We start from the raw sequence: 72,089 nt of genomic DNA, 5'->3' as shown, positions 1-72,089 counted from the left end.
CTAACCATGTTCAGGCAATACCTTATTCTCTTCTGAGGGCATGCTTCCAATCATCCTAAAGATTTTCTCAGTGCCTCTACTCCTAAATATCCTGCAGACCAATAGTCTTATTAATTTAGTAAGAATTAGGTAAGACTTAGGTTAGTTCTTATTAGTTCTTATTAGGTGAGTTCTATAACCTAGATTTGTGGTTTTGTTTACAAGAAACCTTTTAAAACTGAAATTGTTTTTATTGATTAATAATAAACTTATGCGATTCTATTGTATATTGTATATTTGTGTTTACTTATGTATGTTTTTAAACATTATTTTATTGTTGTTGTAGAGGTGATATACAGAAGGGTTATGGTTACATGAGTGAAGTAATAAGTACAATTCTTTTTGAACCATGTCTCCCCATCCCCTGCTCTTTCCCAGTTTTTCCCTCCCATCTCCACTCATAAGATGTACAGCTCATTTTCCATATAATGTCTAATGAGTACCACTGTTGTATTTGTTCACTCTTTGTTCCATTGTTTCTGTGCCCCTCTCATCCATCCAAAGACATACACACTACCAAACAAGAAAAAAAAAAAAAGAAAAGGAAACAGCAATAACAGCAACTAAATCACAGCAACAGTATAATATTGAGTATAGTAGAAATGTTCTAAGATGCTCTTATTGCCTTCTTAAAAGAGCACCACCAGTAGTGATTTCATCTTCTCTTCATTATCATTTATAATCATATTTTAATTTTTTCTTAGTAATTTTATTTCAGGCCTAGCATTTTTATTAGTTATTTCAAAAGGTGAGCTTTGCAATGACCAATTTTTATGTTTAATAATTTCATGCAACTAGTTTATTTTCTTACATAGACTAGTTTTTTCTCATTTGATTTAGGATTGGAATTGTATTATTCTGACATTCTTCACCTAGAAATTCTGCTCATTGATTTGTTTTCAGTGTTGTAATTGTTTTGCAAGTATATGATGTTATAAATACTACTTTTGTGGTTCCCACAAGCTTTGATATTTTCAAAGTTCATTATAATTTACTGGGAAATATATTGTATATCAAATATTTTACTTTAATTACTCAGAACTCTCTTACTTTATATCTATAGAGTTTGGTGTTTTTTTGCTTATATACATTTTTGTTATAATAATTTAAATCATTGATTAATGACTACCATACTATTATCTCATCTTTTTCTTTTTAGTAACATCTGTTGTTGTAAGTCATGCCTAAATTCTGACTCTGGCATTTTTCTGAATTGGTAAATACTTCTGAGATAAGCTGCAGATCCTCAGGTTACCTCTGAAAGCTTCTTTACCTCTTTTATATCTTCTGAAACTCCGATGCCTTGAGATGCATGATTTTATAGCTGACCCATAATTTCCTTGCTCATTTGAGGGAGCGAATTTAATCTGCATAGCCTGGCCCCTTGTACCCATCTTCTGAAGCTCAATTACTGCTTCTCTGCTACTCATGCTAATTTAGAAGTAAGGTATTCCTTCTCATTTTATAGGATAAGACATACTGCAATTACAATCGTTTATCTTTTTTAAGAGGCATGTTTGACTCATCTAACCATATTTATCCCATCCATGATAATAGGTTAAATGCATCTAGGGGTAAATAGTTTACAATAAGCATAGTAAACTGCATTTGTAGAGCATGTTTACTTCTTTTTCTAGCAAACTTTCAGTAGTTGCAGAATATCTCTAAAATAAAGCAATTTAAAGCACATTATCTTACTTCTTCATAGGTGTGAACTATTGATTGCAGGCTTTATCTACTTTTTACTTGTTACAGTATATTGCTGATTAAGGCATACACATCACTGGTCACACCACTTCTTAAAGGATTTTGCATTAGCCAAAGAAAACAGCATGCCCTGAGCCATTATGAGAAGGATTTTATCTATCTTTCAATATATAGATTTGGAAACTTTATAGTTACACATACAGTTTAACAGTCAAACCATGTAGCTACCTAACTAATCATGCCTTAACTTTAAGAACTCCCTCCTTGACACAGGCTGACCTTTTCTTCTTTTTGTTAGAAAGAGTTTTCACTAGGTCTGATGGATCACCCTCATCTTTACAGCACTTAAGATTCCAAGGCAGGAAGACCCGAAGGCTAGCCTGGGTTACACATCAAGACCCTGACTCAAAAACCGAACAAAGGTGAACAAAATGAAAACTCACTACCTACGGTTTTGCAAATGAACCATGTAACTTGTGGGTGGGGATAGGAGAGAAAAACTGGGAGAGAGCAAGGAAGGGTTTGACCTTGTCTACAAAGCAATGTACTCGTTACCTGAGATACGTAACTGTAACCACTCCGTACATCACCTTTATCATAATGATAACAAATTACAAAGACTAAACAAACAAATGAGAAGCACATTTCAAAGTACCTCTTTTGCACAACTGAATGTTTCTAGGTTGTGCTGTGTGCTTTCCTGAAATCCCTTTTGTAAATGGTTTTACACCTCAAAGATATTCTCACTTCAATTTGGGGGGAAGAGGTACTTATTTTAAACAATGCCATAGTTTTTTTTATTAATTTCTCGATTTTTATTATTAATTTCTGGATCACAGACAACGATGTTGCTGTTTATACAAAGCTCAGCAGTTAAGTCATAGACAATATGCTACTCTGCTTCTCTATTCCCCAGATGTAACTAAGGTGCACTTAAACACAGGTTACACAGTTCTAGGAAGGAAGAATGTCTTACTTGTGTAGTGCTTTTATTTGCAACCTAATGCTTCTGGTTTGCTTGGTGAGGACACATTGGAATGGTCCAGATTAAAAGAACTTGTATCTTGTTTTGATGAAACACTGAGCAAAAATGTAAAGGGATGTTCAAGTGTTAATGCAGATGGTTCCACCTAATGGGTTCCTTCTAGTACTATATAGTGCACAAAGGACAGTAGAGACAAAGTGCTCCCTATGGAATAATTTACTTTTCTCCAAAACTTGGAAGAAGGGTAATTGGGTAAGGTACAACTTCATAATATGAAGGCCAATTAAGTAGCTTGCTTATGATTAGACAATTATAAAAGTAGTCAGGCAGTCACTAAACCCAATCATTTCTTGGCCTTTCTGCTCCACTCCATCAAAAAATAAATCTAAATGACAAAGTAAAATAAATTTAAGAAAAAAGAAGTCAGAGAGGCCACATTAAATCATTTCTTGTAGCTCTGATTTTTACTTCAATATTACTTCCATTTTCACATTTTCTTAAGTTTTTGACAACTTTTGACCTTAAGTTGCAACGACCAACAGGAAAAAAAATGTGTTATCATTCTAGGACATTTATTGCTATCTCAGTGTCACTAAGAATCAAATTACTACCCAATAGTAAGTATTGATGACCCGATCTTCTACAGCTGTGGGTTTGATGAATTATTTCTTCCAGGCTTTTAGGCAGGTACAATAACATTAGCATTAGCAAGCCCAGTATACTTATTTTATTGTGTTGAACAACTTGTAAACACAAAAAAACTATTTTACACAGACATTCTGCCTACTTATCATTGTTAAAACAACGTTCCTGGTATTTTTTTGTGATGGAAATTTTCTGAGAAATAACCAGTTATTCAGTTCAATTACCATCAATGTCAGCCCATACTTCCAAGCATTTTCTATATTCTTCAAACTTTCACAGTGTCATAGGTAAGAACAGAATCTTTGTACTTAAAGACTTATTACTCAATGTCTGTTGATACATATATTTAGAAAAATTTATCTGGCCATCAGCATATGTTTTACAGAGAAAATAATACACTCCTGTATCTGAGAAGCTTCCTTACATGGTGATTTCATTCACATGCTTTTACTGTCAAACCATTTCAACTTTGAGTTTATAGTTCCTGCTATTTACATTCCTCAAAGCTTCACTTTCTACGCTTCTGTGAAATTTGAAGTAAATCCACTGATTTCCTGGATTCAATGTGATTTGACAGTTGCCCTTTTCCAAGTCCTCTGTTCTTGTTTCTTTTCTTCACAATCTTATTGTGAAAGTTTCACGTTCCTTCTCTTAACAATCTTTGAGTGTTACAGATTAAAACTTTATTTCTCTTAAAATATAAATGTTGTAAAAATCAATGTAAAATGTTGAAACTAAATTCTAAAGTCTTTTTTGAAAACAAAATAGGTTTCATTGTATCTTAATTTTTTATATCATAATATATCATGATTGTACAAATGCTTACATCTTAACATGTCAGTTCATGAATTCAATGCGTCTTGATCTACTTCACCCCTTCTATTGTTTTCCTCCATCTTACCCAGCTGCACCCCTCTCCTCAAGTGGAGAGAGAGGAGTACAGTGTAGAGAATTATAAAGACAGTAATGTTCTCATTATTAAAAATTCAAATTTATCAATAATCATAAGCAGTAGTGATTAGGAGATACATCCTGGAGAGTAATGCAGGTACTGAGCATTCTTCAGTTATCTGTTTCTCTGAATTCAGGAGAATTGGGTCGACCAGATGTTGAATCTGTACTTCTAGAATCACTTTCAATGTAGCCACAGGGTACTTCTGTCCTGGAATCCTTATATATTAAAAACTTCAATGCGTGAGCTAAAAAATTCCCAGTGGGATTTGTTATACTCAAAATTTCTTAAGGAAATAAAATATTTAAAATATTAAAATAAATATATTTCAAAATACCTTTCTGTTACCTAGTTGACATGTTTGGCATTGCAATGGTGACACAATTAGGGCACATTTTAACCTGTTGTAAATCTATGGCTATGACTCTGATCCACTAGTGGACTGTTATTAAGATTGGAGTCTTGCCCATCAAATAGTTTCAATATTGCCCAAAATACTTATATATCTTCTATGTAAAGATGACCCTGTGACAGCATTTTTTCTTTCTTTTTTGACCTAAATTCAAATAACAATGTATAGAAAATGAATATTAACTTAAATGAATTTAGGGAACAGTATCAATGATAAAACAAACTCTACTAGTTACCAACTGATTGATATCTGAGTCTTGGAGAAGGCTTGAGCTGTGGCAAAGTATTTTAAAAATGAATAAAATGCAGCATCTTTAAAACTGCTTTAAAAAGAGGCTGGGAAGGTAGCTCAGTGAAGAGTGCTTGCCTTGCATGCATGAGGCCCTGGGTTTGATTCCTCAGCATCGCATAATCAGAAAAAGCTGGAAGTGACGCTCTGGTTCAAGTGGTAGAGCACTAGCCTTGAGCTGAAGAGCTGAGGGACAGTGCCCAGACCCACAGTTCAGGCCCAGTGACCGACAAAAAAAAGCTTTACACAGTTCAGCAAGCTGTTTATTAATTAAAACCATAAACCAAATGCCAAAATGCATAGTAGATAATTCTTCCAAAGAAAGAACTAAAGAAAGGTAGAACTTAAAGAAAAATAAATGGTGGCTCACACCTGTAATCCTAGGTACTCAGGAGGCTGGTATCTGAGGATCACAGTTCGAAGCTGGCCCAGGAAAAGTCCACATGAGACTGTTATCTTCAATTAACCGCTCAAAAACTGAAGTGGTTCTGTGGTTCTAGTGGTAGAGCGCTAGCCTTGAGCAGAAAGATGCTCAGGAACAACTCTGATACCATTAATTCAAGCTCCACAACCAACAAAATATAAAAATAAAAATAAATCTGTCACCCATCTTTTCTTAAAGATGAGCACTAAACAGTAGAACTAAAATAGTATGAAGTATAGCAATCATTATATCTCCACCCAGAAAGCAGAGTCTCCTGGGTCTTGTTAGAGAAATGAAAACTAATCTGAAGTCAATGTAAAGAAAAAAATTTGCTACTAGGGCAGAGGAGACAGAACCTGCCATTGGAAGCTTAGCTGAGTTCAAATTGCCTTCTATCATAACTTGTCCAATCCATAACACTCTTCTCCATTTGGCTGTTTTAGTTTGAATGTACAGCGTCACTATCATGATCATCATTATCAGCATCATCATCATCATCAGTTGTTGAGAAAAGCATTTCTTGTATTTCTCTACAGATGATACTTTGAGCCCATAAACACTTTCAGTTCTTTTTACTTTCACTTTCAGATGTAACTATGGTTTATATGGTTTATCTTCATATAAGATGTTTTGAGGGAAATAAATTGTGAACTTGTCCGGTTCTAAAAAGTGAAGTTTTCTAACTGTGTAGTGAAGAGGTCTCTGTATCTACAGAAGTTTGGACTATTTAAAAAATAAATGCAATAATCAGATAAAGTTTTGTAATCTTTTGTGGAGATGGAAATTGCATTTTATATAACGTAACAATTTCCAGGCTGGCACTCACTTGCCTTCGTTCTTTGGAAAATAGAGCTTTTATTTTATTGGGAGTGACACTATATCTAGATTTTTTTTCAATTCTATAGTCTCAGCTCACTTATAGAAAGGCATTTGACTGCATACAACTGATGATTGGTTGAAGCATCCACCAACACCTTAAAATTTTCTTGTATTCAGAAGGTCACCAGTTGAGCATTTTTCTTTCCTCAATATTCCTGTTGGAAAGAGATTGCGATGCATGAATCTTCAAGGGCCATTGAGGGACCATCAATCTAACTTGACTATGGGATCCATGTGAAAGGTGCTGAGGGGAGAAGGGGGCTCTATAAAGTAGCAAGAACTATCATGTCCAGTTAAGACTGCCTGCTTTCAAGCATCATAAAATACTTTACAGGAACATAGTCTCCATATCATATAACTTACCCGCTCCTTATACAAGGAGAGATGAATATATTTATGTAAGTTCACCAGATAAACTTTGTTAAATGTGTGCTGTCATGCAACTATCAATCACTCTGAAGGACTAGAGCACTTAGAATATCCTTTTTCCTATTGTATTTAACTCCTGATTATACTTAGGCTATGAAACACAGCCATCTCTGACTTCTGGCCACCTTTTAGTGAAATAAAATCCTGGTCACAGTGCTCCACACCCTGTGTTGTTCTTCCCTAGGGCAGTCAACCATTGACTGCAGCCTCTAAAGCCATGAGTCAAAATAAAACTTTCCTGCTTGTTTCTGTCATGGCTTTGATCATAGTAATGCACACAAAACTAACAAATTCACCCATGCAGATTGTTTTGGTATCTAAGAGTATAGATTGGAGTCCTAGCAGGACTTTCTATAAATGTGATCATAAACTATAGAATTTTGTGTCTAGCTTTTTCCAACTATTGCATTTTTTACATATAGGTTTATATAATTATATGCATCAATGGTTTATTTTGAGTTTTCATGATTGTAGCAGAATGTATAAATGTATCACAATATACTCAGATATTAGCCTCCTGATTCGCTTTACATTGCTTCTAGTATTTGATGGTTACGGCTAACGGAATAAAATTACTCAGAATAGTTGTTTATAAATCTTTTTATGGACATATAATTTTATCTTTCTTAGGTACATAAGGAGTAGGAAATTTAGAAAAATAGATTTTTTAGTTATATGTTTAACTTATAATTTTCAATATGAGAATCTATCAAAGATTTTTATGATATTTATAAAGGAGAATATGTGGCTTTGAATCAGAGCTGAGAAACAGGAGGAAGAAAGAAAGAGCCAGTGAAATCTAGCCACAATTATTCTTGATAACTCAAAAAGAAAATGGAAGTTCCTGCTACTCCCAAGAGTGTAGACACAACATAATAAAACCTATCATGGTAAAATCTAAACTAGGGCTTTGTATGAGAAATTGACACAGTTTGAATTTATATTACTATCTAGAGGGAAAAAGTCATAAACTAAAGAATTTAAATAAAACATAGAGCACTTCCTACATCAAGCCATACAAGTTCCCCAACTAATTACCCAAAACATATCCCTGAATAAGATTGCACAGCATCAAAGTACAAGTGAAAAAAGAAAACATGGGGAAAAGGGAAAAAAAATAAAGATACAATCATAGTATTGGGGCATCTTAAAATGGAAAGATCAAGAAGTAAATGTTTAATACAGAAAACTATCCATTAAACACTTTAAGTGATACACTGTGGTCCTTACTGAATTCTTCTTTCTGCTATGCATTTGCCACCTAGCAAGGACCAGTCACGTCAACTTTTGTGGAACTCAGGAACCTGATTCAAAATCCATTTCCACCAGAGGAATGCTGCATAGAAAGAAGGACGCCAAGTTTTATTTTTTATGTTTTATTGGCAAAAATGGATTATGCAAATGAATTACATTGTAATATATCCATACATGGATAAAATATACGTTGGCCAAATTTACTCCTCTATAGTGGACATACTTATCGGCCCTCCCTGAAGAAAAATAAATGGAATTGAAGATCATTGTTTTAAGAGAGATAAGTCTAGTTCAGAGAGAGAAATGTCACATGTTTTCAGTCATATGTAGAAGCTAGAATTAAAAATAGTGACAATATGCTGTAATTGTAAATTAGGAACTTTGTTAGAAGGTCAAAGCAGTGGATGAGAGCAGGAACAATTAGTAGGAGTTAGAGAAGGAAAAATAAGAAGGAGATGGGGCTATGTGAAAACAATGGAAGTAATTTATATATCATATATATGATAGATACTGTATATGATTATCATCTGCATATACACACATGCATACATGAAAATATCATGACAGTAGTCTTTGCTGAAAGTGTTGTGTCACTTTGACCTACTTGTGTGCCTACAATCACTCTGTCTCTAGGTCAATGTGAATGCTCATGGGAATGGCTTTCTTCATTTATAGCAAATTTTACTGGTGCCAGGACCTTGATAAGGAGCTTGCTCTTAAAATATTATGATTGTCCATTTTGGTCTGCCTGATGTTTCCCAGAGGTGCAGGTTTAGAGGCTGACCTTTGCTTTGTTGTTCATCCCTCTGTATTTCAGGCTAGCACAGCTTTCTGGGCAGTAGGAGTGTCTGTCAAAACATTTTAAGCCATATATTTTATTACTCACCTGGACCAAAGAAGGTCAGATGAAGCTCGTGGTACAGATGACACAGACCTGGGCATTAAGAAGCAAGGATGCTGACTTTTGTGGTATAAGGATTCTGAAAAACTAGAGTGCAGCCTATGCCCAGGATTGGGTACACATTCATAGTAGATATGAGAAATTCTAGACTGGAACCTCTGGTACATCGATGTGTTCCATGCATACAGGAAGTGAAGGCAAAGGGCACATGTAGGAAGGACGCTCTCTTTCAAGTTACTAGGTGATCACTGAGATTAGAGTGAATGGACTTGACAAAGGCTACAGTCTGCAAAAGGATGACTAGGAAATAACTTAAAATGGATGATAGTAGAAGTTGAGGGCCAAACAAGCATATATTGGAGAAGAAATAATCTGATTTCAACAGTTGTCACATTACAATAGTCAAGTTGATAGTTGATAATATCAACAACAAACAGCTGTGCAAATGGCTCATTGTCTCATTTAATGAAATAAATACAAACTGCCAGAAACTTCTGAAAATGACCAGGCATTGCATTTACTAAAAAAGAAACATATTTTTATAATAACTTTATAAGAGTACTCACAGAGATAAAGGGAACCATGCACCATGAATTGAAGAATCAGTAAGATAATGTCTGACTATTGTGAGAATAGCAAAAAGAGACTGAAGTGGTCAACATGAATCAAGTAGAAATTATGGAAGTTAAAAGCAAAATAACTAAATTGTGAGATTTCTCTGGAGGTGTTCCAGCTCTGAAAGAAATATCTAAGCAACTCTGAAAAGTCCAAATAGGATAAAGTCAAAGAGAGTCACATATAACCATGTTATAATTAAACTGTTTAAAGGCAGACAGAGCATCGCACAAAGAGCAAGAGAGAAATGAATTGTGCATAAGGGAATTTCCATAAAATTAACATGTTCTCATAAAAATGCCATGGATGTTAGAAGGTAGTGAAGTGTTATATTTAAAGAAAAATAGCTGTCAACCAAGAATTCTATAAGCATTCAAGTAACACTTTGAAAATGCAGGTTCAATTAAAACACCCCCAAACAAACAAAAACTCAAGCAATTTGTACTCAGTACAAGAAAGGCTTCAGGGTATCCTTCAGGTAGAAATGAAATAACACTACATAGTACAACAGAGTCATATAAAAAATAACACATGAAGACAGGTACTAGAGATGCACACTAGCTTCTCAGCCACAAAATACTGGGTCCCAGATCCTCATGATACTGAGATCCAGAGGATCACTAGTCATAGTCTGTGAGATTATCTTTAAGATAATCAGTAAAATTAGGTCTGGGAATTTATATTGAGTGTGCGAGTACCAGCCCAGCAAGCAAGTTCAGTGAGCATGAGGCTCTGATTCAAACTCCAGTACTGTAAACAAACAAGCCATCAGACAAACATATAAATAAAACAAGTGTTAAAAGTAATTGAGCAGGTAAATACAAGGAGACAGTACAGTTGGTGCTACATCTGTGAATTCAATCATAGGCAAATGTAGAATGCTAGTTTATTACTAATGTATACTATGTACAATTCTGTGTTCAGATTTCTTCTCATTCTCTAAACAATACAACAGCTGCTTCTATGACATTTGCATTATATTCAGTATTACAAATAACCTACAGATAATTTAAAGACTTCAGGGGAATATGGATAAGGCGTGTGCACCTGCCGCGTCATTACATAGAAGCAAGAGGATCATGGGGTCAAGGACATGCTGGTCTACATATGAAGACAAATGAACAAAAGAAGAAATGTAATTTTTAAAAAGTCTTGAATCGACAGCTCCTCAAAGAAGATAAACAAGTTTCCAACAGCACATAATAACATTATAGGAATGAAAATCCCTAATAATGGAGACCCACTTCACATTTACTGTGATGGATGTTAAGTCACATATTGGTCAAGGTATCTTTATAGAAACATAAAGTGTTTGAACAACTTGGGAAAACAGTATGTTTCTCTTAAAAAGCTAAACATTAGATTATCAATGATCTCCTAGGTTCAGTTTAACCTTCAAGGATCAAAAGTCAATACTCAAAAATGATGCATGAACATATAAAGGAATAGCTCAGGGTTGAAATACGGTATCCCAAGTGTTCAGTACTAGATGAATGGTGTATTAGCTTTAACATTGCTGTGATGAAATGCCTGATATAACCTAAAAGTAGGACAGGGTATTGAACTCCTGTGTCAATGGGTTCAGACCATCATACTGGAGAGTAGCTCACATTGTGGTCGACAGCAAACAGAAAAAAAACAAAGGGACCAGACACCAAGCTTGATCTTCAAAGTCTTTCCCAGTGTCCTATTTCCTCTAACTTGGCCTATCACCTAAGTTTCCATTGTATCCTGATGTAGCACTGCCAAGTTTGGACCGAGTACTCAACACGGGAGCCTACTGGGGTCAGCTCAATTCAAAATGATGTGCTAAATACATAAGATGAAATGGTTCTCAGGTTTGAAAGACCCAAGGAAATATAAATGTTGTAGCAGATTTGGTTGCCAAAGAATTAAAATGAAAAGTTAAAGAAGCCAGACACAAAACTCATGCTGTGTGTGATTCTATCTGTGTGAAATAGTCATCATGGATAAATCTATAGAGATGCAGCAATGATGGTTGTGGCCAGACTTTAGAGGAAGGGGAACAAGTCTTAACGGTATTACATGAAATTATGTGGAAATGACCAGATTCACTAGTGGTTGCTTGTATAAGCTGGAAAGGTACTAAATGCCATTTCGAATAAATTTGTCTCTTTTTGGAAAATTACTTCTCTCCTGATTTTTTTGTTTTGGCAGTACTAAGGACTGAACTCAGGATATTGCTCTCCTGATTGTCTTTTTGCCTATGACTGGTGTTCTACCACTTGAGCCACCTATATCTCTTTCAACACAGTTTTAAACTGTTCACTTTATGATTTTTAAATTTATTCTTAAACTAAAAACTTCAAAAAGTGGATAGAATTTTGAGGTATATGCACAAGTAATATAAATGACTTTAAAAAGTTCCAAAAGTTAAATAAAGGGAATTATTCCTCATCATTTATCAACACATGATTAAAAGCTAACATATTTAAGAGGTCTATGTATATTCAAAATGTGTATTATGAAATGAATTACTATGGAAAATTTCTAGTAAAATAAGGATGTATCACCAAGAGATTATAAGTAATGATAAGTCATTTTCAATATAAAATTAATATACTTATTAGTACTTATATTACACTATACAAAATATGATTTCCAGATAAAACATGAAGGACATATTGAAATATTTGTAAGGAGCAGAAATCACACTAAGCAGGGCTGGGAAGGTGGCTCAGTGGAAGAGTGCCTGCCTTGCATGCATGAGGCCATGGGTTCGATTCCTCAGCACCACATAAGCAGAAAAAAAGCCGGAAGTGGTGATGTGGCTCAAGTGGTAGGGTGCTAGCTTTGAGCTGAAGAGCTGAGGGACAATGCCCAGGCCCAGAGCTCAGGCCCCATGACCAACAAAAAAAAAAAAAAAAGAAAGAAAACACAGTAAGTTAGAGACCAGAATATAATAAGCAATCAAACAATAAAAGGTTTTCAAATGTGATGCCTTAAAATTTAAACCAATATATTACCAACACAGAGGTAAGCCAAAATGTAAATGAAGAAATGCAATAAAAAGCAATATGTTGCGGATAAAAAGAAAGAGATATGATAACTGGAATGCTTCATAGCATATAAAGGTGATGTAGAGAGGGGTTACAGTTACCTAAGTCAGATATTGAGTACATGTCCAGTTAAACAGCATCACCTCTACTCTCTTTATCTCCCAGTTTTTTCCCTCCCAGTTCCCCTCCCCCACAAGTTGAATTGTTCGTTTTCAACATAGTGTCTAGTAAGTACCACTGCTGAATTAGTTCACCCTTTGTCCCACCATTTTTGCGCATCCCCTTTACCTTTCCAAATCAGATAAATGTACATACAAAAACAAAAGGTTTGGAAACAAAAGTAATGTAAAAAGGAGAAATACATGAAAAAAAACCCACAAAAGGTAAAATGAAAAACCTCTTGTATCCACGTCTTGGAGATCTGTTCGATACGCATCATTTTATATGATCATATGCACATAGCTATTTAGCCCTTAGTATCTTCTCCTACAAACATCCCCCTTTAGTCTCACTGTGTGAATGTTTAGAGTCCTGTTTAATTTATCATGTCCAAGGGTAATTTTTTTTTTTTACTATCCATTGGGTTTACATGTAGATTTATAGGCGCATTCTAATGATTACTAATGAGGGAAACCGTGCAACCTGTGTTTCTTTGTTTCTGGCTTACTTTGCGTAATATAGTATTTCTAATTCCTTACAGGTACTTTTAAACTAGTTTTCCAAAAAGACACACTCTCTAGGGCCTAAAAACAAGATCAAAGCTTTGCAATTTCTCTTCAGGTATTTGTGCTTTTTGCTCGAAGCATTCTCCCCTATAGTCACCTTTCAGGTACCTTGTTATCCAGGAAGAACAGTAAGTCCCCTATGATAGGAGATGAAGCTATCCACCGGTAAACTACAATGACTTTCTCTATTTTTAAATTATTAATACCTTGAAGTACTTGTACAAAGGAGTTGCCATTTAACAAAAGTTTATGAATACAGTATGTCTTGATCAATGTCAGCCCTTTCAACATTCTCATCCACTCCTCCTCTACCCACTCCTTCCCTTCCTCTTCCTAATTTTGTAGGGCACACATTGGATTCTTGTTTGCATTGTCCTCCTCTTCATCATTCATCCACCTCTTTCCCTTTGACCCTGTCCCATCCCTTTCTCGTACCTGCTTCCTGGTGTTTTATTATCCTGAATTTTGATTTTGGCTTTGTAAGGAATTATACTATTTAACTGAAATAAGGTAGATTCCAGGGAAGTCTCCAATGGTGTAATTCCTTACAATGACTTTCTTACAGTAACAAGGTCCTGCCATAGTTTATGGATTTGCTTTGTTCTACTAACTCAAATCAATAGTGCAATGTTAAAGAAGCTGCCGAGGCCTTGAGAAATAAGGATTCTTCCGGGAATTTCCCTGCTGGGGCTAAACTTGGGCCACCCAGGATGCCTTGACATCAGAAGAAACAGTTTATCCAAGTGCACCTCTTGTCTCTTGCCTCCTCTATTCCACAAGTTAGGGCAGTGTTGTGAGCAAGAGAGACCTAGACTGAGGATTTCTCTTTCTCCAGTTTTTACCAAAGTGGTAAATACTTTGATTTTTCCATGTCTGCAATTTTCTCTTAATGTGGGAAAGCACTGAAACTCCGAGACTCTGACCTCATGAGTAGAGGATTCCAGGAAACAACTTGATTATGTGCCAGCAAAATGTCTGGTGGGTTTTGGATTGAGTGCTCCCACAATTTTAGCTTGTGGCTTTTTGTTTCTTGAAACTTCTTGTCTTTCCAATTTAGCCAGTGTCATCAGCTCATTGCTGCCTATACAAAAAGTAGTGTTTACTTCCTTGCTAAGTATTTGCTGGTAGTTCAGGCCAGGTAAGACTCTTCTTGATATCAAGCTTGTGGTTGTGGGTTTTCTTAGCCATTTTCTGCAAAATTTGAGGCTTCATCTAATCTTTTCTTTAAAAAGGAAATTTGGGATCTTTGTGCTTTTGGAACCTATTTGTGAAGACTTTAAGGAGATGTTTTTTAAAAATCCAGTGGTATTTGAAAATCTCCATTGTGATTTGAATGAAAATGAAAAGTTCTAACTTTTTGCAGTGTCCTAACATTATCTATGGACACATTTTGATATGTTTCCTTTTTTTATTGTGAAAATACTGTACAGAGGGATTACAATTACATGGGCAAGATAATGAGTACATTTCTTATCAAGCATTGTAGCCTCCTCCTTTGTTTCCCCTTCCCATCCCTTCCCATCCTCGCCCCCCCCCCCCACCCAATCCTCCCCGCTCCTCATTGCCCCTGCACCAAAGTTTTGCAACTTGTACATCTCATTGTTGCAATCGGTCCACCTGTATCCCTATTTAAACGATTTGTTTTTCCCCTTCCCCTCCACAAATTATACCAACATCAAATACAGTGAAAGCAGGGGTTATACTGCGGGGGAGGGACATACAAAGCAACAAAGAAATAATCTTACAAATGTGTTAGAAACAATAGCAAGAAAGAAAAAAAAACATTTGAGTACATATCTTAGGGTTCATTTCCCTAACATCACCTTACCTGACCTTTTCTGCTTGACTCAGACATATACTAGATATTGCAAATAAGGGAAACCATGAGACCTATGTTTCTTTGACAGTTTTAGAGGATTCATTCTGAGCACTTAATTTTTATGAATTTTTATTTATTGATTGATGGTTGATTTGACTGGGTTTTGCCTGTTCTCACTATCTGGTCTTTCCTTCAGCAATATTCAAAACTGCATGGAGGACTGACATTTAAATTCTGCTGGCTGGAAGGCAGACATCGAAAGCATTAACTCACACTGAAAAAAAAGTTAAAACTAATTACCTCCTGTAAGATTTGATTAAAGCCTTATTGTAAATCTTTAAGTTTACTTTAAGTTGTAAATCTTTAAGTTTACTAAGTGGCCTCAGTCTACTTCAACTGGTCATAAATATAAGTTGGCTTTTTCTGAGTGTTTATAGAACTGGTAAATTTATATTAGTACCGTCTATTGCTTTCCTTACTAATTCTAGTACAGCTGACATCTTAAAACCTACAACAAAATCATATATTTGAGTCTATTAAATGTTTCAGAGATCGGTAATGAGGGAAAAGTAGAAAGATTCTTAGGTAACAAGTGACAAAAGATAAAAAGTCTCCCATCACAGAGGCTGCAAAAGATTGTTTCTTCTTCCCAGCAAGCATAGATTTCCCTCTGATTTCAACCACCAGGTATAGATGGGTATATGACTCATTTGTAAATAAGGACCTTTTGAGCACATTAGTGGTTCAGAGACTGTTAGAAGATGAACAGTACAGAAATACTCCAAGGATACCCCTTTTGACAATTTGAATACAATTGGAACTACAAGGATGTACATTTTTAATTTAATTTTATTGTCAAGGTGATGTACACAGGGATTACAGCTACATACTTAAGGTAATGAGTACATTTTTGTGGAACATTGTTAACCCCTCCCTTGTTTTTCTCCCACTTTCCTTCTCCTCCAATCACACTCCCCTTAATTTGTAAAGTTTATTTCCAACATATTGTTTTGTGAGTATCACTGTTGCATTGGTTTGCCCTTTGTCCTTTTCCTCACTATTTTGTTGTTCCCCTACCCTTCCCCAAATCAGATAAACATATATACAACACAAGGTACCAAAATCAAATACAGTGACAACTGGGGATAAACCATAGGGGGAAAATAAAGAAAAAAGAAATAACTTCACACAGTACATTAAAAAGAACAACAACAAAGAAAAACCTCTTGTTTTCATATTTTGAAGTTCATTTCAATTAGCATCATTTTATATGGTGAAATGTGCATAGTTACTGAGATATTATGATCCTCTTTTAGGACTATCCTGTTATTATACTAATCATTACAAATGAGGGAAACCGTGGAGCCTATGTTTCTTTGGGGCTGGCTTACTTCACTTAATATAATTTTTTCCAAGTCTTTCCATTTCATTTATGAATGGGGGAATGTCATTGTTTTTGAGGGATGCATAGAATTCCATTGTGTATATATACCACATTTTCTTGATCCATTCATCTAATGAGGGCCTGGGTTTGTTCCATATCTTAGCTAAGGTAAATAAAGTTGCGATGAAAATGGTTGTCCTGCTAGCTTAATATGGCATTGCTAGGTCATAGGGGAGCCCTATGTGTAGTCGCTCAAGGAATCTCCATACTGCTTTCCAGAGTGGTTGAATAAGTTTACACTTCCACCCACAGCATTCCCTTTTGTACACATTCCTTCCAACTTCTGTTATTATTAGACTTACTGATAATAGCCATTCTAACTGGGGTGAGGTAGAATCTTAATGTTGTTTTGATTTGCATTTTTTTATGGTCAGAGATGTTGAGCATGTTTTCATGTGTCTATTGGCCATTTTTATTTCCTCTTCAGAGAAGTCTCTCTTTTGGTCTTCAGCCCAGTTGTTAATGGGGTGTTGATTTTTGAAGATTTCTTGTTGGGGGATTTAATTTTTTGAGCTCTGCATATATTTTTCATATGAGGCTCTTACCTGATGTGTGGCTAGTGAAGATCTTCTCCCGCTATGTGGACACTCTATTGATCTTTCCAGCTATGTCCTTTGCCACACAGAAGCTCCACAGTGTAATACAATCCCATTTATCCAAACTTTCTTTGATATATTGTGTTTCTGAGTCATTATTAAGAAAGTTTTGACCAATGCCAAGGAACCCTAATAATTCTCCTATTCCTTCCTGTAATGTTTTTAGGGTATCTGCTTTTATCTTGAGGTCTTTGATCCATTTGGAATTGATTTTGATGCAGGGTGATACATAAGGATCTAACTTATTTTTCCTACACATGTTTAGCCAATTCTGACAGCACCATGTATTAAGGAGGCTGGTTTTTTTTGGCTCTGTTATCGAAGATTATGTGGCGATAGGTTTGTGGGTTCATTTCTAGTTCTTCTGTTCCATTCCATGGGTCCTTAGGTCTGTTCTTGTGCCAGTACCAAATTCTTTTGATTACTATGGCTTTGTAGTAGAGTTTGAAGTTTGGTATTAATATTCCTTCAACAGTGTTGTTCCTACCAAGAATTGTTTTTGCTATTCAGGATCTTTTGCTATTCCATATGAATTTTTGGATTGCTTCTTTTCTTTCATTGAAGAATGAGGTTGGGGAGATTCAAGATGACGATGCTCTCACAGGTCATCCCACTACATGTCTCTGACCACACTAACATCTAGGGTCACAGCACACACTTGACCTCAAGCGACCCACTCCAATCAAACTCAAAATATCTAAAGACTTCCTACAACAAGAAGAATGCCACAACAGGACAAGGAAGGCAAAAAGTGAAACAGTGAGCTGGACCTCTGCTGAGTGGCAGCACCGGAAGGATCCTCGCTTCACTGAGATGTTCTGCAGATTTTAAGCAGAGAAACATCTCAAAATTGAAGAAAATTCTCAACACCAGACTCATGGAAAGGAAGGAGGGAAATCAGTGAAGACCTCGGAGTCAGAAAATGGAGCCCTGCTCCAACCCATCCCTGCCCGCTGGGTGACTCTGGAGGAGGAGCAGACTCAACAAACCCCATTATTGCTACTGCCAGAAATCAGCTCACGCCTTTAATCCTAGCTACTTAGGAGACTGAGATCTGAGGATCGTGGTTCAAAGCCAGTCCAAGCAGAAAAGTCTGTGAGACTCTTATCTCCAATAAACCACCAGAAAACCAGAAGTTACACTGAGGCTCAAGTAGTAGAGCATTAGCCTTGAGCTGAAGAGCTAAGGGATAGTGCTCAGGCCCAGAGTTCAAGCCCTAGAACTGACAATATATACAGATATATAGATATAGATAAACAGATATAATTTTTCTATTTTTTCTTCATTTTAGGAAAGTAAACATTTTGCTTCTTTCATATGAAGCCTAATCTTTATATAGGAATTTATTTTTGGTTAACAGGATCTCTCGTTATCTATCACGACTTTAAGATATGTGTAGAATACACGTGAATTAGTATATTTTAAGCTATATTGTTTATTCCTTGAAGTATTTTTCTAAAGAAATGTCCAAGTTGATTACCAGCATGTGTCATATAAAATGTTGCTAGTCAAAATGAACTCCAAGATATGGAAACAAGAGGATTTGTTGCTGTTGCTGTTGTTGTTGTTGTTGTTGACCTTGTTGTATCCAATGTACTCTATCAAATTCTTTCTTCTTTTAATTTTTTTCTTCTTATTCCCTTTGGTTTGTCCCTAGTAGTCACTGTTTTTTTGTACCCTGCATCTTGTATATACATATATCTGATTAGGAGAAGGGCAGGGGAATAACAAAATGATGAAGCAAGGACAAAGGTTCAATCAAATCAACAGTGATACTCACAGGACACGAGGTTGAAAATGAACTTTATAACTTCAGTGGGGAGGAGTGGGGGCAGGATGGGATAGTGGGAGAAAAACAAAGGTGTGAGTAACAATAATGGGCAAGAAATGTACTCATTACCTTACTTATGTAACTGTAACTCCTCTGTACATGACCTTCACAACAAAATAAAATTTAAAATTACAAAAAAAGGAAAAGAAATAAGCACCACCTTTAAGAGTCCCAAAGTCTAGGCTGGAGCCAACTTAAGGTCCCATTCAGGCAGTGCTGGCAGGATCCTCATAGACCCCCGCCACCTCCACACATGGCCCCCAGGACACCACAACCCCAGCTAACCTTTGCCCCACCATCCTACTGCCCAGTTAACTGGACACTCTGCCTTGACCTGCTCCCTCCCTGCCTCCACTGGGTGCCTACCCCAGGTTCCCACAGTCACCCTGGCATGAGCAACTGGCACCTGGCTTGAAACCAACAATTTAATGGCACCTGATGCTTCTTGAAAAAGAGCAACAACCTAAACCCCAATCCAGTAGGTGGAAACAAATAATTAAAATGAAATCAGAATTAAATGAATTAGAGTCCTAAAACACCATAGAAAGAATTAACAAAACAAAGAGTTTGTTCTCGGAAAAGCTCAAATCTTATCGGGGAAAAAAAAGAGAACATACCCAAATAAACAAACTCAGAGAATGGAAACATCACCACAGAAACAACCAAGATTCAGAACATGATAAGGGGATATTTCTCAAACCTTTATTCTAATAAGTTTGAGAATGTAGAAGAAATGGATGAATTTCTAGCAAATATTGACATGCACAAACTAAACCAAGATGATTTAAATCAACTTAACAGCCCCATATCAAGCATTGAAATAAAAGCAGCAATAAGAGACCTCCCATCCAAGAAAAGCTCAGGACTGGATGGATTTACTGAATTCTACCAGGCCTTCAATACAGAACTCCCATCAATACTCCTCCAACTCTTCAATGTAATTGAAGTGAAAGTTTTTGACCAATTTCTTTCTATGAAACCATCAAAACCCTCACCCCAAAACCAGGCAGGGACTCATCAAAGAAAGAGAACTATAGACCCATTTCTTTGATGAATTTCGATGCAAAACTTCTCAACAAAATTCTGGCCAATTGATGTCAACAATACATCAAAAACATCATACACTATGATCAAACAGGATTCATCTCAGGGATGCAAAGCTTTGTTCAATATACTCAAATCAATTAATATAATTCATCACATCAACAAGAGCAAGGATAAGAACCACATGATTATGTCAATAAATGCAGAAAAGGCATTTGACAAGATCCAACACCAATTTATGATAAAAGCTCTGGAAAAAAAAAAGGAAGGCCATGGAACATTCCTCAATATAATAAGGGCTGTGTAGGACAAACCTACAGCCAGCATTAAATGGCAAAAATCTAAAGCCATTTCCTCTAAGTTCAGGAATGAGACAAGATTGTCCACTCTCTCAACTTCTCTTCAATTTAGTATTAGAATGCTTAGCTAGAGCATTAAGACAAGATGCAAACATAAAGGGGATCCAAACTGGGAAAGATGAAGTAAAACTCTCCCTCTCTGCAGATGACATGATCTTGTATGTAAAGAACTCCATGGATTCCACCCCCAAGTTACTTGAGCTGATCCAAAATTTTGGCAAAGTAGCAGGGTATAAAATTAACACTCAAAAATCAATGGCTTTCCTGTATGCCAATAATGAGAAAAGTGCTGCTGAAATCAGGAAAGCAACTCTTTTAGCAATAGAGACCCAGGAACAACAAATCAAAGAAAGGTTGGGATTGCATGAAACTGGAGAGCTTCTGCATGGCAAAGGAAATAGCTATCAAGGTCAATAGAAAGCCCATGGATTGGTAGAAGATCTTCACTAGCCATATAACAGACAAGGGCCTTATATCTCTTCAATAAATGGTGCTGGAAAAATTGGTTAAACACCTGTAGAAAACTAGAGCTAGCTCCGTCTCTATCACCCTGCACCAGAATCAACTCCAAATGGATCAAAGACCTAGAAGTAAAAGCAGACATCTTGAAAACATTAAAGGAAGGAATAGGAGAAACTCTAGGGCTCCTTGGCACAGGCAGAAATTTTCTTTGTTTCTTTGTTTCTTTGTTTGTTTCTTTCTTTCTTTCTTTCTTTCTGTTTTTAATGTACTTATAATGTACTATGTGATTTCTTTTCTTTAGTATGTTCTTCTCCCATGTTATAACCCCTGTTTTCACTACATTTGATTCCAGTGCCTTACACATCTTATATATACATTTTTCTAATTTGTGGTGGGGAAGGGAAATAACTAAATGTTGAAATGAGGATATAGGCTGACCCATTGTAACAATGAGATGTACAAGACAATATGTTAAAAATGATCTTTACAACTTTGGGGGAGCTGGGAAGGGAAGACTTGGGGAGGTAGGAAGAGAAAGAGCTGGGAAGAGAGGTGGGCAGGGGAAAAACAAAGGTGAAGGTAACAATGCTCAAGAGGAAATGTACTCATTACCTTACTCATGTAGCCTGTAACCCCTCTGTACAGTATCTTTACAATAAAAATATAATAAAAAAAGAATGAGGTTGGATAGTGATGGGTATTGCATTGAACTTGTAGATAGCCTTTGGCAGCATTGCCATTTCCACAATGTTAATCCTCCCAATCCAGGAGCATTGGAGGTTTTTCCACTTCCTTAGATCTGCTTTAATTTCTATTATCAGGTTTTTAAATTAGCAAGGATGTAATGCAGATCTTGTCTTGGCTAGGAGGGGAGGTCAAAGAGAGAGGCAGAAGACTTCTGGCACAAGTTTATCAGGGTTGCTATTATTTTCAGTATAAGCTGACAATATGGAGACTTTGGTATGAATCTTTGCCCTATATCAGAGCTTATCAGTGATATTTTGTTATGGCTAATGCTTAAAAGTCATTATTTATAAATAAAGGAGCAAATTTCTAAAACTTTTAAAAACCATATTTGATTAATCCACTCTGATTACTCATGCTGCTTTTCACACTATTTTTAAGGTCTTTGTTATATATAGCTCAATATTAAATTTTAAGTGATAGCGGATCATTATACTATTATTGAAAAATTAACTCAAGCCTTCTAAGTTGATGAAAAAATTATCACATTTAAGAATTCAAAGATCAAAGTGTGATGTTTCCAAGAGTTGAGCATATATTATTTTCTGTTCAAATTTTACATTTCCAGAATCATTAAGAATTACACATTTCTTATGTCAATGCTAGAAACAGAGTGGAAAAATAGCCTAAAATGTTTCCTTTGTAGTCTCATTTCTATTTTAATACTTATTAATGCAAGAAAATATTGCTTAGGGTGTATACATTTGCTAACATTTCACATTGAGAGTCTTGTCATGAGTATGTTCTTCCCTGTTTTAGAGCTTGCAAAATGGTCACAGATTCTTACATCAAACAGAAAATTTTCTTTTTTCTAAAGGAAAGGTATTTTGTGGCAATGAAGAAAGTTCTTGTAATGGAGAAGGAAATTTCTCTTAGATTCAGTACTGAACCCTGAAGTATGTGAAATAAAATGATATAAAAAAACATTGAAAGAGGAAAAATAATTGTTTTTTTATCTTCAAAGTTCTTCTTATATATGTTTTTAATTGTAAAACATACTGTACAGAAGGGTTACAGTTACATGAGTAAGGTAATGAGTAAGATAATGAGTACATTTCCTATCAAGCATTGTTACCTCCTCCTTTGTTTTTCCCCTACCATCCCTTCCCTCCCCACCTCTTCAACTCCTCTCTCCCCCCTCCCGAAAGTTTAAAAGTTCATTTTAAACATAGTGCCTTACACATCTTGTTCCAATAGGTCAACCTGTATCTTTATTTCAGCATTTTGTTATTTCTTTCCCCTCCCCAAATTATAAAAAATGCATATACAAAATGCAGGGCACCAGAATCAAATATAGTGAAAACAGGGGTTATACCTAGGGGGAAGAACATACAAAAGAAACAAAAAGATCACAATAGTACATTATAAATATGTTAAGAACAATAGCAAGAAAGTAAAAACCACTTGTCTGCCTATCTTGGGGTTCATTTTGCTTAACATCATCTTATATGGTCATATGTACATAGCTTTTGAGCTTTTCTGCTTGTCCTAGAGATATACTAGTTATATATTTTTATACACATAAAAAACAAGGAAAGCTAGGCACCAGTGGCTCACACCTGTAATTCTAGCTGCTCAGGGGGCTGAGATCTGAAGAGCTTAGGAACAGAGTCCAGGCCCAGACTTCAAGACCTATGACTGACAGAAAAAAAAGGGAGGTTGGGGGAAGAAGGATGTCTTTCTCTAAGTGGTTAAAACTAGAAGCTTATTCACTTCAAATGCTTTTTGGGAAAGGGGGCAGGAAGAAGAACCATTTTGAAATATTAATAGTAGATTTAGTTTTGATTTTTTTCTGTTCCAAGTATCCTGCCCAAAAGTAGGTAACTTATAGCACCCTCTTTTTTCAAAAGTTGTTGTTTTGGATAAAATTAAGTAACCTATTAGAAAATATCTCTGTATTTGTTGAATCTCCAATCCATTCACCTTCATCATACCAAATTTGAAGTCCTAAAAGGGTCCCCAGCCTGTTTGACAAAGGTTATCATAGTATTTCAGAAAACAAAAACATTTAAACACATTAATGTAATGAAGGTTCAGTGACTGGCACGTTAAACTCTCTGCCCTTTTCTATCATCTTCAATATTATCCCTGTGGCTGGAATCTAAGGTTTATACTGTTTACCACTCTACTGAACACCCAGGAAGCTGTTTCTTTCAAGGCTGTCCCTGAAGTACGTAGAGAGTTTCCACATCCCCATCTTGGGAGGGAAGTCAGAAACTAAAGGCTTTCATGAAATACAAAGGTTTTATAGAAAGACAGTGGGTGAAAACTTCTTGAGAAGAATGTTGTCCTCTGCAGAACACCAGCACCTTCTTCTATTCTTGGAGAGTAGATCTGCACCTGAGACCTTGGCCTCCTGGAGTTAGTATCTGTATTCTTTTCATACCAGCACATTACTTAGTTGCAAGTCAATTCACAACAACCTGAGAGGAAGAGGCTTTAAGAGTGTTCACTGAACAGAGTTAGGCAATTCTTAGAAAAAACTAAGCATAGTGAAAAGCAATTGTCAGCAGTGAATGGTTCATAGAAGCTATCACTAAGCTTTCCTACTTAATTTATTCTAATTGGCATTTCTGAAAACTGCTACATTAAATATCCCCCAATTTATGTACCTGTGTTTTATGTAATTATTCTTACAAACTGCCAAATATAAGTGTTAATTGTGTTAATTCCTAACAGGTAAATATTAAATGATATTTCTGTAATCATTACCTAATTTCTCTATTTGTCAGATTTTTGGGGCACATGGAAAATCATACATTTAGTACAAAGTTGTCTTTAAATCAATATGGATTCAGTCTAGGGTTTTTTTGTGTGTGTGGGGGGGGGCTGGTCGCGGGGCCTGAACTCTGGGCCTGGGCACTATTCCTCAGCTCTTCAGCTCAAGGCTAGCACTCTCCACTTGAGCCACAGCGCCACTTCCGGCTTTTTTTTTTCCTGCTTATGTGGTGCTGAGGAATCAAACCCAGGGCCTCAAGCATGCAAGGTAAGCGCTCTACCACTGAGCCACTTTCCCAGCCTCCAGTCTGTTTTTTTTTAAAAAAAATTTTGGTCAGTCATGGGGCTTGAACTCTGGGCCTGAGTACTGTCCCTCAACAATTCAGCTCAAGGCTAGCGCTCTACCACTTGAGCCACAGCACCACTTCCAGCTTTTTTTTTCTGCTTATATGGTGCTGAGGAATCAAACTCAGGGCCTCATGCATGCAAGGCAAGCACTCTACCACTAAGCCACCTTCCCAGTCTGATTTTATTGAATTCTTGACTGCATTGTATCCCCCCATTCCACCTTTGTTCCTTTATCCCTTTCCTCTTGACCCACCCCCCACTTGGAGGTACTCATTCTTGGTGTTGATATTGCTTGGTTTTGACCTAGTCTTCCTAAAACATTATACTAATTGAATGTTCCATAGAGTCTATTATACTTCACTTAATTCATTTGTAACCACTTGTGTATGGTACATCACACCATGTATACTTACAGTTCTATCTACCACAAATGAAGAAAAACATGCAACTTTTATTATATTAAAGAATAGTCCATGTATTCCTAGCTTCTCCAGAACTTTTATCATAAAGGTGTATTGGATCTTGTCAAAAGCCTTGTCTGCATCTTTCACTTTTTTTTTAAATTGGGAAAATACCTTACAGAGTCTGCATCTTTTTGATGATCATGTAGTTTTTGTTCTTCTGTTGATGGGTTGTATTAGATTTATTGATTTATGTGTGTTGAACCAGCTTTGCATCTCTGGGATAAATCCCATTTGGTCATAGCATGTGATTTCCTTGATTAGTTATTGGATTTGTTTGGTACATATTTTGTTGAGAAGTTTTATTGGTGTTCATCAAGGAGATAAATACTGGCAAGGATTGTTGGGGAAAAGAACCTTCCTATACTGTTGTCACCAAAAGTAATCAGATTTTGAAATACAATTATCTTAAAGGTAGTTTAGTTGTCTGCTCCCTTTCAAATTCCTTTATGGAAATAATTTAATAATTCCCCAGGAAGGTAAATGTTATCTGAGAAGATTCCATGAAATATGGGGTAGATTAAAGAAAAAAGAAAACCCTCACAATGAAACTGTTAGTGAATCAAAGTTTACTCAGTAGTCTTGTTTCAAAATCAATGTGAAGATATTTCTCATCTGCCTCTGAGAGCATAGTTATTTGCTTTGTCCTTTTATCACTATGATTACCTGCACTCTTCCCTTTTTCATTCTTTAAAAATATACAATGCCATGAAAAGTGTGCATTAAAAATATTGCATAGCAAAGTTATCAGCATATTATATGTCAGCTTTCAAGTACAGCATACTCTCATCACCAAGGGCTACATGCAAATATACCACACAAAAGGCTCTGGTCAACCTCTATGTGGATTCTATCAGCTCCAGGCCATGGCCTCCAATGGCTCTTGTCCCTTCAGAAACTGTTAAGGACCTCAGTTCTGTCAAGAGATTGTTCTGTTTATTCCAGCCCAAATTTTATTTGAGTCGTATGGCTTCCACTTGTAAAGAGAAATTTTCCATGGAAAACTTTCACTTGTAAATCATTTTATTCTGTATTTTTATCATTCCAAATCTACCATAGACTTGGAAGACATTCCTTTGGAACCATCAACAAGAAGAGTTAGGACTCAGTCTGCCAGGTTCTAGGAGACCAGAGAAGGCCTCAGTTTGTTAAGTGCCAACCAAAAAATCCCAGCAACCTAATCTCACTTTCACACTCCTTTCTCTTCCTGTACGTTTTATTGACCACACTCTAACTCACTTTATTTTCAAAAATCCTCTAACGTTCATTTTGTCAGCATTGGTTTTGATTTATACTAAACATCTTCCTTCTATTTGCTTATATAGAATAACAGTCTACTTGTAGCAAATGTTCAACTTTGTTTCATATTTTTGTTTCAAATTTTCATATTTTTCAAAAAAAACAGTTCATACAAATTAAATGGTCTAAAATTGATTTTGGCAAGGAATGGTTCAGCATCAGATTTCACTCAAGATTAAAGAGTTACATGCAGCAGCATAACCAGTAGCATTCTAGACCAAACATATAAACAAGTAAAAGAAAGAAATAACCTAATTGCCAAGAGCCAGGCATTTGCCTTATTAAGGTATTATCCAATCAGTTGGCTGCCTTTGGTTGACTGAAGCTCTACTATTCGTACTTAGTGAAAATCTGAGTATTTCATGCAAAAATGCACTCCTAAGTTAGTTTATTGATCGTTATGTTGGAACTCTAAAACATCTCATGCTAAAGGCCTCTTCATTATCATTATTCATTTTCTACATTAAACAGGTGTAAAACAAAGTAGCATAGCCTGGATTACTTATAAACAGCATAAAATTTCTTTGGAGACACAATTAAAAGCTGAAAGATCTTATGTAAAGGGAGGGCCAGTTTCTCAAGAAACTTTTTACTGCTTCATCTATGGTAAATGGGAGAAGACAATTCTGTGGAGCCTTTTCCCTGAGGATATGAATACCTTAGGTAAATCATCATGACCTAATGACCTCCAAACACCATGAGGCTTTCAAACACATGAATTTGTCAGAAAAACATTGCAATCATAGCAAAGTATAGTTACATTTATTATAGTACATATTTTGTTGTAAAAATAATGATAATTTCTACTGAATAATGGTGTAGCCTACATAACTTTGGAAGTAGTGTTGGCAGATATTTTACTTACATTTGAATTTTCCATAAAACTTAAAATTGCTAGTGTAGAAAAAAAAGCAATGAGTAGAAAGATTGGGCCTGTAGAAAGATTACTAGATTTTCTCTTATTAATTTTTCAATTCGGTCTTCTGACTTTTAGGTTTCTTTGTTATTATTATTTACTCTGTTTTATATGAGTTAAACCTTGACTATAAACAATATACTTTTCAAAGAAATGTGTATTTCTTAATTACTTTTAAAACGAAAAACTGACTTAAGTCTGAGAAGGATTGATTGTGTCGATTATAATTTTACTTTGAATAGGAGTAATCATCGTGAAATCATTGAAGACACAGAAAGACTATAAAGACATACAATATAATCAGATGATTATATCTCTATATAACTATGCATATATGTTAGTTTAACTATATGTTTATATATATAGCTCTATTTTTATTCTCCTTAAGTAGCTGTCAACTTACCATTCAGCAAATCAGTCAATAAGTACAATGCATCCTTATCAGTGTCTCTCCTTTCATTATTCTCCCCATCTCTCCAAATCCAACCCTGCCCCTCAACTTTCTTGATTTCCTAGGCTATGCATTTAATATTACGTCTGCATTTATCCCTTCTCTACTTTCTTCATTTACCGATTCTCCTTCCTTCTTTTTACCTCTCCCAATCCTTTTCAAGTGCCAATTTCTCTCTATTCATTCATTAGATCATGAGTTATTTTTTTCTAATTACCTTTGAGTTCTTCCCTGCGTATACCATATGTCAGGTGATGCAGTTGTGTGCAGTGGCATACAACTCATCTATGTCTGCTTGTACATTTGTAGAATAGTTCTAGCTTCCATGTATGGGAAAGAAGCTATGTCCTTTTCCTCTTAGAGTCTGAGTTGCTTCACTTTATATAATTTTTGCCAGGCCCATCCATTTCCATGAAAATTATGTAATATTCTTTCTAGTGGATAAGTATATGTACTACATTTTCTTGATGTATAGCTCATTCATTAAAGGACACCTAAGCTGTTTGCATATGCTGGCTATGGTAAAAACTGCACCAATGAACAGGATTTTGTACAAGTGATTTTATTTTGGATCATAAGGTAGTTCTATATTTATTTTTTGAGGAGTCTCCAAACTGCTTTTCAAGTGGTTGAACAAGTTTACATTCCTACAAAAAGGGTACTAGGGTTTCATTTTGTCCACATCACTGACAGCAATTGATATTGTTTATATTCTTGATGATGGCCCTTCTAACTGGTATAAAATGGGATCTCAATGTTGTTTTGATTTGTATTTCCTTTATGGACAGAGCTGTTGAGCTTTCTTCTTGTGTCTCTGGCCATTTTTCCTTCTTCTAACAAGTCTCGATTTAGCTTGTTTGCCCATTTATTAGTTAGGTTGTCGATTCTTTGACAGTGTAATTTCTTGAACACTTTGTATATTCTGGATATTAGGCCCTTTCTTGAGGCTGTCATTGTAGCTTGGTTACTATGCACTTTGCTGTGCAGAAACTGCAGAAACTTATGTTTGATGCAATCCCATTTGTCAATTCTTTCTTTGACTTGATGAACCCCCAGAAAAATAAATATATTTTAAGTTCCATATGGACACATTCTTAAATTGGCTTATTACTTTTTATGTAAAAGCTCAAAAAACAGAAAAGAAACAGTCTCGGGAAAGTTAAGCAAACTTGTGAATGGTTATGAATGCAATAACTGATGTTGATAAATGTTACAAATTACCTTAGATTTTTGGAAATAGGAATTTGAAATCTGAATGTGGAATCCAGGAGGTCTCTGAGAAAGAAAAAAAATAGTGGCACAAAGAAAGCCTTGGAAACAAGGGATATGAAATTGCAACATAACAAAGTATCTTTCCTTGCAACCAGAAATTCTGACATTCTAGTGTGACTCTCTCCTTTTAGGGGGTTCAGTGAGCAAGTCTGACTGTGGCCCATTTTAAAATTAACAGTGTGAGTTGGGTTTTCTCTGTCTTTGACACGGACCAGAGTGCATAGTGTCCACCAGGTTTATCATTTTTGGCAACCTAGGTATGAGGAGACTTGGGAATAATTAGTCATAGTTTTTTGTAAGACAAGTTGTCTTGTTTATTTATCTTTTATTGATTTAATGAATTTGTTCAAGGAAAGCTGTCATTCTCATGTTCACAGCAGAAAATAAAACATATTCTTAATATTCCAACTTTTCAAACTTTTTTTTTTACTTACATTGATCTCAGAGTGATGTTATAAAAAAATAATTAAGCTGTGCACCAGTGGCTCACACCTGTCATCCTAGCTACTTAGGAGGCTGAGATCTCAGGATCATGGGTCAAAGCCAGTCAGGACAGGAAAGTCCATGAGATTCTTATATCCAATAAACCACCAGAAAACGGGAAGTGGCTCTGTAGCATAAGTGGTAAGGCTCTGGCCTTGAGCTGAAGAGCTGAGGGACAGCGCCCAGGTACAGAGTTCAAGCCCCATGACCACCCAAAATATAAATAAATAAATAAACAGTCTTCTATTAGTGCTTTTGTGTGTGTACTGGAATTTGGACTTAGATTCAGGGCCTTAAAATTCTTACTCAGCTTTTACTTACTGCTCAGGTAAAGCTTGAACTGAACATCCGATTTGCAGCTTTTTGCTGGTGAATTGGAGATAAGAGTGCTACATATTATTCTTTGTGGCCTACCTTTGAACAATGGTTCTCAGATCTCAGCCTCTTGAATAGCTAGGATTACACTTCTGAGCCACCAGTGTCCAACCCTTTAGGAGCTTGAAAGTATGTAGGGCAATGTAATATAATATAATCTCCTTAGCTTGTTTCATAACTAAAGCTATGCCTTTGGGTTCTCCAATAGGGCATTTGTTACATATTTGGACCTCCTAATTTTCTGGCAGGTGCCCTAATGCCTTGCCCTAATGCCTCTTTGAGAGCTGATGATATTTGGCATTGAGTAGGACCTTTATACTGCAGAGAACACAATGGTGGGTTTGAGACTGGACACCATCCTGAGACAGGACCTACAGCTCACCTCCCTGACTCAATGACAGTCAACAGTGAGAAATTGTAGCATCCATCTTCTTCTTGAGGAAAGATGGAATTGAAGTGCATAGCTATCTCCCCAACTTTCTTGTTTCTAACCAAGGAGCACTAGTCTATGTCACCTGTCTAAGGGGCTGGAAGGATGTATCATTCTCTAAAGTGGCATTATAAGCAAAGGTTGGTTGTTTCAAAACAAAGAAAGTTTGATAGACTTGCGGGACCAAAGGCCATACTGACAGCAGTGTTTTCCAACTAAAGCCAGGAAGAAAAGATAGTGAGAGATCCTGTCTCAGGTAGGCTAAAAATACTATTTCTTATGAAGATCTCCTCTAAAAATGAAGAGGAAGACAAACCTTATCTCAAATTTCAGCTTCAAACTTGCCTTACAAGAAATGCTAAGGAGAATTTTCCATGTTACAGTTCAAGTGTTGGAAAACAGTCACACTAAAGCAGAAGAAGTTATCAAATTAATTTGTATAGGTAAATACATAGACAGAGAATACTATATCATTGTGATGGCAGTAATATAATAATTTATGCTCATTGTAATATAAATATATTAAATAAACATAAACATACTTATGCATAAAAGTTAGTATATATTAGAAATATATTAGAAATATCTTTGAGTAAAATTGTTAGTACATGCATAATATAAATAGATGCAAATGTGACATAATATAATCTATTGTGAAGGTGAAACAGACATATAGTGTTTTCATTCACTGGAGAAGTTAATTATTATAAGCTTACCTAGATTGCTGTAACTACATGAACTATGGAGTAACCATGGTAACCACAGAAAATATTTACTGAAACTCTACACAGACACATAATAGAGAGACTAGAAGGAGATAAAGAGAGTCAGCTGGTCAACACAAAAATATAAGAGTAAACATAAAGGTAGAAATCTAAAGAAAAATGTATAAAGAAGCTATTAGAATGTCAGAAAAACAGTTCCTCAAATGGCAATAGTAAATCCTTTTTGTCAATAATTACTTTAGATGTAAATGCTAAACTCTACATATACATACAAATTGAATGGCAGAATAGATTTTTAAAAAATCATCCTCCAAAGTAGGCTTGGTAGCATATGCTTATAATCCCAACAATTAGGAAGCTGAGGCCAGAGTACTATAAGATCAAGTCCATCATCACCTACAAAGACTAATCTTGTATCAAAGAACAAATAAACAAACATTTAAAAACAAAACAAAAAGAAATTCAAAACAAAAACAAAAAGAATAAAATATCTAGGCACATGAAGTCTATGGGAAAGAAATTTACTTTTAAGAATAACCAGGCCAAAAGGGAAGAATTAGAAAAAAAAACTGTCTTGTACAAATAATAAAAGAACTTCTGTATGCTTATATTTAGAAAAAAATAATTTTATGTCAAGAATTGGCTGGGATGTAGCTCAGCAGCAGATTAGTTGCTTAGCTTGAACAAGGACCTGGTTTCCATCCTCAGCACTCCCTCAAAAAGTGTAAGACAATAAACATAGTCGTGCTGGTAGCTTTCGTGTGGTCTTGTTTGTGAACATTTGGATAAATGCCCAAAAGTGGGATTGCTGGGTCATAGGGGAGCTCTAAGTGGAGTCTTTTGAGGAACCTCCATACTATTTTCCAAAGGGGTTGAACAAGTTTACACTCCCACCAACAATGAAGTAAGGTTCCCTTCTATCCACATTCCCTCCAGCATCTGTTGGTATTAGAGTTCTTGATTCTAGCCACTCTAACTGGGGTGAGGTGGTATCTCAATGTTGTTTTGATTTACATTTCTTTTATGGCTAGAGAGGTTGAGCATTGCTTCATGTGTCTATTGGCCATCCTTCTTTCCTCTTCAGAGAAGTTTCTCTTTAAGTCTTTAGCCCACTTATTTATGGGGCAGTTGTTTCTTTGAAGATTTGTTGTTGGGGGATTTAATTTTTTGAGTTCCAGGTATATTTTAGATATGAGACCCTTGTCTGTTGTATGGCTAGTAAAGATCTTCTCCCTTGCAGCCTTATTTACCTTAGCTAAGATATGGAACCAACCCAGATGCCCCTCAGTAGATGAATGGATCAAGAAAATGTGGAATAGATACACAATGGACTTCTATGCCTCCATCAGAAAGAATGGCATTGCCCCATTTGTTAGGAAATGGAAAGACTTGGAAAAAAATTTTATGAAGTGAAGTAAGCCAGTCCCAAAGAAACATAGGTCCCTGGTTTCCCTTATTTGCAATAACTAGTATATGTCTGAGTCAAGCAGAAAAGGTCATAAGGTGATGTTAGGGAAATGAATCCTAAGATATGTATTCAAATGTTTTTTTTCTTTCATGCGATTGTTTCTAACACATTTATAAGATTATTTCCTTGTTGCTTTGTATGTCCCTCCCCCATAGTATAACCCCTGCTTTCACTGTATTTGATGTTGGTATAATTTGTGGAGGGGAAGGGGAAAAAATTGTTTAAATAGGGATACAGGTGGACTTCTCATTGCAACAATGAGACGTACAAGTTGTTATTTCGAAAATGAACTTTACAACTTTGGTGGGGAGGGAAGAGGGTTGGGGGGGAGAGGATGGGATGGGAAGGTGAGACAAAGGAGGAGCCTACAATGCTTGATAAGAAATATACTCATTATCTTGCCCAGGTAATTGTAACCCCTCTGTATAGTATTTTCACAATAAAAAAATTGTAAGACAAAGTTGTGACTACATAATGTTAAAAGGTCAATTCATCAGGAAGGTAAAGTAGTCATAAAAACATGTCAATCCTTATGTCAGAACACCCACATCTATAAAATGGAATAGGACCAAGAATATATTTGAGAAATCTAGATTTCATTGCAAATAACAAACTACCATCATTTCTCAAAGTAAATAGAAAAATATAAAATTTCATTAAAATTTTTTCCATAGAATTATATTTCTATGGAAATATAATTTTTATTAATTTTTTGAGGAATAACTGAATATATTTAATGAAACTAATTTCATAAATTTAATTATTAAAAAGTTCAGTATCATTCCTTAGGGGTTCACACTGCTACTCCTTGCTATCCAGGAGGCTGAGATCTGAAGTTCAATGTTTAAAACCAGCTTAGACATACAAGCTTGAGAGACTCATCTCCAATTAACTAGCAAAAAGCTAAAAACAGAGGTAGGATTTAAGTGGCTGAGTGCATAGCCTTGAACAAAAATGCTAAAGGACACCACTCAGGTTCTGAGTTCAAGTCTCAATACACACACACACACACACACACACACACACACACAAATAAATAAATAAACAAATAAAATAAGTGAATGGGTAAAAACAGCACCCCCTCTCCAAACAGATGGCTCTAGGTGGGAGGCCAGGATCTATTCTCAATGGATAATGAAGACAATTGTTCTTACTTGGAGAAAATGAATGCCTTCTCAAATTCCCTCCACTTGCTGATATAGGAGAGATGCTTCACAGAAAGTCTTCCCAGTCAAGAGTACATGGGCTGGAGCACTGGCTCTCCTAGCTTGAGCTTGAAGCTTGACATGGGAAATTGTAAGTTCTCAGGATTTGCCTCTCCATCTCTATAATGGGATGTCTATGACCTCTTTAATATAATTTTTGTGACAAATGTCATAATGCATGAAAAACACCCATCATCCATCGGTATTGCTGGCATTAGAGGACATGTTCTCCAACATAGTTATTTATATAAAGTTCCTCAAATGTTAAAGTGTTGATTCACTTGTTGAAATTTTTACTGTAACAACCCTTATTTTATCCTCATCTGTAAAATTCCACACAGTGATGAATCAAGAAGCTTTGACTTTAGGGACAGTGATCATAATCTGGTTCTTGAAACCCAGTCTTCCCTGCCAAGCCTGTTATAGTTAATTTTAAGTGGCTTCTTGAAAAAGACTTTCTTTCCTATTCCATGAACATAGATCTCAAAAATCAATTTTACTCACAGTTTAAAGCATGCTTTACTACTATGTCAACAAACAGAATGTGCCAATACATGACTTAACAGTGTTCTTCAGTTTTTATTACCTAATAAGTTTCAGAAGCTCACAGTTCACTTTACATTCATAGATACATTTACACAGATGGATAGATGTGCTCTTATTTTGATTTTGTAAATGTATTTTCTTTAGAAAATGAAATCACACTATCTGGTAGAAAATAGTGTGTAGAATCAGATTTGAATGTCAATATGGTAAAAAAAAAATGCCGATTAAAAATTTTAAGTTATAAGCACTTTATCTCTGTAATACTATGATCAGTGCTCAACTTTTCCCGTTTTAGACTCTTGCCTGGTCCCAGCACTTTTCTGATTGTCCTATGGCCCAGCCATGAGTACTCCCTTGCCTTGTCCTGTGCCTGCTTCCTGACAAAGGGTTATCTTGCGTTGGTTGCTTATCATGGCTTTCTGCTTGTTCCCCTTGTAAAGCCATGGCCTCTGTTATCAGCACAAGGCTGAAAGAGATTTGAAAATTTCAAGGACAGCCAGAATCCATCATGGTGAAGGGATTCGTAGATGAGATTGAATCTGTGAACCAGCAGCCCAGGGGAGCTGCTTCTGGCATCCTTTGGTCACTGGTCCATAGGAGCTGCAGGCTTTAGTTGGACATTGCTTTAGTCATGTGATCACATCTGTACCACAGAGGCTTACTGTTTGCACTTTTCCCATGGCAACAGGAATGCATATCATTGTGTATATTTCCTTATAGACTTTTCAAAACTAGGTATCAGGAAGAAACACCATACCAGACCCTTTCAGTCTCAGTTCCTCTCTGTGATGGATAGCATTGACTCTGGCCAGGTAGCAAACCGAAAGTAAGGGGACTAGATGGTTAACTGTGTGGCAGGTAAAGTAACAGGGGTCTCATTCCATCTCCACTAGCAAGAGTATCTATGATTATCATTGGTAAGAGAGGAAACAAGGCAATATTTGAAAAGCCCTGCAAATGACTTGCGTGAAGCTCAGTTATAAACATCGACTGGACCTGGGTATCTCTAATGACATGAAAGTGTTTCAGGAGCCCACAGCAGAAAATATGAGGCCCCCTTCAGGCCTGGGAAAGGAATTTCAGCAGCAATAATTTACAACCATGCTAATCTTCCTTATATTTGCACAAGACTACTGCACTTTTTGCCCATCTTCAATAAACAAGTCTTTTTAAAAAATGATATAAAACTCTACTATAAAGCCATAGTAATCAAAACAGCTTGGTATTGGCATAAGAACAGACCTCAGGACCAATGGAATAGAATTGAAAACCCAGAAATGAACCTACAGACCTATAGCCATCTAATCTTCGATAAGGGCGCTAAAACAATAGAATGGAAGACAGACAGCCTCTTCAGTAAATGGTGCTGGCAAAACTGGTTAACGACATGTAGAAAACTAAAGCTAGATCCTTCTATATCACCCTGCACCAGAATCAACTCCAAATGGATCAAAGACCTTGAACTCAAAGCAGACACTCTGAAAACAATACAGGATGGAATAGGAGAAACCCTGGGTCTCCTTGGCTCAGGCCGAAATTTTCTGAATAGAGTCCCGGAAACACAACAAATCAAAGAAAGGCTGGACAAATGGGATTGTATAAGGTTGCAGAGCTTCTGCAGGGCAAATGACATAGCTAGCAAGATCAATAGAAAGCCCACGGACTGGGAGAAGATCTTTACTAGCCATACAACGGACAAGGGTCTCATATCCAAAATATACTTGGAACTCAAAAAATTAAACCACCCAACAACAAATCCTCAAAGAAACAACTGCCCAATAAGTAAGTGGGCGAAAGACTTAAAGAGAAGCTTCTCTGAAGAAGAAAGAAGGATGGCCAATAGACACATGAAGAAATGTTCAACATCCCTAGCCATAAAAGAAATGCAAATCAAAACAACATTGAGATATCACCTCACTCCAGTTAGAACAGCAAAAATCAAGAACTCTAACAACAACAGATGCTGGAGGGGATGTGGACAGAAAGGAACCTTACTTCATTGTTAGTGGGAATGTAAACTTGTTCAACCACTTTGGAAAGCAGTATGGAGGTTCCTCAAAAGACTCCACATAGAGCTCCCCAATGACCCAGCAATCCCACTTTTGGGCATTTACCCAAATGATCACAAACAAGGCCACACTAAAGCTACCAGCACAACTATGTTTATTGCAGCATTATTTACCATAGCTAAGACATGGAACCAACCCAGATGCCCCTCAGTAGATGAATGGATCAAGAAGATGTGGTATATATACACAATGGAATTCTATGCCTCCATCAGAAAGAATGACATTTCCCCATTTGTTAGGAAATGGAAAGGCTTGGAAAAAATTATATTACGTGAAGTAAGCCAGGCCCAAAGAAACATAGGTCCCATGGTTTCCCTTATTTGCAATATCTAGTATAGGTATGAGTCAAGCGGAAAAAGTCAGATAATGTGATGTTAGGAAAACGAAACCTCAAATATGTATTTTAATGTTTTTGTTTCTTTCATGCATGTGTTTCTAACGCATTTATAAGATTATTTCTTTGTTGCTTTGTATGTCCCTCCCCCACAGTGTAACCCCCGCTTTCACTATATTTGATGTCAGTATAACATGTGGAGGAGATGGGGACAAACAAGTCATTTAAGGATTCAGGTGGACCTGTTGCAACAATGAGAAGTACAAAATGTCATGTCAAAACCAGCTTTACAATGTTGGTGGGGCGGGGGAGGGGGGTATGATTGGGTGGGAGGGAGGGGGGAGGCTGGGAAAGGAGGTGAAGGGTAAACAAAGGAGGAGGCTGCAATGCTTGGTAAGAAATGTATGCATTATCCTGCCCATGTAATTGTAACCCCTCTGTACAGTATGTTCTCAAATAAAATAAAATAAAATTAAAAAAATAAAAATAAAAATAAAAAATGATATAAATTACTTGATTACATGCACACACTTCAAAAATACTGGAAAGAAATTGTTATTAGGATTTTTAGAATATATATTAACTTTGAATAACCTTAACAATAGTGTGACCTTTGAAATTCACCCTTGTTAATTAAATACTATATTTCCAGTTTATACAGTGTGGTAGGTAATTATTAGCTATGTTTTTAAAGTTTTTTCTCCCAGGTAAATGTAGAGAAAATATCAACTATGTATTTTTTTGAATTCCATGTATATAAAGAAATGCCATTAGATATGTGCTTAGGGATACAAATTACAAACCAATAAACTGGTAATTACTAATTCTAACATTTTTTTCCCTTTTTTATTTTCTTTAAGTGTACAATGGGGTTTTAATTCAACATACCAGTTTATGAGTACAATGCATCTTGATCCATGTCACCTTTTTTTTTTCAAACCCTCCCTTTGCTGTGTCCCATACTTAACCCATTCAGCTTGTACACTTGTTCACCTAGGGCTTATACATGCTTAAGCTCTTAACCACACCGCAACATTCTGTGTGCTTCATCTCCAGTTGAATGTCATTTTTTATGTGTGTGTGACAGTCCTGGGGTTTGGATTCAGGGCTTTGGCCCTGTCCCAGAGTTTTAGTTCTCAGGGCTAACCTCTACCATTTGAGCCACAGCTCCATTTCCTGCTTTTATGGTGTTTAATTAGAGATAAGAATCTCATAGATTTTCCCGCCCAAACTGGCTTCAAATCTCAGCTTCCTGAATAACTATGATTCCAGGCATGAGTCACCAATGTCCAGCTGCAATGTCATTTTAAGTTGAGTTTTGCTAAAATGGCAACATTTGTCCTTCTAATCTTTGTCATATGCTCATTGTATTAATTACAGTGTTGACTATTCACAGGCATTAAAATATTGTAAAAGTGATGGAAAGAGGGATTACTGTTATATAAGTCAGGTACTGAGTGCATTTCTTTTTGAGCAATGTTGCTCCCTCCATCATTTTATCCCAGTTCTGATACCCCCAAGTCGTATAGTTCATTTCCTACAGTGTCTAACATCATTGCTGAATTTTTTATATTACCACTTAATATAAACAAAGAAGAGTCTACCATCTAGAATCTCGATGAAAAGAAACTACCAGATGCTTAGTGATCCATTGTGTATCTCCTCAATGCTGTTATTATTCCTCCATTCTCTGTTTTGATTAGAGATATTTCATACTCTCTAAAGATATATTTCCTGAATATTCTCTTGCTAAAATTTTCTGTGGACGAAATCAGTAGAGGGAAGCAGGGCTTCTATTGTTTCAGATCTCTGAGGTGTTCCAGACTGGTTTGTTGTTGTTGTTCATTGTTGGCCAAGTCCCAGAGCAAACCAAATAGATGTTAATATTCTATCTTGCCCATATTGTATTATGGCTAGCAAATTGCAACATTTGTTTTTCATTTTCTCCTTCTTCCATAGTCTGCTGTTAGGATGACAATATAAAAATTAATATAAAATATTTCTTAATCATTTTTCTTTTTTTATTGTGAAAATATGATACAGAAGGGTTACAATTACATGGCCAAGGTAATGAGTACATTTCTTATTGTTGTTTCTTATTAAGCATTTCTTATTAAGCATTGTTGTCTCCTCCTTTGTTTCCCCTTATTATCCCTTCTCATCTCCCCCCCACGCCTCTCCTACCCCCCCTCCCCTACCAAAATTGTAAAGTTCATTTTTCGACATAACGACTTGTACATCTCATTGTTGCAATGGGTCCACCTCTATCCCTAGTTAAGCGATTTTTTTCCCCTTCCCCTCCACAAATTATACCAACATCAAATACAGTGAAAGCAGGGATTATACCGTGGGGAAGAGACATACAAAGCAACAAAGAAATCATCTTATAAATACATTAGAAGCAATCACATGAGGCAAAAACATTTGAATTCTTATATTGGGGTTCATTTCACCTAACATCAAATTATCTGACCTTTTCTGCTTCTCTTAGACATATACTAGTTATTGCAAATAAGGGAAACAATGGGACCTATGTTTCTTTGGGCCTGGCTTACTTCACTTAATATAAAATGCTCAACCTCTCTAGCCATAAAAGAAATGCAAATCAAAACAACATTGAGATACCACCTCACCCCAGTTAGAATGGCTAGAATCAAGAAATCTAATAACAACAGATGCTGGAGGGGATGTGGAAGAAGGGAACCTTACTGCATTGTTGGTGGGAGTGTAAATTTGTTCAACCAATTTGGAAAGTAGTATGGAGGTTCCTCAAAAGACTCCACATGGAGCTCCCCTATGACCCAGCAATCCCACTCTTGGGCATTTACCCAAATGTGCACAAACAAGACCACACTAAAGCTACCAGCACAACTATGTTTACTGCAGCATTATTTAACACAGCTAAGATATGGAACTAACCCAGATGCCCCTCAGTAGATGAATGGATCAAGAAAATGTGGTATATATACACAATGGAATTCTATGCCTCCATCAGAAAGAATGACATTGCCCCATTTGTTAGGAAATGGAAAGACTTGGAAAAATTATATTAAGTGAAGTAAGCCTTAATCATTTTTCATAGGCTAAAATCACCTGATGGTTGTGGAAAGGGAATAGCATTATTGTAGTAGGTTCCAAAGGCATGGATAATAGAAAAAGAGAATGCTCAGCATACACACAGGTTGATTTGGGAGATAGTGTTTAGCACTTTTATAATGGTCTATGGGAATTCTGGAGTTGTCTGGTAGTAATTAGATAATGTACAAAAGAAATCAGAGCCAGAAGAAAGGAAAACAAATGGAGGTATCTATAAAGTTCTAATCTGTGAAAGTAGCAGTAAATCCTGGATTACAGTCAATAAAGGAGAGAGAATAAGGTGGGGAGAGGTCATAAACCAAAGCACTGGCTATAGAGCTCAGAGTTTGGTTATAGCCATGAACAGGACAACTGTAACACAAGGGTAGAGATTGAGTTTTACTAGGATCGTTGTCATTTGGGTACTTGCCTAACTTGTTAGATTATGTTTTTTCTTTAAGATGGGGAGTTACATTGAGGTTCTTGGTACTTTATTTAGTGATATGTCCTGAACAAATTTAGTTCAGGAAATAGCTTGAAGTCCAAATAAAAGTACTTATATAGATTTGGCAAGCTTTTGAGTTCCTTGAACAATTCTTTTAAGCAAAAACATAAATAAAAACAACAACTTATTTCCTGGATAACACTTATTTGACTACTGAGTCAAGGGAGTACAGCCCTGTTGTGTTTGACTCTGAGACCCGAGGACCCCTTTGGACCCAGCTCCACTAAAATCAACACTGGGGCCTCACCTGTTGCTGAACTTCTGAGAATATCTACTTTATCACATGTAAAATGAAACCAATGGTATCAAGTTCATATGGTGCTTTCAAGGTTAAATGTAAGAATTTACATAGGAGTAGAGAATATGAAGGGGCTAATGATGAAGACATTATAATGGAAAATTCATGGCATATTGAACTTCAAATGTCTGCTATGGGTGAGTTTATTTAGTTTTATTCACAAGCTGTACCTAAGAGTATACCTTCATAATTATTTCCAAAATCCAAGGGAAGAGCACCAGAGTCTGACCTATTTACACATGCATTGCTCTCTCAGGGGAGTTAGTAGCTCACCCCAGGACTTTGCACACATGGAAAATGGGGGTAATGACAATGATGACCTCATAACCTCCCAGAATATGGCAATAATTTCAGAAAAGGTAATTTTAACAATACATTGTATCCAGACACAACATCTCAAATCTTCTGATTTCAACATAGAATAGAATTCAATGTTCTGCTTTTTTATTTCAATCTCCTCAGATAACCATGTATAAGTGTGTACTATTTTTTTCTTTTAATGCCCCTACCCAGAGCAGGCTGGACCCCTCCAGTTGGTTCACACAGATGTCCCTTGTCTCAAGGTACCTGTGGCTTTGCCTTATCTAGGAAAAGAGGAAGAAGAAAAATAGAATACGTTTCATCTATTTTGTCTTTCAAAATCCATATATTGAATCCTATCCCTTGAGATCATGGAGTTAAGAGGTAGGTCTTGGAAAGGTGATTCAGTCATGAGATCGAGGTGCTCAAGCATGTCTAAATGCTCTTAAAACACAGGCTGAGGGACATGTTAGCCCTCCCCCTCTTTTCCACTGAGGAGCTACCATCATAAAGATTGTACCCTTACTAGACAGGTTCTAGCACACTGATCTGGGCCTTCCCACCTTTCTGAACCATGGGCATCACGTTTCTATTATGTGTAAATTACACAGTCAAAAGCATTTTTATTATAGTAGCACTAACAGCAAGTCATACTGAAGGCAGGACTCGAATCTCATACATGTAGACCCTCTTTCTCCACCCTGCTCGATTTCACCTTGCCATTAAAGCTGTCTCTCCTGATACCTCTGGTCTTGTCCTTATGCACTGTTACTTTTCCATGAATCTGATTTTTTTTGTTTTGTTTCTTAGCGTTATTCTGTGCTACTGATGCTCTATTTTGACACTAGATTATTCATCTTTCCCTACTGCAAATTGATCTAAAGACATTGCTTTCCTTTGGTCTTGGCTCTATAGTTGAGTGGCTTTAGTCAACAACCCTAAGGGGCTCTATGTTGCAGCAAGAGCTGCGTCCTAACAGCTAGGATGAGAATATTTTAAAAACAGAAACCAAAGTGGAAACAGCAAACTATCTGAGAGCTGTGTCTAATGACATAAAATGAACCTAAACTGTGCCTTGATTGTAAAAGAGAAATCAATTTAGAAAGTATTGACTTGGAAGAACTTAATTGCTCATAAAATTAATTTATGGATGACTTTATTTGATGTTTGGAAACAGGAATACAAATGAGCCAACACTGATGTTTATGAATTTCCATGGCTAGCCAAGAAAAGGTAACTGACAGGGAGAGAAAATTGAAACAGATGAGAAGGTGAGCGTTGTTTACTCTCCCTGGAAAACATCTCTTATTTGCTTATAAGCAGTGGACAGTTATAAAACTATCCAACAATATGAGTTATAAGACACATTTAAAACTGCAAAATAACCATCAAAATTAAATCAAAGTTTTAAACTTTTCAGTGACTGATGTGTTTTTAAGTTGATTTAGGTTTATGTGAGCTTTTATACACAATTAAAGAAAATATTTTCTGAAGAAGTTATAGGATAAATAATTTGAGATCATTTAAGTCCCAAAGAGCCACCAAAACAGAATTTTCCTGCTAAGATAGCCACAGTTTAATGCAAAGTATTTACAGGCAGAGGAATCATGTTATTATACCAGAGGATGAACAGTAAATGTGGTTGTGGTTGGGGGAAAGGGGTAGAGGTGTGTGTATGCATGTATGGTAGAGTAGTAGTATTTTGTCTTGTATTGTATTGTAGTTTGCTGGTCCTGGGGCTTGACTCAGGACCTGAGCCTGAGTGTTTGTGTGTGTGTGTGTGTGTGTGTGTGTGTGTATGGGGGTGGGGTAGAGTAATATTTTTGATTATTTACACCTTTAAATTTTGGTTTTACATGCTAGTTATTTGATCTAAGAAAAACAATGTCTTTATTAAATAATATTTTGCAATTTTGGTCTGCATTTATATTTGAGGAAAAAACTGAATTCAATTTACTCTTTGGATGTTAACTTAAATACTCAGTTACATATAACTTATAATTGCTTTATTAATTCATAAATAATGCTCGATTTTTAGTGGGAGGAAATCCTAGGTTATAATGCAATACTAATTAAGCAACTCATAACACATACATTCACGCTTTAAATTTTTAGGTTTTCTATTTTAAAAATATCGTAGTGAACTTACATTTATCTAGCATCCAATGTGTGGAAATATTCTTCTAGAAGTGCTAATGTATGTGGCAAAAGTAAGTCTTCGTAGCAATCCTATGTTAGAAAATAATCCTTCTGTGAAAAAATCAAGATGTGGGAGGTTAACATTGCTAACGTGTAGCACAGCCAGGCTTACTAGATACTGCATCTGGCTGAATCACCCAGCAGTAAGCACCTACCTCTGTCTGTTTCTTACTGATCCTCCTGTCTCAAAAAACTGATCATGACACAGACCTCCATGTCTGCAATAAACCCCTTTATTCTTTAAATTGCTGTCTTCATGTTAGAAGGTTTCTCTGAGACATATCTGATTATATATGTGAGCAAGGCCAGAGGCAAACAGAAGAAAAAGTATGTGAATGCACTAAATGCCCAGCACAGATAAACGAAGAACGAGGGGAGCTGGGAAATCTGTATTTACTTAAGTTGCTTTAAATGAGAAGGATTGTCCAATCAGATTTTATTTGGATATGATCAAGTCTCCAGTTATTTATTTATTTATTTTTGGATCTGGTCATGGGGTCTGAACTCTGGGTCTGGCGCTGTCCCTACGCTCTTCAGCTCAAGGCTAGCACTCTATAGCTTGAGTCACAGCATCACTTCCGGCTTTTTTTTTTTTTTTGCTTATGTGGAGCTGAAGAATCGAACCCAGGGCCTCAGGCATGCAAGGTAAGCACTCTACCAATGAGCCACCTTCCCAGCCCTCCAGTTATTTTTTTTAGCCATATAATTTATGGTTTTCCAAAATATTAAAGCATTGAAAACTTGCTAAGTCTATTGTAAATTACTGTGTTAGATATCTTAACGATGCTCAGAAAGTAGAAATAATTCCAAAATATATTATCCCAACTTCTAAATTAAATCAAAGGATTTGATATAGAGTAAATGGTATCATTATTTAAAAAAAAGAAACTAAAACTAAATCAGAGTCAAATGATTATGAGGAGCCCATGGGAAAAAATTGGTTTAAAACCAAGAAAGCATCTATAATTAAGTGGAATATCTTTTAATTTAATAGCAAATATTGCAAAAAGAACTATATCTTATTGAAATAGGTTTTCAGAGATCATTTAAAAGCCTAGTTTTTTTTAAAGTCTCTACAAAACTATGGAGAAGTCCTTGACCTGAGTTGAGCCTTCCTTGGTTGAGTGCATTCCAAGAGATAAGTGACAAAGAAATACTTGGAAAAGTTTGGAAAACACAAGTTTCCAAATATAATTATTTATAAAATCCAATGACATATTTTCATTTCCATTATATAAATACTAATATATATAATAATACAACATACATTATACTATATATATATATATATATATACATATTATATATGTCCATTATATAAATACTTAAACATCAGGTAAAAACCCAACAGGTAACTATATAGCATCACAATTTTTCTGTGAAAGCAATTTCAGTCATTTTGTTGCATGTGACAATGACTGGGATATGGGAACTTTGAAACTATGATATATATTACATCTATATTTATAAAATGTTATGCATATATGGTGTAAGCATAGTATACGTTACATATATATTTATATATGTTCAGTATATATAATGTATGTGTGAATATAGTATGTGTATATATTATAATTTATGTGTATATTCACATATGTATAAATATACATATATATGCACATACATATACGTGTACACCTACATATATTTACATATGTATGTGTTATATACATATGTGTATATATACACACATACACTATACATATATTAATATATACTATATATATATATATATATATATATACCTTATATACACTGCAATATATTTTCTTCAGTACTGAAGTTTGAACTTGGGGCCTCATGCTTCTTACACATAATATTATATTAATAATACATCATTATGATAAACAATCAAATTTAAACTGCACACAGAATAAAAATAGTAAATATACACTCAAATAATCCACCACTCAGCTTTAACCACTATCATCAACTTTTTGGCATGATAACTTTGTTACCAATCTATGTAGCTTTATAGAATATATTACAGCATAACTTAACAATCATGCTACAAAACAGATAATCATTAAAAATTTGAATCCTAGAATTCATGTTCTACATGCTTTTTTTCCATAAATTATATAATATACTCTATTTTCATATTTAAATAGTTATTTTTAATAATTACTTATATTTGCAAATTATTACTGCTTTATGATTTAATATTATTGGGAATCTTGCCTGAAATGTTGATAATAAAGATATTTGACCACATCTAATAAGACATAACAAAAGAATATAACAAGTCAATGTAAATCTGAGCACAGAATCAGAAGAACAACCATGCTGTGCATTGATAATGCAGGACATTGGGAGATGAATAATACAGGGTTTCCAGAGATTCAGTGATGATGTATAAATTCATAAAACTGTTCTTGTATAAAGATTGCCACTGCTCACTAATGTTGGCGTTCTTTGAGGTCTTTGGTTCTGGCATGTGTGCTTAGTTTGGTCATATAATTGTCTATTTATTTGGCCAGTATTAGAGTTTTAACTCAAGGCTTTGTACTTGTGAGGCAGGCTTTCTACTACTTGAGCCAAGCCCCCCCCAGCATTATTGTGTTAATAGATATATGTTTTTATTATGGTCCTGTGCTTTCATTTCTTTTGGTCTTAGACCTTGTTTCTCCTAATTTCTAAGTACCTAAAACTGAAACAATATGACAGAGCTAGTTTCTGTATTTTTATATAAAGTCTATTTGAAGGATGCCAGGTATTGTTATTGAATTATTGTGAAGAAATACTAGCAAATTATGCTTATGGAATTTACTAGATTATTAATGTTTCTTTCCTCTGAAAATCAAACTAACAGAATGCCCAGCCAGTGAATGAATAAGTGCATATGCTTGCATTCCTCAAATGAGTTCTAGCAACTGATCTGTTTGCTCATTAAAAGTCACCTTTATTTATCCATAAACAAGCTTTGCACTTGTCTTTTTTTTTCTTCTGGTCAGGCATGATGCTTGAACTCAGGGCTTGGGCACTGTCCCTCAGCTCTTCAGCTCAAGGTTAGAACTCTACCACTTGAGCCACAATGCCACTTCCAGTTTTCTACTGGTTTATTGGAGATAAGCGTCTCACATACTTTTCTACCTGGGCTTGCTTTGAACCGTGATCCTCAGATCTCAGCCTCCTTAGTAGCTAGGATTACAGGTGTGAGCCACTGGAGCCCAGCAACCACTTGTCATTTTATGGTTACTATATAACTAAATCCAATTGATAAATAATAATGTTAAAATGAATCTTATGAAGACCAAAATTTTAGAAGCATTTGAAAATGTGACTTACCACAAGCAGGAAATGTCTAATTGTGAAAAATGTAACTCAATATTTGTTCATGTTCTTCATTAAATTCTTTCAAAGTGTTATTAAAATCTTTGTATTAAGAAAGATATGTTTATGAAATTAGGGAAGTAACATGATCCGGCACTATTTACTGATATTAATTTGCCATTACATGTTATGAACAACCTTGACTCAACATTGTTCCTACAAACTTCTCCAGTTAACATGGAGTTTGTCATTCCAACATAAAATTGTTTCATAGGTAAAATCTTTAAAATGTATTTGAAATTATTACTTAGCATTTAAATAACTGAAATAATTTTATTTCACCTAAAAGTACTATTTATCTCATATATAATTTCACATTTGTTTGATTCAATAATAAGGAAATTTTTCCACAAGTCCTTCATAAATATTACATGCATATGTATATTATATAACACACTATATATGATATATCACATGTATAATCTATATATCACATATTATATAACATACTATATACTATATCATGTATATGATACATATCATAGCCCACGTGTATTATATAATATACTGCATAATATATGGTATCTTTTATACTGTATAGATGTGTGTGTGTTTGTGTGTATGTGTATATATGCATATAAATATGTATATATGATCCTCTCTTTTTACATTGGTGGTTCAGAAGCTATCCTCAAATTCTACATTGTCTTTTGAGAATCTAGGTTGCCATTTTATATGTTCCTTTATTTTTTGCATCATTAGAATTTATTATTGAATCTGACATCTTAATCAAATACAGGTTTAATATTTTCATGAAAATCTTAGGTAGTTGGCATTGTCTGCCTTTTTAAAGGAAACTAATATTAGCTGCATGTATCACTTTATCTGCTTACATAAGAATATTCAGCGACAATTAACTAAATCAATTAAGTCAATAGGAGATGTCACTGCGGATATTTTAATTTTTTCATTCATCCTTGAGCTGACTGAAATTACTCAGTGGAAAGCATATTTTCTCAACAAGTATTGATTGCCCACATCTCTTTATCAACAATTTGATTGCCTAGAGATTATATTGGAATAGTAAGGTGAAAATAAATGCTAATTTTTAGTAAGTTTTTTATTGAAAAAAACTGTACAAAGGGGTTACAGTTATATGAGCCAGATAATGAGTACTTTTCCTATCAAGCATTGTTGCCTCCTCCTTTGTTTTTCCCCTGTCATCACTTCCTTCCCACCTCCACAACTACACTGCCCCCCTTACCTAAATTGTAAAGTTCGTTTTTCAGTATAGTGTCTTGTACATATTATTGTTACAATGGATCAACCTGTATCCCTACTTAAACATTTGGTTTTTTCCCTTCCCTTCTCCAAATTAGACTGACATCAAATGCAGTAAAAACAGGGGTTATACTGTTGGGGAGGAACATACAAAAAAACAAAAAAATCACATGGTACTCTATAAATACATTAGAAACAATAACAAGAAAGAAAAAAAAACACTTGTGCCCCTATCTTGGGGTTCATATTGCTTAACATCATCTTATCTGGTCATATGTACAAGGCTTTTGAATTTTCTCCTTATCCCAGACATATAGTAGTTATTGCAAATAAGGGAAAGCATGGGACCTATGTTTCTTTGGGTCTGGTTTACTTCACTTAGCATAATTTTTTCCAAGTCTTTCCATTTCCTAACAAAAGGGGGTAACGTCATTCTTTCTGATGGAGGCATAGAATTCCATTGTGTATATATACCACATTTTCTTGATCCATTTATCTACTCAGGGCCATCTGGGTTGGTTCCATATCTTAGCTATGGTAAATAATGCTGCAATAAACATACTTGTGCTGGTAGCTTTAGTATGGTCTTGTTTGTGATCATTTGGGTAAACGCCCCAAAGTGGGATTGCTGGGTCATAGGGGAGCTCTATGTGGAGTCTTTTGAGGAACCTCCATACTGCTTTCCAAAGTGGTTGAACAAGTTTACACTCCCACCAACAATGAAGTAAGGTTCCCTTCTGTCCACATCCCTTCCAGCATCTGTTGTTATTAGAATTCTTGATTATAGCCATTCTAACTGGGGTGAGGTGGAATCTCAATGTTGTTTTGATTTGCATTTCTTTTATGGCTAGAGAGGTTGAGCATTTCTTCATGTGTCTATTGGCCGTTCTTATTGCCTCTTCAGAGAAGTTTCTCTGTAAGTCTTTAGTCCACTTACTTATCGGGCGGTTGTTTCTTTGAGGATTTGTTGTTGGGGATTTAGTGTTTTGAGTTCCAAGTATATTTTAGATATGAGACCCTTGTCCATTGTATGGCTAATGAAGATCTTCGCCCAATCTGTGGGCTTTTTATTGATGTTGCTAGCTATGTCCTTTGCCATGCAGAAGCTCTGCAGTTTCATGCAATCCCATTTGTCTAACCTGTCTTTAATTTGTTGTGTTTCTGGGTCTCTATTAAGAAAATTTCGGCCTGCACCAAGGCGACCTAGGGTTTCTCCTATTCCATCCTGTAATGTTTTCAGGGTGTCTGCTTTGACTCCAAGGTCTTTGATCCATTTGGAGTTGATTCTGGTGCAAAGTGTTATGTATGGATCTACTTTAGTTTTCTATGGGTGATTAACCAATTTTGGCAGCACCATTTACTGAAGAGGCTGTCTTTCTTCCATTCTATTTTTTGTCTCCCTTATCGAAGGTTAGATGACTATAGGTCTGTAGGTTCATTTCTGGGTTTTCAATTCTATTCCATTGGTCCTGAAGTCTCTTCTTGTGCCAATACCAAGCTGTTTTGATTACTATGACTTCACTGTAGATTTTAAAATTTGCTATTAATATTCTTCCAGCATTGTTCTTTCTGTTAAAGATCGTTTTTTTTAATTCTTATTTTAATTTCTTTCTTTATGAGTTAATTAGTAAGTAGCCTCCAATTGGGAAATAGCAGGCTATGAATGGGTGGATATGAGTCCTTGTGAGGCTTGTTTGTATATGTCCACACTTATACATTCTGTGTCTTTATAACTTAATGCACGTTAAAAATTAGATAAGGTTCAATGCATCATAATTATTGTTATTGATTCCAGATCATCCTCAGGGTAGCTAACATGTGCTTCAAATAGCCAGTCATCCTGAGTGCTTCTTTGCCTTGGATGTTGAATCATTCCCTTATACAAACTGCTCCAGAATAGAGTCTATCCTTTCTCTATTGAGCCTCCCTTTTTGCGTAAACAGGTACTAGAAGCTGAACTTAGAGTCTGATGTTGTTAAGCAGGTACTCTGCTACTTGAGGCATGCCTCCGTCCTCCATTGAGCCTTATTGGCCTTTAGTGAAGAAAAGCATTTAGGTTCCCTGCACTTTCTGTGTTCTTTCTTATTTTTATTGTAGAAAATCATGGGTGAAATTCAAGAAGAAGAAATAAAAATAAACCTAAAAGATATAAAAATATATGTTTTAAACAAGTTTTAAATTGCATAGAGATGTAAATAGATGATAGATGGGTATATGTATGCATGTATATATATGCACAAAGTACAGCAGAAATAGGTCGTATACATGATGAAGAAAACATTTATACATACTATAAAGTACACTCATACATATGCATGCTTTATGGTATGTATGATATATAATATACAACATGCACCACACATGAAATGGGATCTATGACATATGCTATATATCATGTATAATATATAACATATATGATATACACATATGTTAGATATAGGCAGCTATATTCTCATATACAAAGTCATCAAATAACAAAAATTTCCACAGTAGGTCTTTCAGAGTTTTCTAAATATCCTAAAAGAAAGAAAAATTTATGTTAATGTTACTTATCTGATAGTTTTCTTAGTCCATGTTAGAGGACATTACTCAAAAATTCAAGAATAAGCCAGGTGCCAAGGGCCCATGTCTGTAATCCTAGTCACTCAGGTGGCTGAGATCTGAGGATCACAGTTCAAGCCAGCCTACACAGGAAAGTCTGTGAGACTCTTATGGTTCTATGGTTTAAGTGGTAAAGAGCAAAAGAAGCCCTGGCAGGGAAAAACAACAACAACAACAATAACACCTCACATCCTATCTTATCAGGCAATAACTCAAAAGATTCTATTAATATTGTACAGCAAGATAATGATTCAATGTTTTCATTTATCTCTTGTAGATTTTATTCTCTGTACTGATGTATACTTTTATCACAAAATGTTCAGGTTAGCTATTTTCTTACTGGTTATAACATATATTTTTAGTAAGTATAAATTCTTGTGCTTTAAAATATTTAGAGCTGTTTTGTTTTATACAAACGTTTATTCATGGAATTTAAAACATAATTATATTCACCTTGTGATTCCTCTTTTTTTTATTCCATTTTGCCTAAGGCACAGTACTTACTGGAGTATATAGTTAAATTTACTTGTATTTTAATTAAATATAAGAATGTTTCATTATTTAGGAAATGACATAGAGCACAGAATAGGCTCAAATTGTTTCTCAAAAAATCTGCAGTTAGAATTTGCATTCTGTTGCATAAATATTGTTTTGTGAGTCTTAAAATATCCTCAGTCAAATGCACAGAAGAGATAAAGGATCTTGGCTGGGAATTCTAGAAATGTGTCTGTCTTCCTTCATGGATATCTGTTCACCAACACAAGAAGAGAGCATCCAGGGTTTTTATTCACCTGCTTTTTTGTTTGTACCATACAAAAAAGAATGCTCCCACTACGGCCATGTTTCTATGTTTCAATGTTGGAAACATAGCAAAATGATAAAAAAAACAAAATAACAGAAAAAGGAGGAAATAAAAATTTCTATAATGCAGAAATTTTAAATACATATATTATGTTTAAGACTTTTGAAAACAACTTTATGTATGAAAAATATTGTCATTGGTTATTCTGTGTTTTATTCTAAACATATTTAAGGAACTTGGCCTAACATGGTTATCTTAAGTACAATTTTAGCAGATCCAGTTTCACACATATAATCCTAGATACTTGAGTAGGTAAGATTTAAAGGATCACCATTTGAAGCCAGGCCTGGAAAATAAAATGTCAGGTACACTCCATCTTCAAACTGACATAATATAAAAGCAAAAAGTACAAGATTGACTTACAACATTAGGGAGGAAGAGAAAGAGAAAGAGAGAGGGGGGGGAGGAACAATTTTGACCAAGAAAGGACAACTCTCCATGGCATTGTTACGGTCTTTGGAGCCCCGTTGATCTGTGTTTTAAAAGATTTACTACATCCAGCTTTCACAAGAATATTTTAATATATATTTTTATTGTAAAGATCATGTACAGAGGGGTTACAGTTACATGAGTAAGATAGTGAGTACATTTCCTATCAAGTATTGCTACCTCCTCCTTTGTTTTTCCCCTACCATCCCTTCCCTCGCCACCTCCCCAACTCCTCCCTTCCCCACCCCAAAGTTGTAAAGTTCATTTACATCAATGTCTTTAAATACCCCTCAGTAGATGAATGGATCAAGAAAATGTGGTATACATACACTATGGAACTCTATGCCTCCATCAGAAACAATGACATTACCCCATTTTTTTAGGAAATGGAAAGACTTGGAAAAAATTATATTAAATGAAGTAAGCCAAACCCAAAGAAACATAGGTCCCATAGCTTCCTTTTGTTGCAATGACTAGTATACATCTAGGACAAGCAGAAAAGGTAAAAGAACTATGCACATATGACCATATAAGGTGATGCTAAGCGAAATGAACCCCAAGCTAGAAACACAAGAGGTTTTATCTTTGTTTGTGGTGTTTTTAATGTATTTATAATGTACTATGTGTGTTTTTGTTTCTTTTGTATGTTCTTCCCCCATGGTATAACTCCTGTTTTCACTATGTAAGAATGTTATTAAGTCCATTTAAAAATAACTCATATCTTCAATAGCTGATTGCTCATTTGCTTATCTACTCCCTCAATAAGCACCAAGCCCCCCAAGTGATATAGCTCACCAGCCAAGCCAGCCTTGAGTCACTTTCACCAGAATCTCCCAGACATTGGTAATTTCATATCCACTGGAAAGAACACCATGACCACCTGCCCCAACAAACCCATTCTTTACAATTAACGCCACTTTTCATTGTGTCCTGAGTGAGTAGCCTTGACCTCCATTCGTGTCATTCGCAATAAAATCTTTTTTACATGTATTGGAATGCAATAATGGTTTCTTGACCTGGAAGGAAAGTAGAACTTTTCCAGTAATTTTATGGTGATAGTGATCATGACAGTAGGTTAGATATTGTTGCTGCTACTTTTCAAGTTTTGGAGACATTTTTTTTTCACTGCAGCTTTTTGGTATATATGGTGTGTATTCTATCTTCAGTTGACAAGCCTAAACCAAGAGAAATTGGGTAGCTTGTAGATGGCTCTCCAGATAAACCAAACTATATTAAGTAAAGTAATGGTCTTGTGGTCAAATCACTATGACCACACCAGGAGTAACCCTTTGTGTAGATGACAATGATGTTTTTAAGGTTTCTATCACTATTCAGAATGCAAAGATAATTGTGGAAACTATAATATAGAAAACGCAATTGGCTTAGCAATTTCATTTTAAGCCATGTACGCAAAGCATTTTCCATCATTGGTAGCAGAGAGATAGACTGATGTGTTCTTTTGCCACAGGTTCAAAACTAGTGTTCAAAGACTATTGTAGAAGTCTTTGCCTATTTTGACTAGAAATACTTGAGAAGATTCAAGGAATTTTATACTTAAAAAGAGCTTTGGTTAAAAATAAAAACGCAAGTACTTAACACTGAATTTTAGTTTTGACCTCATGGTTAGCAAACATAATAAAGCAGTTAAAATTTCATTTTTTACAGTACTCAGAACCTTACAGTCTTTAGGCAAGTTCTTTAACTTTTGAGCCAAATCCCAGCCCTTTAGTCTTCAGTTATTGTTTTAATGGAGTCTCATATTTTTGCCTAGCATGGCCTTGGACTACAATCTTCTTGTCTATGCAGTAGAAATAACTGAGATTGTAGGGATGTCCTACCATGACCAACTTATTTGTTGATATGGGAATCAACTTTCTGTCTCTCTGGTCTAAATTCTGATTCTTCCAGTCATAATGGCAGATGTATATGTATATTTGTTATAGCCAATACCAGTGACATACCTATAATCTTAGCAACATGGAAAGCTGATATCCAAGGGATCACAGTTCAAAGCCAGCCTAGAAAGAAAAGTCTGTGGGATTCCATCTTCAAAAATGAGAGCAAAAAAACAACTGCATGATTGACTTGCTTGTAGAGCTCCAGCAGAGCAAGCAAACCAAGTGACGGTAAGGCATTGACTTCAAACCCTAGAATCACCACATGAAATGATTTGAAAAATTTATGAATTTGACCTGAAAAGCTGTGGCATTGAAATCTTGGGATAGAGTAGACAACATTAATGGCAGTGGGAGGGAACTCCTCAGATGACAGCAATTCCCTGTGACTGTACTACTTTTGAGTAGTTGAAGTTAAAATAATCTACCCAAGCCTGGTCCAGAAGCTATTCTTAAGACTTAATTCAAAGCCAAACTGAAACAATCAATTTTCCTGTAGTTTCAGATGAATATAGACTTTAGATGAATATGTCCACTGAGAGTAGCTGCTACTAAGGGCCTCATATAAGGGATTCATCAAAATATTATAATCCAGAATCACATGAAGAGAAAACTCATTTTAAAATATTTTATTTTAAAGGTGATGTACAGAGGGTTATAGTTATACAAGTAAGGTAATGAGTACATTTCTTTTTGAACAGTGTTACCCCCTCCCACATTTTCTCTCACTTCCCCCTACTCCCTACACCCCTCCTCCATGTGGTGAAGTTCATTTCCAACATAGTGACTCTTGGTGTTGCATTGGTTCACCCTTTGTCTTAGTATTTCTATGATTCCCCTTCCCTTCCCCAAATCAGTTAAGCAAGTCTAAAACAATGAAAACAACACAAGTGAAAACAAGACAAGAAATGAGTAGGAATCTGTAGGAGGGTAGATAACCTGCCTGGAACTTAGCCATGTCACATCCAAAATTAGTTATGCCATTCAAAAATATAAACTAGAAAAATCTCAAAAATGGCCTCGGCAATTCACATTTTAGCAGAGTGCAAATCTGTAATTTATTAGTGCTCATGTTTGAGCATTCATTGAAGACTTCTAGGGCATAGCTTATTGCTATGCTTTCTAATTTAATGACAATGTAAAGTGGATGAATATCTCCCAGATTGGTAATATTGAGATTATATTAAAAGTTATCTTTATTTTTCATTTTTATTGTTATTATTAAGTAGTTGTACAGAGAGTTTAAAATTCCACATGTCAGGTTTATAAGTTATCTTTAAATAATATAATATAAATTTGAATATAAAACTAAAATATCCTATTTGTATTTATATGTGTATATTTTAAAAACTATATAGACTATTATTTATGGGAAAATTACATTTCAATTGTTTATGTTTCATTGCTGGATTAAACTCACAGTCCTACAAATGTGGCTGAACTTTTTTGTGATATATATATATGTATATATGTATATGTACATAATTGAAACAAAATTCATTTTGAAGAAACTTTTGTGCCAAAACTTAACATAACTATTACTTGGAAAAAATGTATTTAATAATGTCATAGTGCAGTAGTTGAATGTTTTAGCACTTGATTAGTTAAAATTATACTTAACAGTCATATTTTAAAAGATCTTTAAAAAAACAAACTAAACCAACTCATTTTTCTTTATTGACTTCAAACTATACCTTCTCATTTTGCAAGTTGGTTTTATCAATCCAAAAAATTCTTATTAATCTTTTTTTTCTGTAAATCTTTAAGAAAGAAACATGATTTAACTTTCCATAAGACATCTTTTTTGTATCAAACTCAAGGGTTTAGTTCAATTTTTCAACTGTAAAAAATAGATAGAAGGTGGACTTAATCCACATCCAAAACATTACCAATGTACTCCTAATATTTAAAGAAAGAAATCTGTATGTATTATAAATATCAAGAATAATTATTTATGACAAAAGATATGTTACTCCTTCATATGACACATAAATTCATAAAATGTTGGCATCTTGAAAATAAGAGATTTTGAAAATACCATTAATTGATTTATTTTTTGGTACTGAATCTGGGGATTACTCAAGGTCTGGTGCTTTCACTTGGCCTTTTAGCTTGAGGCTAGCTCTTCACCACATGAGCCACTTCCAGCTTTTTACTAGTTGATTGGAGTGATAAGTCTAACAAACTAATTCTGTCTGGGTTTTGAACCACAATCCCCAGATCTCAGCCTCTTGGCTAGCTGAGATTACAGACACAAACCACCAGCACATGACTCATTCACGTTTTAATGATCTGGAGAATTCAAGTTTACTTATATTATCTACTCAACACAGAAACATTTCATGACATTTTTACCAGTTAATTAGTATAATGAAGAAATTATACAAATCCATTATAAGATGCTAACACTATGTATGAAGCTAAATGTCAACATTATCTACTTATTCTCTGCCACATTCCGAGGCGTGGCTCCAGTCTCCCCTTGCATTTCCTCTGCTGGGTGGTAGCATTAGTGGTTTCTCTAAGCAGCTGACACATTTGACGGTGGAAGGACAGTGTGAGAATGGCTGCATGCTTCTGTAAGTGTCTGTGAAGAGAATGAAGAATACATCAAAAGAAGCAAGCAAATCAAAAAGGACAGTTGGCCACTGAGAAAGGGAGAAGCAGCCTGCTCTATTCTCCATTCTCTTCTCTCCTTCCTTCCTGTCTTTGTCTTTGTTCTAGTGATTGATTTCTGCTTTTACACTGCCATTCTCACATAAGGTACTCCACATGATTTCAGTCTTTGTGGACTCTTTCTTTGCTATCCAGTCTATAGCCAATTGTCCATTTGGCAAAACTGTTTCACAGTCTGGGAGAGTAGCTTCCCTTACCTGTCATCTCTCTGATTTTTAAATCATTTTTTTCTAAGTCCCCAGTGATATCGGAGTTGTTATTAGTTTTGTTTAGTTGATAGAAAGAGAGAATTGAAAACTTGAAGCTATGATTACACAATATTTGGTCATTTTAATCTTATTGATTCATTATTTCTATAGTGTGAAACTTATCAGGTGCACAGAAAGTTTAGTATTGCTATGTTTCTGCTGACTTGAACTGTTATTATGATAACATCTATAATTTTCTCTAATAATATTTTAATATAACATATATTTTGTTCAGTGTTCATTTGTTAGCCTAGCACCTCCAATATTGGACAATGATGATGATGATAATGATGATGATGATTATATGATTTGGCTTCTGTTTCCTATTTTAGTTATATCTATTCTATTACTTAAATAACCTTTATATTCTTATAATTTTAGGCGTCAAGTATTTCTATTAAACTATTGTTTGTGTATATATATATATATTCCACTAAATGTAGTTTTATATTGAATGTGAGAAATTTCTCACACTATTGTGTACCATACAGTGTTTTACTTTTTCTACTTGTTACCTACATGTTTTCTGTTATATTAAATAGAAAGAGAATAGTCTGCAATTCTAACATTCACCTTATAGTGCACTGGAAATTACTTAGCTACCAAATATTTTTATTAGTTATCTTGGTGAATGCAACATGAACTCCTGAACTCTTAATCCAGAATCTAATATAAATTATTTCTTTTATTTATTTTAAGAATATGTTGAAGCTTTTGGAGAGTTCTCTGTATTCATGCCCTTATGGCAAAGCTGTTGTTACTGCTGGAGTTACACTTTTCTGCTTTAAGTTAGTTCCAGCATCCCTGACCCCCTATCTGGGGGGCTTATCTTGTTTCTGTTAGGAAGACAAATGCCATTCTGATTTCTTGGCTTCTGTTTATTTTATTTTATGTTTTTTTTTAAAAAATTCTTCCTGCACTTTTACAGTTACGTAAAAGAAGGACCTTTCCTTTTTATCTATTCACGCTGGGAGTGGCAATAATCCATGCTTGAGGATTCTGTACATTTTCTTGACCTTCCAGACCAGCTGTTAATAACACCAGCCTTCCTCACAGATGTCCCTGATCTCTGGGCTTTCTTCTATATCCCCCATTCTTTTATCCCCTTGTCTCCATTCTGCATATCTAACTTGTCTTCACATTTCCTATTATCTGTCATTTTTTCTAATCCATTATTACATTTCATCATATTATTAACTCATTCTATTTTCAAGATTTTTTTTATTTCCAGTCAGTCACTCTTTATATTTTCCAAAGTTCTGTACGTTCTTAAACTCACCTTCAATTTCCTCAGCATACTGAACATAGCTGTTATGGTTTGAATATGAAATGTCTTCACAGGCTCATTTTGTGAACATGCAATGCCAACCTGATGGAACTAATTTACTAATTTGGCAGGTTCTCAACACATTAGAGGTGGTAGCTAGTGGAAGAAAGTGGATCCCAGGGGGCAATCCTATCAGACTTTATCTTGTCCCCTGTCTTCTCTTTCTTATCTGCTTCCTGTCTGCCAATAAGTGCAAGTACTTAGAGACCAAGAACTGAGTCCTTTGAACCTAGGAGCTAAATAAACCTTTCCTCTCTTAGGTTGTTTCTGTAAGTTATTTAGAGGAGAAATTTACCTAATAACAATAGCAATTCTAGGTCCTGTGTGAATAATTTTCAATCTAGATTGCCTGTGAGATTCCTTCCATGCTATAGTGTTGTGTGTTTTATTTGTTTGAAAAATTGTATTATTGTATCCCCTCCAGCTTCTGGTTACCCACTATTTTCACTGGATGATTATTATTGAATTTTTGTGTGTAATTTGCATCATTAGATGATATTTTTCTCAAGAATACACAACTTTTTTTTTCTTAATGCTGCCTGGCAACTCAGGCAAATTGAAATTATCTTATAAGAAATTGAGAGCATTGGGTTTTTTTCCTGCTTAATAAATAAAAATATGCATACTGAAATGCAGGACACCACCCACCCTTGCACGGACAGCTTAGTGGTAGTGAGAATGTGCACAATTGTGTAGCCATTACCACCATCTTAAGTTCTACCACCATCTTAGGTTCTTTTCAACAGCTCATCACTCCCACCTTTGTTTTATATTTTAGATTAATGATATTGCCAGTGTTACATTCCTTAAACTCATGGACTCAAATACTCTTTCTCTTTGTGACTTACTTATTTTACTTTAACATACTGCCCTTAAAGTTCATTCATACTGCAATAGATATTGGAATTTCTTTGAGCTTCTTTAACAAAAGAAGCTAGACTGGGTGTAGTTCACTTCTGACCCAGCTTAAGGCCCATAGAGTGAGAAGGATCAGCATACCAGCCCTCCTCGGACCCTGAACTGTGAAGAGTGATTTCTTATCTGTGAGTTTTCCAGAAATTCTTTTTTTAAAAAAAAAAAGAAAAGTAAAAAATGTATTATTTTTACACTGCTAAAATATATCTCAGACTACCTTATACACTGGTAAGTGCATCTCAGAATAAATTGTAGCTTCAGTGGATGAAGATATAAGAAATGCTTTGTAATCTTGGTCCAGTCATGGGTCAACATGTGGGGATTTTCGTTCATCAAATCATCTCTTTAAAATTTGACACGAAGCCTGAAGCCAGTGGCTCAAGCCTATAATTCTAGCTACTCAAGAGGCTGAGATCTGAGGGTTGCAATTCAAATCCAGCCCAGGCGGAAATGTCCGTGAGAATCTTGTCTTGAATAAACCATCACAAAACCGGAAGTGGTGCTGTGGCTCAAGTGGTAGAGTGCTAGCTTTGAGCTGAAGAGCTGAGGGACAGTGCCCAGGCACAGAGTTCAAGCCCCACACACAAACAAAAAAATTGACATGAACATAGTGGCATGATCAATGAATAACATATGCATGTGTGGAAATATCAGAGTAAATCTCATAATTCGTTCAATTAATATGCACTAATAGTTGTAAGGAAAATTAGTACAGTAAAAAAATTTACAAGGTGGGGGCTGGGAAGGTGGCCCAGTTGTAGAGTGCTTGCCTTGCGTGCATAAGGGCCTGGGTTTGATTCCTCAGCACCACATAAGCAAAAAGAAAAAAAAAAGCCGGAAGTGGCGCTGTGGCTCAAGTGGTTGAGCACTAGTCTTGAGCTGAATTCCTGGGGGACAGCGCCCAGGCCCAGAGTTTAGACCCCATGACCGGACCCAAAAAAAAAAAATTTACAAGGTGGAAAATGGAGGAGAACGAGGGAAAATTCATTGTTTGTATTATCTGAGCTATGGATTTGAAACCTCTTTGTACAACCACTTAATCCTTTTGAAAAATTTCCATCATTCTTCTCAAAGAAATATGTAATAAAGTAATTTACACATAAAATCATGAGATTATTTTATTGCAGAAAAATTGCATAAGAAATTTAATGATATAACATTGAATATCCAATCTTATAGTTGGCAAAGTGAAGCAATATTATCTGATTTTGCATATCACAGAAGAGTTCCCAAAGAAATGTCTATTTTTCAATTGTTTTAATTATATTTGGACTGAAATTTTGAAATACAATGCTTTTAAATGAATTATTTGTAATTTTAAATTCTCTTGAAACAAAAATTTAAAATATTAACATTAGTTTATTTTGCTCAAACATGGTGTGTGTGTGTGTGTGTGTGTGTGTGTGTGTGTGTGTGTGTGTGTGTGTGTTGTGGTGGGTGTGTCTGCCTCTTATTTTCAGCCTTCTCTCCTAAAATCAGCATACAGGGAGGGGAAGGTCCAAAGACAGCCACATCTGTCTTCCAACAGATTATCTATTTTAACATTTGGCATGTTTTCACAACTCATTTGAAAACATCATTTCTCATCCCACTTGCATTATTATTATTGGAAATAAATCTATCAACACATTATAAGCAATAATGGATTCTATCATGAGGGAAGGCAATGCGTTGGCCTTTTCCTTCAAGCAGACATCATAAAGCCATGTATCAACTTATTCCCAAGCAGTCATGGGTAAATTATGATACATTCATTATTTAAGGCAATGAATAAATCTTCCTTCATTCCCAGACAACAGAGATGAGAAATCTTTAAATGTTAAATGTCAATTTAGAATAGCAGATCAGAGAAATAAACTCACATATTTACATCTCCAAAACAATACTACTGATTAAAGTATCCTTCCATTTAATTTATTTTCTAGAAACTCAGATATAGAAACTGATGTGGTGGCTCTTCTTGCTTTTGTTTACAAAAAAATGACAAAATAGATCGCTGACCTTCAGATTTTGGTAAGAAAATTCCTCTACTCTGTGTTCCACTAAGTCACTGTAGCAGCTGGGCATAGATAAAAGATTTGTCATGTTCTTTTCCATTTCAATGAGTTAATCTAAAGTGACCAAGAGATTGCTTGCTTCTTTTTGCACAAGTCTGTTTTGCTTTTAATTCCGAAAGAACAAGACCAGTCCTCTGATGTTAAACATAACGTTGTTGTTGTATGTATATTTGTATGTGTATATATGTGTGTATGTGTGTGTGTGTGTGTACTTGAAATTAGATTCTCACACTATCACTTGATATTTCTGCTCAAGACTGGCCCTCATTTAATCTACAGCTTTATTTCAGGTTTTTTGGTGATAATTAGAGATGAGTCTCTGGGACTTTTCTGCTGAGGCTGAGTGAGAAATTTGATCCTAAGATCTTAGCCTCTGGAGTAGGTAGGATTACAGGTGTGAGCCCCAAACACCTAGCTTCAACATAATTCTTCAAATATTTTTATTGCATTACTTGTCAGTATTAGATTTCAGAAGTAGCAGGAGTTTACCTAGAACAAACATTTCTATTAATCTATTTCAAGTTCTAATACCAATTAAGTATCTGTAATATAGGTTTCTCTTCTTGAATCTATGTAGAAATGAATCAGTTAAAATTGATAATTTTATATCCATGATAGGGGCTGCAGTGTGTTCTAAATTTGCAGAATCCACACATCTGATTTCCTGCTTTCAGATACTCTGATTCTTTATTAATTTAAGTCAAATGTAATCAGAACTTATGAATCTATAAGTCTTTGGCAAATAGGTTTAATCCATGTTAAAGAAAAGCAGTTTTTGGTATTACATAGCTTGTCACATCATTGGAATATGTAAAATAAGAAATTATATATATATTAAGTGGCAGTGTTTATAAAGTCAAAATGTACATGATTTATATATCCAGGTAAAAATAAATATAACTAGGTTTATGCAATTTCAATATTAAGTATGCAATTACATATTTGTGTGTAGGTATATGCACACACATATATATAAGCATCAATGAGATAATTTCCTTTCTTTGTTGATACAATTGCAGTTATTTACTAGATGTCATTTCTTTCTCAAAATTTTGTCTTGTGTCTTGCTCTTCCATTTAGCTATACCAGAATCATCTGACTTGTGCCATAGTTCTTTCTCATTGCCATTCTTTCCCAGAGATCCTCAGTCTTCACCTTCATTCTTCCCCTGTGTTTTTCTCTCTGAGTCTACAAATAGGTCAGAGTTGTGTATATGCACGTAAGTAAAACATAAATCTTCAGAAATATAAATCAGAATCTGATTAGAGTTGGTCATCACAAGCGGGAATTACGCCACTTTGTTCTGTTCAGCACTCTTTATATAAGTAACCCTGCTACCACTTTAGCATATCCAAGTTTTCTGGTTATTTGTACTTTGCAGTGAATGAAAATAATGATCTTGTCCATTATTTTTAAATGTTTAATTAAGAATGTAAGCAATCATGCAGAAGTAAAGCAAGAAACCCCAAGAGATACTGAGGAGAAGTTTACACCGAGAGCTGTTTTGGTAAAGAAAGTTTATATAGGAGCACTTGCTTGTAGGGAAAAGAAACACAATCAAATAAATAACTGCTGGATGTCCTTGCACTCTGAGCTTTCATAGTGTAATTTTTCTTTGGCTAATGCATAACAAGGTTTTGTGATTTAAGATGAAGAATAGAAATAATGAGGGACTTGGGCTTAAGTTAATTAGGTAATAATAAAACTAGTCAACAGTCATTTTATTTTATCCTGTTGCCAGCCTGTGCTGTAAATGTTCTATGTGCCCAGCTCATTTAATTACTTATGATCCTAGGAAGTGAACTGATTGTCGTTATTCATCTTCAGTCTCTCAGTTTCCATTCTAACTTATGTTACCTCTTAGGTTGCTGTCTGGCAAGTTCACAAATTCTATTCCTGAGAGAAAAGCGTCTTGTTCCCATAATGCCTCAAGCTCGCTCTTCAAAGTTTCTTCTTCCCATGATGCACTGAGTTCTTTCTCCAATGGTTCTTTTCCTCACGAAGCCCTGGATGTTCACTCACCCAAAGCACAGAGCTGGTGCTGGGCATGAAGAAGCAATCATGCAATCAGCTTTAAACCCAGAGCAGGAGGTATGGGAAGAGCCCCGAACTATAACCAACTGCCCTAGGAGAGGATTCATGGGACTTCTCTTTAGGCCCCTTTCCTGATGAAGAGCAGCTCTTTTCTTTCATGATTGTCCTTTCACATTATTTTTTTCTTAATTCTTTTCTAAAAATTTATCTTTGAGTAATTGTACAATGGAGTTGCAATTTAACAAAGCAGTTTATGAATAATGTGTCTTGTTCTAATGAACGTGCGCTGTTTACCTTAAACAGTTTCTTTCCCGGATAGACTCTGGTGGCTCACGCCTGTCATCCTAGCTACTCAGGAGGCTGAGATCTGAGGATCATGGTTCAAAGCCAGCCCAGGTAGCAAAGTCCATGAGACACTTATCTCCAATAAACAACCAGAAAACTGGAAGTGGCTCTGTGGCTCAAGTGGTAGTGCTTTAGCCTTGAGCTGAAGAGCTGAGGGACAGAGCCCAGGCCAAGAGTTCAAGCCCCAAGACCAAAAACAAATAGAAACACAATTTTTTTTCTTTTATTTCTTCAATGGGCAGAAGAGTGAAAGTGTTCTTCCAAAATGGCATCATTTCATAAACTGCTCCTTTTCTGTTGGCATTGCATTGGATTCTGCTAGGTGGAGGCTCTTTTCATTGCAAATCCTAAAGAATTTTGTGAAATTATGAATCCCTGGGCTACTTTAGTATAGTCTGTATTAAGTATACACTTTTTCAGCTTTCCTGTAACTGCTGGAAAGATTGCTTTCTGCTGTTCATAAAGTGACTATTGCAGATTGTATCCTCATTTTCAAATTTTCTAAAAAGAAAACTCAAGCACAAAAGGCATGAACAATTTTCATAAGGTAATACAGCTAGTAAAAGAATGAAGAATTAGCTCAGTAATCTGACTTGTATAACTCTGAAAGTTGTTGCATCTTTATAGCTCATTTTCAACCACAGGAGAAGATCTAAGAAGTATTGAAATAACCCATATGTGTACATGCTTTCCTCATCTGAAACACTAAAATATCTTTTCTAGAGAAGGGAATCAAAAGTAATCATGGTATACAACTTGAGGACAAGATTCAGGTTGCAAACAATATTCATGCTGAGAATCTCACTATGGTGAAGACTATAATAGCATGTTCTCATGCATATAAAGACCAAATGTGGAGACTAATTTAAGCTGAGTGATTCTAAGGTTCTTGAGTTATCATGCAAAGAAAGATAGCCTTGTGGTTAAAAAAATGTGTCTGAGGTGGCATAGTTTTGTTTATATTTTAGTATATGATTCCCTATGCATTTCTAAATTGTCTAATGCATTAAATTCATAGTGATCAAAAGGATAATCAAGCTTTTAATATGATTTTACAAATTTTTTGTACATCACAAATACTTTATATTACAATTTTGGAAAGAAGAAGACATAAGTGTATATTATATGCATTGTCAACTAGAAATAGAAGACTTCACCAAAAGAGCTGTAAGTGAAGCTCTGGCTCAAATGGTAGAACATTAGTCTTGAACAAAAGAAGTTCAAGGACAGTGCCCAAGCCCTGAATTGAAAATCCAGGACCAGCATACACACACACACACACACACACACACACACACACACACACACACACACACACACACACAACTAACAACAACAAAATTTTGATATGCAGTAAGTAGCTGGGTGCTAGTAGCATATACCTGTAACTCTGCTAAAGGGCACTGAGATTTGAAGATCAAAATTTATGGCCAGTCTTAAAAAAATAAAAAATGAGACTCTTAACTATAAATAACCAGCAAAAAGCTAGAAATTGAGGTTTTTCTCAAATGATTGAAAAACAGCCTTAAGCAAAAAAGCCAAACAATAGGGCAAGGAACTGAATTGAAGCCCCAGTACAAGCTACATATATATATATCTACATTCTATAATATATATGTAAATATTATATATATTATATAATATATGTAGTATATTATATGCATATATGTATATTATATGTATATATATAGTATAATATATGTAGTATATTATATAATATATAATGTGTATAATATATAATATAGTATTATATATAATAAAACAATATTATATAATGCTCAACCCCTCTAGCCATAAAAAAAATGCAAATCAAAACAACATTGAGATACTACCTCACCCCAGTTAGAATGGCTATAATCAAGAATTCTAATAACAACAGATGCTGGAGGGGATGTGGACAGAAGGGAACCTTACTGCATTGTTGGTGGGAGTGTCAACTTGTTCAACCACTTTGGGAAGCAGTATGGAAGTTCCTCAAAAGACTCCACATAGAGCTCCCCTATGACCCAGCAATCCCACTTTTGGGCATTTACCCAAATGATCACAAACAAGACCACACTGAAGCTACCAGCACAACTATATTTATTGTAGCATTATTTACCATAGCTAAGATATGGAACCAACCCAGATGCCCCTCAGTAGATGAATGGATCATTGTGTATATATACACAATGGAATTCTATGCCTCCATCAGAAATAACGACATTGCTCCATTTTTTAGGAAATGGAAAGACTTGGAACAAATTATATTAAGTGAAGTAAGCTGGGCCCAAAGAAACATAGGCCCCATGGCTTCCCTTATTTCTAATAACTAGTATATGTCTGAGACAAGCAGAAAAGGTCAGATAGGTTGATGTTAGGTGAAATGAACCCCAAGATAAGGATTCAAATGTTTCTTTATGCGATTGATTCTAACATTTTTATAAGATGGTATCTTTGTTGCTTTGCATGTCCCTCCCCCAAGGTATAACACCTGCTTTCATTGTATTTGATGTTGGTATAATTTGTGGAGGGGAAGGGAAAAAACAAATCGTTTAAATAGGGATACAAGTGGGCCATTGCAACAATGAGATGTTCACGTCGTTATGTTGAAAAATGAACTTTACAACTTTGGTTGGAGGGGGAGTATCGGGTGGGGGGGTGGGGAGTATGGGAAGGGATGGGAAGGGAAAACAAAGGAGGAGGCAACAATGCTTGATAAGAAATGTACTCATTATCTTGCCCATGTAATTGTAACCCCTCTGTACGGTATTTTCACAATAAAAAATAATATTATATAATACATTATAAAAAATATTGTATTATATATAATAATCTAATATTATATTATATATTTTACATAATATATAATCTTATATATTCTACATAGCTACATAGCTATATTATATATAATTTATAATATTATATAATTCTTTATTATATATATAATATATGGTGGAAGGAAGTGAATTTTTCTCTACTTTGAAGTACTTGGTATTCAATGAAGCAATTGGATTCATAATTTCTACTCATTTTGAGCATTTTTTTCAATAGTATTCCTTAAAAAATATATGTTATTATCCAGAAAACATTTTTTAACTGTATTTTTTTGCCTTTTCTTTTTTGGTACTGGGGATCGAACCCAGGACTTTGCACTTGCTAGGCAAGCATTTTGCCACTGAACCCAATCAAAACATTTTTTTTTTGGCTATTTTATCTGTTCATGATAGATTTCTTTAATAATAAGTACATAAGCCACTAAGATGATTTCTTTCTACTACTGTCACGTGCAGGCATCTCGGGGTGGGTTGGCAAGGTGTGTCATTACAGCTGATTGCAGAACTTGCTTCACAGTTACCAGTCTCCATGAGCAGTCAGAGCTGCAGAGCTCTGCATTTTTCCATTCTGAACTCCAGGGGGCATGACAATAATAACTGTCCCTGAGCTTGAGCTCATTCAGAAATAAAGTGAGCGCTTCTTTATTTCTGTATGATCAGTCTTTAATGTGGATGTTAGAAATTTGAGTGAATGATGAATTAATATTCAGGTCAAAGCTTTCACTTAATCGGATAGGAATAATAAAGCTCATAGACAAATTCACAAATACTTCTCGAATGAATGAATCCAGTGACAATTCTAGGATTCTGTATATCTCTAGAGCCTACCATTTTCCCATGGTGACATCTTAAGTCCCTCCTGCCCTAAGCTATGGTACTTTCTTCCCTGCACCCTCTCCCTACAAGATTCACAGCCTCTGAGCCTCTGATAGTGTCCTCCTCTTTAATATTGTCTCATCTTCTTCAGCTTTACTGATCACTGCAAGTAAGACTCCAGATGCAGTGCTCCTTAAGAGAAAATACATGCAAGTTGAGTAATTAAAAGCAGTATTTATGAGTTGAAGTGTGAGATAAGCTGAAGTGCTGATTTCCCACAGCATGTGTATGCCACATGCTCTCTTTTTCTGCTCTCTTTTCCAATAAACTTTTCCAATCACCTTTACTGTGTTCTTGTTTTGCCTGAATTCTTCTCTTGCCAGACACAAGAACAAGGTGACCTAAGTGACTCTAAATTTCTGGTAACCTTATCCATTTAATAAAATATAAAATTTTACTTTATCGTGTGTATGTGTGCGGGGGCGGGATCCAAGTTAGCACTTTACTTATTATTTTAATTATATATTCTTTTTTATTATATACCTCGCTAATGATGGAGCTTGAATTCAGGGCCTCATATTGACTCAGCTTGCTCATTGTTGGTTGTTCTAACATTTGAGCCACATCTCCAGCCAGATACTTTTATGATAAATTGGAGATTGACCAATTAACTTTTCTATAGGCTTTTTCTTCCCTGAGCTGGCTTAGAACTGTGATCCTTCAGGTCTCAGACTCTTGCGTAGCTAAGATTATTGGAATGAGGCCCTGTTTATGGCACTACTCATCATTTTAATTAGAGAATTCTGTCAAATGATCTCAGACTGTACCTGTTAGAAGTGTATAGATCTAGAAGGCAATGACTTTTCACAAGGGAGAGAAAGAAGAAGGAATGATAAATATACATATAAATTGTTGTAAGTTAGCACGAATAAACCAGCAATATTAAAATATGAATAAAACTCAAAATAATGGGTAGAATAATGCATTGTACAGCTATATAATGCACAAGAAGTGAAATATTATTTTCCTTAGCTACTTCAACTTAAAATCCAAACAAATTTCAATAGATTAACTACAAATTTTATAAGAAATCAAGTCCTGCACTGCTACAGAAATCAAACAAAACCACCTTTCAAATGTGAATGGATTTATATGCTCCATAGCAATAATATTAAATACTACTGGGTAAATGCCAACTCAGATTGTAAATCACTTGAGTGTTAACAATTCAGTCTACATTTTAGAAAACAATCATGTTAACTAAACTAGGATGGTAATTAGTACTCAACTACTGTCTCCAGGGAGTTACAGCTTTCTATTAACTTGAAAGAAGAATCAGTGTTTTAACAGTATTAAATTAACGTGACATGTTTATTTGGTCAAATTTTACACTGGTCCAGAAAAAGAAAATGACAGAGTGGAACTACCAAAATTTATTCTTTCAAACTTAAGAAATACTGAAGATCATACAGATTCTGGTAAAATTTGGAAACAATTCATGGATCCCTTTCTTAATTTTACTTTTGCTGATGAACAAATTAATGTGACATTACCCAGTGGTACCTCAAGTGTTTTCAAGATGGTTATTACATTTGTCAAAAATCTTCAAAGAGATTCATATCAAGTTGGAGAGCAATGCAACAGTCTCTTCCTGAAGTTTTTCAAGTCCATTTTATCCAATGATTTAATTGTTTTTAACATCAGTCTTCTTCTTGCTGTGAGTTATTGTTCTGAGCCTCCTATGTGTCCTTGATTATATCTATATGTTTACTTTTTCCATAACTTTTTTAGGTCCCAGTCTTGGGGTTTGAACTCAGGACCTTACAGTCTCACTCGACTTGAGCCATATCTCTACTTCTGGCTTTTTTGATAGTTAATTGAAGATAAGAGCCTAACAGATTTGTCTTCCTGAGCTGGCTTTGAACTGTGATCCTCATATTTCAGCTTTCTGATTACAAGCAAGATCTACCAGTGCTTAGCTTTTTTTAAATCACTGCTTAATAATAGTAAAAATGTTTTTGTTCGTCTTTTTTCATCCCTCAAAATTTATTTTCAAGCAATTTTCTTCTCTCAACATTTTCATTCTTATTTCTATGAAGTGGGAGGGAAGGAGTGCCAGAGATCTCACCTTGGACCCTGGTTATTTAAAATGCATGGCAGGTGTCCATTTTGGCATTATCAATGTGGTATCAAAATTGTTATCATTTGGATATTTCAGAAAGGAAAGAAAAAGCACAGCACTATATTGTACATAGTCCTTTGGTCAATGCTCCTTTCTTTCAACCCCACTGATTTTAGAGACAATTCTACCTCTCACATTTTACCAAGTACTTTTAAATTTAGGTTTATTTTTAAATATCTTCCACATTTCCATTTTATCTCCTCAGATATGTCACGTTTTGAAAAGTAAGTAAGTAGATACTAATTTGTTATAAGTAAACTGCCTTCACATATCTGTGCTGTTCACATTCACCGATTTTTGTTATAATAAATTTCTCAATGTTGCATTTGTGAGAGAAATGAGCTCTATTATAGTCTTTAAGATGGATAGATAGATTTAATTATTCTAGCCAGATACAAGGGTGTACCCATGTAATCCCAGCAATTTGGGAAGCATATGTTGGAAGGGCCACAATTCAAAGCCACTTGGGACAAAACTGTTAAAAACTATTTATTGAGACCCATATCAATAAGTAAATTGAGCATGGCAGAAGATATCTGTGATCCCAGCAATGCAAAAGGCCATAATTAGAAGAATCAAGGTCCCAGGATCAAAAAAGTACATGTTATTTGAAAAAATCTAAATCACAAATTTTTTAATTTTTTTTAATGGAAAGCAGTTTTACTAGATTTTTTTCCATCATGAGTTTCTGAATGTAATATACAGTTTATAATATTTCCTTTATCTTACAGAACTAGGCATTTTGATATTTTAGGAACTTCTGCAAGCATATAGAAGTAGTGACATTTTATCTTTATTCGCTTTGTTCTTGTATTCACTTTCAATAACGTTGATCTAGAAAAGAAATATTAAGGATTTAAAAAAATAATAAAGTGTTTTCTCCATAAGCTGATGGCTTCCAGTAACAGTTCTTCCAAATTTATACCAAAATATCTGTAATAGCAGACACGAATGTGACGACTCACCCAGTGAACAAAGGCAAGCAGTCAAAGTACTGTCAGAATCGGGAGACCTGTCTTCTTCTCAAAGGCTCAACTTAGAAATGTGCTCAGAAGTGAAAACAACCTTCTGTCTTTAAAAGCGGAAGGTGGGGGAACACTTCCCTCCCTTCATATATACTTCCCTCCTTTCATATATATATATGTACATATATATACATATATTTGTGTGGGGTGTGTGTGTGTGTGTGTGTGTGTGTGTGTGTGTACTGTACCAGGCACCAGCATCAAAATCTACAGGGCATGCCTGTAAAGTCACACAAACTAAGGACTTCTCAGAAGACCTCAATGGACCCTGTGGCATCTGAGAGTCACTCACTTGACCCCCTGAGACAGGAACCACTGGGCTATGAAAGTGTTCCTATTCAAAACATCCATTAGGTTATTTTTAGATGAGCACACAGAGTTGTCTTCTGCAACTGACTCACACAACAGGGAGATGAATCCCCAAATCTGAGAGAAAGTGCAGGAAGAGAAGGTTTTTTCTTTTGGGAGGGGGGTGGTCCAGTCGTGGGGCCTGAACTATGGGCCTGGGCGCTGTCCCTCAGCTCTTTTCGCTCAAGGCTAGCGCTCTACCACTTGAGCCACAGCACCACTTCCGGCTTTTTTTTTCTTTTTGCTTATGTGGTGCTGAGGAATCGAACCCAGGGCCTCAGGCATGCAAGGCAGGCACTCTACCACTGAGCCACCTTCTCAGCCCCAGGAAGAGAAGTTGTGCAGGTTTAGTCCAAGCATTGGCATGAGTGCTAGGGAATCCGCTATAGGTGAGCCCTCTATTGAATTTGAGAAGCAGAGAGGAGCAGGGTTGGGAGGGAGGGAGAGTTCAAATCCCCATTCAAGAAGTTAGGAGAGGAAGACAAGGATGCAATGCCTACATGCATCTGATCATACAAAATAATATTTACTGAAATTCACTCCAGGAAATGGAAACACAAAGTTTCTTTCTTTGTTGCTGTTTTCATTTTCTTTTCTTTTTATCTTATTCGTTTGTTTATCTGTCTTTGGTGCACAGAAATGGGGGGACAAAGGGTGAACAAATGCATCAGTGCTACTCACTGGACACTTTGTGGAAAATGACCTACACAATTTGTAGGTGGAAACAGGAAAAACTGGGAGAGAGCGAGGGACATGTCCAAAAAGAAATGTACGCTACCTGACTTATGTAACTGTAACCCCGCTGTCCATCACCTTTACAATAACAGTCATTTTTGTGTGAAAATACTGTACAGAGGGGTTACAATTACATGGGCAAGATAATGAGTACATTTCTTATCAAGCATTGTAGCCTCCTCCTTTGATTCCCCTTCCCATCCCTTCACATCCTCCTCCCGCCCTCCCCCCAAAGTTGTGAAGTTCGTTTTCAACATAAGGACTTGTACATCTCATTGTTGCAATGGGTTCACCTGTATCCCTATTTAAACGATTTGCTTTTGCCCTTCCCCTCCACAAATTATACCGCCATCAAATACAGAGACATTTTTAAATGAACTAACCTAATTAGTTGTTTGCAAAGAACAGAGGAAGAAGAAGATTATACTAAAGATCTCACAGCTAGACAAATCTGGGGCAAATGCATGAGTCTCTTTCCCCTTCCCATGCTGCTAAGAAACAAACTGAGAACAGTATTTATCTAACATTACACAGCAGTATCATGATGGTCTGAAAGATGGCTGTTATATTTAGCCAGAGTCATAGAGACATACATGTCAAAATGGAGGACAAAGTAACAAAGTCATCTTAGTGATGCTTTTTAAGATGCCTTATCAAACCATTTACTGTCTTTTCTACCAATCTTTTTTGTTTTGTGAATTATTCTTATGAAGTTTTCTGTATCTCTGTTAATGGCTCCATGTCTATTCTTTTTCACTGTTAATTCATAATATTTCATTGTGTTTGCATGAAATATGAATTTCCTCCTAGTTTGACCTCAAGAATGTTTCTAGTGTTCAGATGTTGTGAAGCAAGATAACAGTGAACAAGTCATTGCCTGTCTTTGCATTTGGCCATCCTTTTCACTTCTGGTATGTAACTTAGGTGAAGGGCTGTGTAAAACAAATACACATATTTAATTCTGTTTTCCAAATTCATGGTACAATTCAGAGTCCAACCAAAAGTGTCTAATCATTTCAACTGTTTCAAATCTATGGCAATATATGTATTAGTGTAAGAATTTGTTATTTTTAGGCATTCTGGTTATTTTTCATTATTATTAATAATAACTTAAAAACTGCTATTACCAGTACTAATTGAAGACTCAAATATATCTTAGTTATTTATTTGTTG

This window comes from Dipodomys spectabilis, unplaced genomic scaffold, assembly GCF_019054845.1.
Source record: "Dipodomys spectabilis isolate Male_0828 unplaced genomic scaffold, ASM1905484v1 ptg000092l, whole genome shotgun sequence".
In the NCBI taxonomy this organism is placed as follows: Eukaryota; Metazoa; Chordata; class Mammalia; order Rodentia; family Heteromyidae; genus Dipodomys; species Dipodomys spectabilis.
Note: the sequence above shows the minus strand (reverse complement) of the source record.